Source organism: Chrysemys picta, chromosome 2 (assembly GCF_011386835.1).
Source record: "Chrysemys picta bellii isolate R12L10 chromosome 2, ASM1138683v2, whole genome shotgun sequence".
NCBI classification, from domain to species: Eukaryota; Metazoa; Chordata; order Testudines; family Emydidae; genus Chrysemys; species Chrysemys picta.
In genome coordinates, this window is record NC_088792.1 from 29,046,966 (window position 1) to 29,106,892 (window position 59,927).

At 44.4% G+C, this 59,927-nt stretch overlaps 3 protein-coding genes across 4 annotated transcripts; 2 read left to right on the plus strand and 1 right to left on the minus strand.

Moving 5' to 3' along the window:
• Window positions 1-25,675: 25,675 nt before the first annotated feature.
• FZD8 (frizzled class receptor 8) lies at window positions 25,676-29,116 on the plus strand. Its single transcript, XM_005315568.4, has one exon. The coding sequence runs from the start codon at window positions 26,505-26,507 to the stop codon at window positions 28,509-28,511; it is 2,007 nt and encodes a 668-aa protein (XP_005315625.3). The 5' UTR covers window positions 25,676-26,504; the 3' UTR covers window positions 28,512-29,116.
• A 680-nt stretch (window positions 29,117-29,796) lies between these two features.
• Window positions 29,797-40,296, plus strand: LOC135981914 (uncharacterized). The gene is made up of 2 exons (XM_065586766.1): window positions 29,797-38,776; window positions 39,766-40,296. The coding sequence occupies exons 1-2, from the start codon at window positions 38,284-38,286 to the stop codon at window positions 40,272-40,274; spliced, it is 1,002 nt and encodes a 333-aa protein (XP_065442838.1). The 5' UTR covers window positions 29,797-38,283; the 3' UTR covers window positions 40,275-40,296.
• Window positions 40,297-45,690: 5,394 nt separating this feature from the next.
• On the minus strand, window positions 45,691-55,547 carry GJD4 (gap junction protein delta 4). 2 transcript variants are annotated; one of them, XM_024101005.3, is made up of 3 exons: window positions 55,351-55,547; window positions 55,017-55,155; window positions 45,691-52,172 (listed from the first exon to the last, which is right to left on the minus strand). In XM_024101005.3, the coding sequence occupies exons 2-3, from the start codon at window positions 55,078-55,080 to the stop codon at window positions 50,974-50,976; spliced, it is 1,263 nt and encodes a 420-aa protein (XP_023956773.1). In that variant the 5' UTR covers window positions 55,081-55,155; window positions 55,351-55,547; the 3' UTR covers window positions 45,691-50,973. The 2 variants fall into 2 exon arrangements, with proteins under 2 accessions (XP_023956773.1, XP_023956774.1); XM_024101006.3 differs by lacking the exon at window positions 55,351-55,547 and adding an exon at window positions 55,264-55,347.
• Window positions 55,548-59,927: the final 4,380 nt, after the last annotated feature.

A 59,927-nucleotide genomic window follows, 5' to 3' on the forward strand; every position in this document is an offset into this window, starting at 1 on the left:
TTTACTTAAGAGTAGGAATGTCATTCTATTTGAAGCAATACTTAATAGAACTAAGAGTTATTCAAGGGCAGTGTTTTATTAATAAAGCATTTTCTGGTATAATCATCATGATATCACATATATAATATTTCACAGGATTCTTGAGGTAACCTTCAAGTAATTTTACAGAGAGAAGGAACAATTGGAGCTTCTAATCCAAAGTGTTAAAAAAAATCTAATGTTGGGGGTAACTTTTGTTTTTTAAATGCTAAGTGATTTAATTCAAGCCGGTGGAGATGGGGGGAGGTTAGTAAGGCCAATAAGAGCTATTTGTTGCCATGAGAGCTGCCATTTTTAAACTATTATGAATATTTGCATACATTTACATGCATTGAAAGCAAACCATTCAGAACAAACAAGGTTCACTTTATGAAGACAAACTTGCAGCGTATGATTGAGTGACAGCACAATGGCTGATTTAAACTTTATTAGTCTCCTCCATTCATTGACTATTTTCTGATGACAGAGGGTCAGTAAAGGGTGTCTTAGGTCTCTCTGGCCAGTTTTATTTTATTTATTTTTTTGATAAACCCTCTGGCTGCCATTATGGAGTGAGAGAATGTACTGAGCAACTCTACCAAAACCTCAGATGCGGTCTCTGATCTTTAATAGGCAATGCTGTATCAAGCTTTCCAAAACATTGGAATAAGCAGGAAAACTGGTTTAGCAAAAAGACTTACATAGTTCTCTTAACCAGTTCAACATTAATGTCTGCATGCATTCCTAGTGCCTGTGACAATAGCAACACTTCCTTTCAGCCTAATAGGTCCTGAGCCCCATCCTTTGTCTGCTGATTAACTGCTCTATTCATTGACCAGACCACTAATTGCATGCTCCTTATAGTTACCCTACATTACTGTAAGAATTAATGAGACACAATTACAGCTCCCAGAAATCTCAGGCCTAGCCAACTGCAAAGCACTCCAACTGAATAAGAACTCCCCAAGAATAAAGAGAAAAATTCAGTCCATTGTTCACAGGAAGCAGAATGTTTTTTGTTAAAAAATTGTATTTATTTGAAGCTGTTTCATAATTAGGCACTGGTGGAAAAAAAAAGAGAGAGAGAGAAAGACTAGAGAAAGGACTTGGGAACCAGCATTCATTGAGAAATCACAGTGTATGCTAAGAGACACACAGACACTTCACATATGAGAAAAAACACGAGGAATGGAGTGAAAAATTAATGTTATGAATAATACAAACATATACAGCCAATCAGCTGTTTAAACAGAGCATGTGGGAATGTAAGTGAATCATCTCCAATCCTACATTTCTCCAAGGTACCTTAAATATGTGCAATTTAAACAAAAATGTGACACATCACAGCACTCATGTTTACACTTAAGGGCTGCTTTTATGACCCTAACCTACAATCTAGCAAGCACCAAGACCTAAGGTCATTAGCCATGAAATGAAGTCAGATGGAAGCACTGGCTCAGGTGAGCATTGTTCATGTGGACTCTTCTCCTAAATGTTGTCAGGTCTTGAAAAATTGGACATGACTATTAAAGAACCTCTGGGAACCTTTTGTGTAGTCAACAGCCAGAGATATTCAAGGTCTCGATGCCCTGGGATGTGTTACATAAGGAATATATTCATGCACATTAACGGTTCTTGAACAACTTCTCCAATACACTAGGAACAATCAGTCTTTTCCTCAATGTTAAGCTAATGAAGTCTTCTCCTTCCACCAATTTATCTTCAACATATTTTCATCAGATTATCTTGAAATTATATTTATAAAGTTCCCTTATTCCAAAGTCACTGAATGCTTAAGATATAGCTTAAATATAAACACTAAAATTTTAAAAGCCCCAGTAAATGCCTCTTAACATACAATGACAACAACCACCCAGAGATCACAAACAAAGAAGGATGTTCTACACTGCCATGTTCCAGAATTACAACCTTGGTCAGAGAGTATGCCGTACCCTTCCTTGTAGAACTGTACAGAAGAATACCCACCAGTTACATCCCCACTAATTGTAGTGGTGGCTTAGATTTGTGAAAAATGAGTGTTCTTCTGATGCCATCACTTATTGATATCACCATAAAACTCTTTCTTCATGAAACAGATTGTTCTCACCATGGAGTACTGAATCATGAGTGGTAATCATGGTGCCAATATTGGTGGAGCATCCTCATGGCTACTGTATAAAGGTCTGCAATACCTCTGTCTCAGGACAGGCGTCATTATTCTCTGACTCAAAGAGCAACGGTTACACTACAGGCAGGCTGTGTTACACCGCATCCCGGGGTGGGGTCACTGACAGCAAGGATCAAACCTGAAAGCATGAGCCTCTATTGCTTGAGTTAAAAGACCCAGCTCTATTACCCAAGGCTGTAGCTGGCACATCAACCTCAGTGTGGCCCAAGCTCCACTAGAGAGGGACATAATGCCACACTGAATGGGTGTGAGTAGCCTGCAGCTGCAAGTTTGACAGCATTATTTTAAATGGGTCTTCCTGGAGGGCTCACCCTAGTGGTAGAAGAGAAGTCCCATCTCCATATACTGTATTACTGTCACATCCTTGGTCCACACCTCTCTGCCTTTCAAGGCCCAAATATAGGACAAGGGTAAGGGACAGAAGAAATGTATTCCTGCAGAAGGCTTTAAGTGATGTGAGGTTCCTTCCTTCAGCACAAATAACATTTTCTGTTACCTCAATTTCAGCAGTCATCATTTCTGATGCAAATAGTATATAAGGGTAATAGTGAGCTAACACCAACTTTGTGTGCACTTAAGGCAAGATTGATTTTTAGTGAGGACCATCTTCCATACTGAGAAATATTGGAGACAATCCTGTCTGCTAGGATGGCTACTAAATGCCAAATTTAAGGCAGAGGGTTAGACATTTTGAGAACATAATGCCATCCACCTAAGATTGACCTAGAACATCTTGAAAAATTATTTTTAAAGATACTTGTGCATGCTGCAACTTGAGGCCAGAAAAAGTCTCCCAGGCCTGATTCTATCTCATTTACACCACTTTCACATTGGTGCAGTTCTACTCACTTCACTGGGGGTACTCCTGATTTACATTGCTGTATGTCAGCAAGATCAGAATCAGCCACAAAACTGAAAAGCAATGGGGCAAAAAATGCCCCTGATCCTGCAACTAATGGTGTGTGAGCTTAACTTTCTGCACACAGCTGCTTCAGTTAAATTCAATAGACTACCCATGTGTGTAAAGTTAAGCACATGTGTTAGTGCTTGCAGGATCAGAACCTATTTCCTAGTAAACTATTGATCTAATCCAATAATTTATCTACACTAGAAAGCATTCCACCAAACCCTTTCTAGTGTAGATAAATTCCTGAATAGATTAATAGCCTACACTGAAATGGGCCCCGAGCCTGCATACGCTAACACCTATAGGCGCCGACTTCTGCTGGCGCTGGTGGGTGCTCGACCTCCCCTTTGCCCCCGGCCCCACCCTGACTCCATCTCTGCCCTGCCCTTGCCCCACCCCCATTACAGCCCCTTTCCCGAAGTCCCCACCCCCACTCTGCCCCTCCCTTCCCCTATTCCAACCCTTTCCCCAAATCCCGACCCTGGCTCCGCCTCTTCCCAGCCTCCTTTTCTGAGTGTGCCGCGTTCCCCCTCCTGGAGCTTGTTACGCTGCTGTTTGTGGCAGCAAACGCTGGGAGGAGAAGCAGGGACACGGCGCACTCAGGGGAGGAGGCAGAGGTGAGGTGGGCTGGGGGGAGGGTGAGGAGGGGAGGTTGGCTGCTGGTGGGTGCAGAACACCCACTAATTTTTCCCTGTGGGTGCTCCAGCCCTGGAGCACCCACAGAGTCGGTGCCTATGCTAACACCCTCGGTTAACTAGTATATTTATACCAGGAAGCCCTCCTTGTGGAGAGCAATCTTATATTGGTAAAAGTGTCTTTTTGCCAGCATAGGGTATATCAGTTCCTCGAGTGAAATAAACCATACTGGCAAAAGGACTTTTGCTGACATAACTGTGACTACACTAGATCTTTTGCTGGCATAGCTAGTTACAAAAAATCATATCCCTAACCTTCATTGTTATGCCAGCCAAACTTAAGTATAGACCAGGCCAAAGTGTTTCAGCTATGAGAAATCAAGTTCTGTACTAGTCATGAAGTGAGTCTGCACTCTGCAGCCTCTCATGACCTGAGAAACCCTAAGCTTTCTAGAAGATCAAATCACATCATCATGTTTTCACCTAGTGTAATCTCTCACCAACACTGAGGTTAGTATTGTACTATTTTTACCACTTATAGAGCAGGTGGAAATACCAAGGCAATCTCCAAGCCAGTTCTAGACCACATTCACAGCTAAGTATGATCATTTATACTACAACAAAATTATAAAAAGTGAAAGTATTGGAAACCCCAGTATTTTCCATTTTAATGTATGGTAGTTTTTGGATTAGACTAAAAACAAATTCTGAATATGTAACTATTGAACAGTTTCTCATTTTAATCAGCTATGATTAAAATTTAGTCTGCAGAAGAGAAGAATGAGGGGGGATTTGATAGCTGCTTTCAACTACCTGAAAGGGGGTTCCAAAGAGGATGGATCTACACTATTCTCAGTGTTACCTGATAACAGAACAAGGAGTAATGGTCTCAAGTTGCAGTTGGGGAGGTTTAGGTTGGATATTAGGAAAAACTTTTTCACTAGGAGGGTGGTGGAGCACTGGAATGGGTTACCTAGGGAGGTGGTGGAATCGCCTTCCTTAGAGGTTTTTAAGGTCAGGCTTGACAAAGCCCTGGCTGGGATGATTTAGTTGGGAATTGGTCCTGCTTTGAGAAGGGGGTTGGACTAGATGACCTCCTGAGGTCCCTTCCAACCCTGATATTCTATGATTCTATGGTTGACTTTCACAAGGATGACTAGATAAATAGATTCCCTTTATTTAGTTCTACGAAGTGCCTGATATTATGTCATTTTTAAAGGAAAATAAGGAGACTGATTGGTACAATATGGAATTTTTAAACTCTGCTAGAGCTAGGTGGAAGTTACTGTTATACATTGGCTTCAGAGACTGTTTTTAAATGCAAGATTTGCATGTATATTCACAGGGCTAGAGTATGGCATTTAGCAACAACCCTATGGCTGAGTAGATGCCTGGGCAGAGCCTCAGCACGAGATCTACAGGAGATTATACCTCAGAAGGCACAATCCTCCCACATAGGCCCAGAGATTGTGGACAATGCTGTACAGTTCTTTAAACCACTCCAATTTAATCCTTTCCTATGTTCACTTCAGGATTCTATAGAGGTCTGGAAGGGACATGGTGCTACCTCCTCCCTACCCCCTTTGAGGCGATTTATGGAGCACAGGGATTACAGCTGTCCTTAGGCCTTACATGGAGCATGCAGTTGGGTGAGGTAGAGGGAAAGCTCCTTAACCACCTTTCCCTTCTTTCTTCCCTGTGCCATACAAGGCCTGTGCACAATCTGGGACATGTCCTCCAGCAGAAGCCTGGTCTTTTAGGTGGTGCCTGAAGGCTTCATGAGCTAGGACTCAGAAGACTAAGCAGCATGTTTTGTAAGTAGGATAACAATAATCATGAAAACAATGAGGAGTCTGGTGGCACCTTAAAGACTAACAGATTTATTTGGGCATAAGCTTTCGTGGGTAAAACATCCACTTCTTCAGATGCATGGAGTGAAAATTACAGATTCAGGCACCAAGACATCAGTACGTCCATAGGCACCGACTTCTGCTGGCACCGGTGGATGCTCAATCCCCCTCTGCCCCACCCCCTCCCACGGAGTCGATGCCTATGAGTACGTCAAGAGTTTCCCTGGTGCTATTGCCTTAGATCTGTGGCACACCAAGGTGGAAGCACCCTGGGGGCTCATGATGCAGTATTAATGCACTTGCAGAGTTTCCATCCCACCTCACATAACCTACAACTATGACCAATAAATGAGACTTTCAAAAAGATACTCTAGTGTAGAAGTTGAAGTTAAAATCCATAATGTATCAGAAAAGTAAGAGCAATAGTGAAACAAATATCAGGACTATCTAAAACTCAGTGTGAGGACATCTTTCACATTTACTTCAACAAGACTCCCAGTCTTTCTTCACACACAAAATGGTATATACATCAGCAGATGGGAAAGGAGAGTCATAAAACCCAAAGATGACTTGGGCCACAGTACTCTTGCTGTAATGTATTTCCATATTATTGTTTTGTTCTGAATAATTCCATATGAATTCTGCCAATTGTAGAAGTACCATAAGTGAACATGTTTCAACTATAGCAAAACAGGTTTGAAAACTTTGGGCATACCAATAGCAGAATGACGACTATCAGATTGTTACAGGGCTTAGTAATGCACAAATTACAAATCAAGTTGCAGTGAAATTTACTTAGTGATATTGTGTATTTCCCTATAACATATTTCCACTGTACCTCTACTATAAAAAAATATTCCAGGTCACTGAACTCTAAAAACAAAAATGGTGGAATGACAAACCTTGTGACTGAAGTCCACTATCGGCAGAACTTTCCTGAATTGAGATTATGTTCATGTATAAGTCTATAACATATGCTCCCCCTAGCAGCAAGTTGACCTTTTCACTCTAGACCCCACTTCATATTTGCCATCCTTAGAATCAAAAAACCTCAGAATATACCATATTCATTTAGCAGCACAAGTTTGCACTTGTTGGACACAGATGATACTACTAAATCTATATTATAGTTGGTGCTAGAGTTTGATAGAGAAGCTTCGAGCTGAAACAGACAAACTATACAGGAAATACTTTATTTTGAACCCTAAGTTTCATTTTATCTTACCTCACAGGAAAATCAGTAGTTAATACAGGAACCCTTGACACAGGTTTTTGGAATTTGCCATTTATTTGTAGTCTCTACTTTCACACTGTCTAGTAGTTAACTGTCAAATACTACAAGAGTTTTAAAAAGTTAGATGTTCTTGTCTTATCACAGAAATGTAAAAGTAAACAGTATAAAATTATATTTCCGCTAGTTAAAATTGTAACAACAACAAAAAATTGGGGCTCTGCCTTATTTTACTTTTCCCCAGAATATATAAACTCTTGTAATTAAACTTTTCACCTTTCCAAGTAGCTGACTGTGTATTCCTGCACAGTGGGTGGTTTTCTCTGCAGACATATTGACTTGGAACAATATACAAAGCAGAAATCCCTGAATGGAATTTATGCCTAATTTTAACCATGCATATTTTTTAATAAAATTTGCATATCTTGCTTGCAACATTAAGAAAAAAATAAGTCTAAATTCAGTTAATTGTAACACCATATTGCTTTGCCAGAGAGAAATAATATGAGATTTGAAGTTATAATTTCCATATTTATTGATGATGTGTGTGAAAGGAAATCTGTGCAAATATTCCTGGTGCTACCTTAAAGAGATTTCAAGAACAGGAGCATATTAACCTTGCACATGGAGCTTAGATCTGGAAAAGGAGCTTCTCCTACTCAAAGATGACTTAGAGGGCAATTATAAAAAAGTGTTGGTGGAGAGCCTCTGGAGTTCTGGAAAGCGACAGCTCTAACCACTCCTTCACCAGATTATATTAATAAAAAGTTAACTTGTTTTGAAAAAAAAAATGCTTTTTTAAACCTTTCAGGCTAGTGTTGAATGAAAAGTCTTTCCCACAAACAGATTAATCAGTGTCAATTTCTTGACGCCAGGTTTTCCTTTGATACATTGCCACAGCATCTCTCTACATTTTATTCTTGAAAGCAATTTAGCAGACAGTAATCAGTAGCACAAAAATTCTCACTTTCTCCCACCCTCTTTTCTTACTGTTTGCTATGTTTTAAATAGGGTTCTTCCCATGCACCAGCTGACCATCCTTTAAATCGTTCAAAATGAAATTCTTAGTTATACCAATATAAATGTGCTTAATATCAGGCATGGTCTACACATAAAATTTAGGTAAACATAGCTACATCAGTCCGGACAGGGAGTGAAAGATACACACACCTGAGCAACGTAGTTATGCCGACCTAACCCCCAGCATAGACACAGCTAGGCTGACAGAAAACTGCTTCTACTGACCTAGTTGGAGGTGGTGTTCCTACACCAACAGAGAAAAAACTCTTCCATCAGTGTAGGCTGCATCTACATGATGGGGCTATACCAGTATATCGACAGCCTCGTAGCTATGCCGCTATAGTTTCCGTAGTGTAGACATAGTCTCAGCACAGCTATTCCCACATATGAAGAGGAATAAGGCACTTTTATACCAGTATAACTGTGTCCACATCAGAGCTTGTACTGGTATAACTTTTTCGGTTAAAAAAAAAAAGTCATCCACTCAGTCAACAGTTATATCTGTACAGAAACTGCATTTAGACCTGGCCTTAATTCTTCAGTGCTGATCTCCTCTTCAGCATTGTCTGCTCTCTCCAGCCTGGTCTACACTTAAAGATTAATAAGGCCAACATAGCTGTGATGTTCAGGGGTGTGAAAAACTCCACACCCCTAAGCACCATTGCTATGCCCACCGGACCTGTGGTGTAGATGCAGATAGGTCAATGAAAGAATGTTTCCTTCAACCCATTGCTCAGGGAGATGGAGTTCTTATAGTAATGGAAAAACCTCTTCCAACACTGTAGTCTGAGTCTAGACCAGGGGTTCTCTCAACAAAATTTTTGGTCGCCTCAGGGTGCAGTCACCAACTCTTATTGGTGGCTGCACTGATACTTTTTTCCTAAAATACTTAATTAACTTTAGGGGGGGGGGATTAAATGTGCACAGATTCACATCCAAATCATTGTAAAGTATATTTGTAGGGTTTTTTTCTTAGACTCAATAACAAAAATAATACTGCCTTCCTCCCCCCCCTCCCCCGCCCAATCCAGGGCTTAGTGGGTCCTGGGGCTTACTGTGAAAAGTGAAATTTGTATTTTTCTAAATTTCTAACTATCACGGCACACTTAGTAACTACCTGGGAGGCTGTGAAAAGTGATAAGTGATATTAACAAACATACAAGTATCACTTTTCACAGATAGCTAGTCAGTCTGCTGTGAAAAGAAATACTTGCATGTTTGTTAAGATCACTTTTCTCAGCAAGCCCCAGGACTCATTAAGCCCTAGATGTGGGGGCTGAAGGGGGAGGCAGCAGGGGCCTGGGGCAATGGGGGGGATGGATGCGGGGCCAGGAGAGGCAGCAGGATCGTGGGGCAGGGGGATGGATACAGGGCCATGGGAGGCAGCGGGAGCCAGGGGCGATTGGAGTGGCTGATGAGCCCCAATGTTGCGTGGCCAGAGCCAGAGCCTGGTGTCTGCTGGCATGCAGCCAGGGCCGGGTCTCAATGCCCACGGCCAGAACCAAGCTGGGGACAGGAACTGCATGGCAGAGACCCGGATCGGAGCCTGCTGCCGTGCAGCCGGAGCTGTGTGTCAGCGCCCAGGGCTAGTGCCTGCTGCCACATGGCCAGAGCCCAGAGCTGGGTGCCGGGGCCCAGGAGTGCATGGCCAGAGCCAGGAGCCAGCACTGGCTGCTGCATGGCCGGAGCCAGGAGCCAGCACTGGCTGCTGCATGGCCGGAGGCAGGGGCGGCACCTGGGAGCCCAGGAACAGAACCTGCTCTGGTGAAGTTGGGGCAGGGGATCAGTGCCAGGGCAGGGGATCAGCACCAGGGCTAGGGCCACGTAGCTGGAGCTCGGGCCTAGCGCCTGCCACTGTGCTGCCCTGTGGCCAGAGCCAGGGTTTGGTGCCCAAAGCCCCGTGCTTGGAGCCGTTGCAATGTGGCTGGGGCTGGGATTGCTGCCTGTGGTGGGTCAGTACCCGCTGCCCCACAGTCGGAACCTCGGGCTGCACGGCCAGGTTCCTGAAGTCCTGCCACTGGAGCCTGCTGTCCAAGCCCCCTTCCCCCAACCAGGGTCAAGAACTCACCTTTCTCCGGCAGCGTTTTCCCCCACTTCTCTTCAGAGGCAGTGCAAGGCAGCGCATCCAGGAGCAACAAGGAGAGAGGGGGAGGGGCCAATGGTTTGCCCCCCTCCCATCACCGCCCAGGAGGCTCTCGTGGCCGCATGAAAAGCCCCTGGTGGCCGCATTTGAGAAATCTTGGTCTAGTCCAGTGATTCTCAAACTTTTGTACTGGTGACCCCTTTCACATAGCAAGCCACAAAATAAGCTCCACTCACGTGGATCATCAAAATGAGACATTGCTCTCAGCAGATTGTGCAGATGTTCAGAGTGTTTGCTCACGCGGGTGTTCGTTATTCTGTGAGCTCCACAAGTTTGGCTCCCCCTTGACTGAGCATCAAGATACTCATGTACTCTGCTTGGGCTCAGCTCCTTCTGGACTAAGGAAAAGAAAAGTGGCAGTATGTCCCAAATGCCACACATCTGAGTAATCAAAATAACACATCATTCCCAGTATATTGTGCAGATTTGTGACCCACCTTCTCTTGTCTTACATGAAGAACTGAAATAGTCAACAATGTTGGCATTTAAATTATCATTACTGGACATCTCAGTTAACATCTCATGCAGATGAATGGGGCAGCTCAAACCTCTCAGAGTTCTTGTTCAAAACATCCTGCAGACTCGCGGACATCTCTGCATCTGTTAACCTAAAATGTGAACCAAGTGTTTCTTCACAACTATAACCACTATGGACTTATTAAAAAATGAAAGGTGAGATTATGGAGAACAAGATGTCATCTCTCTCCAGATGCTAGGCATCATATGAATCCAGGATCTAGCTGCAAGCAGAATCTACCATCTGTGCAGTCCTACTGAAACCAGTGAGATTCCATACAGACATAAGAATCTTTCCACATAGGTTCCACTGCAGGATCAGAACCTTACACTATTACAAGAGGGATTTTTGCAAAGCATCATATACACATAAGGCATTACACAGATAACCAAGGGGAGAAAGTCATTTTATTCTATAAAAGTGCAAAAAAAGATTTAGTGTGCAATCTCAGTAATACAGTGCATTTAAGTGGAGGTCACCATGAAAATCATGTGTGCCCAGATCTTCCCTTACCAAGGTAGCTCTCCTTCTTAAGAAAAACGTAAAGTATGGTAACCAACAAGGATCCAGTCAAGCAAGGTTCTGAGTGCCTCTCAAGATGTGCTTAGCGCCCTCTGCTCACATTGAAGTCAATGGGAGTTGAGGCCCTCAGCTCAGGGTTTGGCCACTGACCTCCAAACATTAATTCCTAAATAGAAAATGAACCCAGCAGTCGGTCATTCAAATCATAAGCTCTGTGTACTGACAGTAATGAGTTAAAGATGAATTGACTTGCTAGGTCTGTACATGGTCACTTCATGGGGCCACAGTCAGGAAGACAACAGATCTTCTTTGAGGATCTTGCTCCACCTGAAGCTAAGTAGCAGGTATGTTGAATGTCAATAAAAGCAGGAGGTGGTAAATGGAAGAGGATGTGAAGTTATACAGAGCTTCAAACTGATGCTTTGTGTCAATAAATGCCAATAAACTGCTGTCTTTCAGTGAACTAGTTTAGAACACATGTACAGATGGGCTGCTGATTTTTCCCCCTAAAATATTTAACTCCAGCTGTAGGGGTGGAGGGGAGGGGTGGGGAGCGTTGTTTCTTTCTTTTTCTTTCAAGGACCTGATCCTGCAACCTTTATTCATGCAAGTTGTCCCTTTGAAGTGGTTTGAACTACTGGTGTTAGTAAGGATTACTCACATATGTAAGGGTTTGTAGGATCAAACCCTCTATTCTTTATTTTAAATTTCAGCAGTGACAGAAATTACTAACCCATCTGATCTATGCGAGATGAGTTGGTTAGTCCCAGTCCAGTTACTAGTGGACAGATGCCCACATTATAATCATCTCCCTTGTCCACAATCCTTGCTAGAGATGCAAAGGACTGAACAGACCTGAAAACCTAACTTCCCTCTCACCTCTTGACATTATCCCTCCAAGTCAGGGTTACAGCACGTAAGGGACATGAGGAATGTTGCACTGCTATTGACCGTGCTGTATGTGTTCTCTAGGTTTGGATCTCTATTGTCCTGAAACTCAAAATTTAATGTTAAAATGTATTTACATTTTAAATTATTTTAAGGACCTGTAAACACCATTTAGTCTTTTGTCTTTCAACCCGACAGATTTTATGTACTTTTATGATTCCATAAACAATTATTACCTTGAATAAATATCTCAATGCATAGATGCAAGCCACCAAGAAGCTATAGACCCACTACACAATTAACTGTCATTTCAAGACTTACCAGAAAACCTCACTCTTACAAGTAGTCTTTTAGGAGAATGAGGAATTGCTTTTTAAGCCATACTTCCTTCAAATTGCAAGGGTTTGGTGTACTGCTAGAACTACTTATCTGGAATTTTGCCTGACGATGATCCTTCCCTACAATTATTATAATTATTTCAAGAAAGTATAAAGTAGTACTGGGAAAGGAGAAGTATTAAAATAGTTTCTAGTCACATTGGGCAGTAATTATTCAATACATTACTGTTTAGAATTCTAAAGAGAATAGATACAAGCATAAGCTATCCTTGTTAAACCTCATGATAACAGCACCAAGTCTCCTCACACTATAGAAAGTGTAGTCTCTAGGTAATGGATATATTTATTTCAAGTTATGAGAAACACCTTAAAAACATTTAAATGTAAAACATTTAGCCCCATGCTGCAAACGTGTAAGCACAGGCATAGCTTTACTTACATGTATGGACCTCAATGGGACGATGAGGCTACTCAAGTGCAGAATCTCACTTTTAAGATTGCCAGTCTTATGAACAGTTAAACAAACCATTTTTTCCTGAAGGGGATTGGGGGAATGGGGAAATAGTCAGATAATGGAAATGATGTTGATGAGGAACTAGTTGATATCCCTTCACATACCAATGCCTTGGTGCATTGGAAATCACTTTGCAATGGTTTGAAGGACAAAAAGAAAGCAATGCAGTGAACCATAGTGCAATTTATGTACTGTACCTAATGGAATTTTGAGTCGTTCCATTTCTTGAACTCCTCAATCCCCAATTAGTTCATAAAATAGGGAATTCTACTGTGTGTATATACAAAGCTTTACTTACATTGTTGTTTGTAGGTTTGGGGACTTAAATGCTTGCAGAAGGGTACAAGCATGGTATTGCTAATCAAACAAGAACAGAGAGCTTTGTGACACAGTAACGGTGGTCCTCTAAGTGGATGAGATGGAAAAAAAAACAACTCATAGAAGATCACAATGATCTTGCGTTGAAGAAATGACACATGCTGCTGTTTCCTTTGATAATACTGGACAAAGTCTGCTGTAAAAAGAAAAACTGAACTGACATTACATCACTCAATCCTTCTTGCATGTTGACATTAGCACAGTTTTGTTTTCTTTTTTTTTGGTTAGGGCCTGATCCAAAGCCCACTGAAGTCAGAGGGAGTGATACTGTTGACTCCAATGGGCTTTAGATCGTAGTCATAATTATATGTTAATACATGTAGTACGTTTTAGACATTGTAACTAAAGTTGCAAGATTTCTGTAACAGTGAACAAGATACTTGAGATACAAGACTTGCAATTTAGTTTATATTCATTAGAACCTACTATAGTCACTACTTTATCGTTCTTGTGAGGTTTATGCCTTCCTCAAAAGCATGTAGTTTTCATGCTGGGGGGATTAGGAACAGTAGCTAGATCAGGAACCTCTGTTTTTGAAGATTCAGTTCTGCTAAATATCAATGAATAATTAGTTGCTAAATCCTGGATTAAATCTTTGTCTCATACACCACTCTGCTTGAGCATGGGAGAGAACTACATTTATGTTGCTGATATTATCTGTTACCTATATCTATTATTCAATCAGTGCAATAGCTTATATTTGGTATCTGAACCCATTCAAAAAAAGCAAAATTGTCACATCCCTTGAAACAAATGTGTTGGTAATGCACAAATCACCAGTCAAAGTTCGGCCCATTGGGAACTAGCATTTTGAGATTTGTAAAATGCTGCAATAGCAAGGATAACCACAACAAAGTTGAATGCAGCTGGAAACAGAGGCAGATGTCCTATCAGTGAAAACTAAACAGATACCCTAACAAAGGAAGAAAACCCCTACAGACACAGACAAACTGAGTCTGTGGAATTAAGAAGATAAAATATAGGGTTGGCCAAAAATTTTTGGTTGGAACTTTTTTTTTTTTTTTTTTTATAATGGAAAATTTAGTTTTCAGCTAAACAAAATGTTTCAGAAAAAATGTCTACTTGCTACAGAATATGTTTATTTGTAATCAAAAAAGCCAAACACCCACAAGTTGAAATATTTTGGCTGAAAACTGACATAGTTCAATTTAGAAATACTGCTGCAGTACATCATGGGAGTTGTAGTTTGCTTGCTTCATGTCCCCAGTCCCCTCAATGGACTGGGCTGTCCAGTTGGGTAACATCCCCATGATGCACCACAGTTAGGAGCTCCTCCAATGTGCCACCTGCCCTCTGCAAGAGAGGAGACCGTGGGACAGCATCATGGGAGATGTGATCAGACCAGGGATCCTGGCCCTTGGAGAAGGGGAGGCATCTAAATGATAACTCCCAGGAGGGACTGCACAGCATTTCCAAATGGAGATTTTTAAAATTCCAACTGAATTTTTCAGTATTCCAGTTTCCACCAAAAAAAGGAAGTTTTCCATGGAAAATTTAGAAAAAAAATCACATTTCATTTTCATCAATATTTTCTGTAGAAAAAATGTTTTTGACCAGCTCTGGTCAAATGCCTTTCACATTCAGGCTTTAGGATCCACTACAGTAGCTCTCTCCACCTGCATGGACTTCCACTCACTTTGAGGCCTGATTCAGGACAAAGGTGCCGCTGAGAAGTTTTAGGTACCCTGTACCTGCACACAGCAAGGTGGTGGTAACATGAAAACAGAACATTTGTATGCTGTGACTTAACTGCCAACTTAAATTAGGCCATGTGAGGGCTGCACAGGTCTTTTAGCATCCCCTGTGGGAATCCTGAAACCCTACTACACCATACCCAAAGGGCATCCCTAAGTGGAGGTCAAACCAAGCCAGGCAAGAACCTGAGCTTTTGGGAGTTAATACCCAGCCAAGGCTAAGAGAAAACTCAGGGAGGCACTATTATTGGGGAGCTAGTTAAATTCAGGTGAGCCTATTTAGGCTTCATTGAGGGGAAAGAGGTGAGGATTATGCTAAGCAGAGACTATGAGAACTGAGGGAAACAGACTCTGTCCCATGAGGTCTGTTCTTTATGGTTTGAGTTTACTGTTTTTAGATTCGATGGATTGAAAATAGCTAGACTTGACAAATTACTGTTAGTTTGGACTAATCCAGAAGCCCTGCACTGTCTTTCCTCATTGTTCCACCCTGCCCTTGCAATAGGCTGCAATTTAGATTTTGTTAAAGCTTCTGCAAAGTTTGATAAGAGAAACTGTATTTTAAGTGTTAATACAAAGTTTTAAACATTCCCCAACAGTGTTGGCACTACCATTGTGCCAGAGCTAGAGAGCGAAAGGCTGAGAACAATTAGTGTCCAGATCAGCAATCCTTCTCATGTTTAGTAGCACCTTATTCCACAAGTTGCCCTCATTAAATCAGTAGGGCTACTTATGGTTCTAGTTAGCTTAAGCATAGTAGTAGGATCTGGTCCTCAGAGATCATGTTTCGTTCTCCAAGCTAAGTGGAATACAAAGAGTAAATAGGCCGGATGAATGATAAGAGGTGTAATTAGAAACTTGGGTAAGGATTTTCTTTAAATGTGATTTTTATCATTCTGTATTAACAAATTATTACTATTGTGCATCCTGTATCTAAGCAGCAATTAGGAACAGTAAACAAGTTAAAATTCATGCACATCAAACAGGTAACAGGAGTAAAACCCATTGCTTTAAATGATACAGGCTCACTAACGGCTCAATGTACTTCAGAGGGAAAAAAACACTAAACATATTATCACAATTTAAAAACAATTTTGTATTCCTCAAGGTTCTAACACTATTACAAGTTTCTCCTAAAGCAGCTCACTAAACTAATGTTCTTTCTAAATATTGCTCTACTTCACCTTATCAATTCAACTGGATAAGTGATGTGAAGCATCACCTTTCTTTTTGTTCATGTTAATGGCATGTTTCCTCCTGTTGGTCAGTTAATGTTCCCAAGACAAGGTGGGTGAGGTAATATCTTTTATTAGACCAACTTCTATTGGTGAGAGAGACAAGCTTACACAGAGCAGAGCTCTTCTTCAGGTCTGGGAAAGGTACTCAGGGTGTCACAGCTAAATACAGGGTGGAACAGATTATTTAGCATAAGTAGTTAACACATTTCAAGGGGCCATTCAAAGGTGAAGTGGCCAGTTAACACCTCTCTAGGCATAAGGGGGAAAGGGAGAGGGGGGATAAAAGGCTGGGTGAGGAGAGGATTCCTGGGTTATAGTTTGCTAAACCATAAATCCACTGTGTCTATTCAGTCCATGATTTTTAGTCTCTAGCAAAGTTATGAATTTAAGCTCTCAGGCACGTCTTTTGAAGGTGTTGTGCAGCTTTCCCTTGAGGATGAGGACTGAGGCCTTGTCTACACTGCCACTTCACAGCGCTGAAACTTTCTTGCTCAGGGGTGTGGAAAAAACATACCCCTGAGTGCTGCAAGTTTCAGCACTGTAAAGTGGCAGTGTAGACAGTAGCTACTCCCCTCGTGGGGCTGGGTTTTTTACTGCGCTGGGAGAGCTCTCTTCCAGCACTGGTGCCACAACTAAACAACCACGGCAGCGGTTTAATGTTGGTAGTGAAGACATACCTTGAGAGGTCACATATAGAACGATCCCTTTGTGACAAAGTGTTCGCCCACAGGTGATGGTGTTTGTCTTTTACCATTTTTCTGTAGGAGTTCATTCAATAGCACAGCAATTGTCTCATTCAGGGCTATAACCAGGGCAGGGCAAGCGAGGCAGCCACCCAGGATGCAAAGCAACAGGGGCAGCTTGGGCTGGTGGGGCTCAGGGAGGGAGCGCTACCTCCAGTCCCTGACTCACCTCAGTGGGTCACCCAGGCATGTAAGTACACTGGATGAGCTACACCAGCAGCTCTCAGCCAGGGGTGCAGGGCCCTTAGGAGGCCACGAGCAGGTTTTACGGGGGCCGCCAAGCAGGGCCAACATTAGACTCACTGGGGCAGAAAGCCGAAGCCGTGCCATGCAGGGCTGAAACCCGGGGCCCTGCCACCCAGGACTGAAGCCAAAGCCTGAGCAACTTAGCTTCGTGGGGGGCCCTGTGGTGTGGTGCCCCGGGCAATTGACTTGCTTGCTACCCCCTAACATTGGCCTTGGCTTTTATATGCAGAAAAACAGTCATGGCATAGGTGGGCTGTGGTGTTTTTATTAGGGTGACCAGATAAGCCCTATAAAATATCGGGATGCAAGGGGGGGAGGGGGGGGCAAAAAAAAAAGTTTCAAAGGGGCCGGGAGCATTAGCAGGCCCCGGCCGCGCACGCTGCCCTCCTCGCGGAGCCTCCCACCCCCTGATCCACCACAGGCATATGCGGTGCGCAGTGGGTCCGGGCAGGGGCAGCACGGAGCGGGCAGGGGCCGGGTGGGCGGCGTGGGCCGAATTCCTGCTGCTCCCAGGGTGTCCCGCGCCTCTCCCTCCGACTCGCGGATGCGGCTACTTCCCAGTGGGATGCGCCTCCCGCTGCCCCGGCCACATGCGGCGCACGTCCCCGCGCCTAGTCTCCCTCCCGCCGGGAAGGAGCCGCTGGACGCGCGCCGCATGTGCCCGGGCTGGGGGGGGGGCGCATCCCGCCGGGAAGGAGCCATAGCTGCGAGCGGGAGGGAGAGGCACGGGGCTCCCTGGCAGCAGCGGGGATTCGGCCCGCACTGCCCACCCAGCCCTGTGGGCTGCAGGGCTGGAGCAGCCTCCAGGCTGCGCTCCTGGCCCTAGTGTGCAGCGGCCCGGGCAGGAGCCGTCTGGCGCAGCGGAGGACTCAGAGCTGAGCCAGCCCCTCCCCCCCCGTCTCCCTCCCATGCCAGCCCCCCTTTGCCCACCCCGTGCCTGGGTGCCAGAGCTGACTCACCAGCTCCAGGATCCAGGAACCGCCGCCACCCCCTCCCTCCAGGCTTGCGCCGCCATGGAGCTGCAAGCCTGGGAGGGAGGAGGAATGCTGCGTGGTTGGGGAAGAGGCGGGGCCAGGGCAGGGATTTGGGGAGGGAGCCAATGGGGAAAGGAGGGAGCGGAGCCGGGGCGGGGGGGCGAGCACCAGAGCGGAGGGCAAAATTTCTTGTTTGTCCAGTGTTCCGACCAAACATTGGTCGGGACGTGGGACAAAGAAGCAAATATCGGGACAGTCCCGATAAAATCGGGACATCTGGTCACCCTAGTTTTTATAGCATGTTGCGGGAAGGACAGGACCTCAGAAAGCAGGGCCGGCTCCAGGCACCAGCCTAGCAAGTAGATGTTTGGAGCAGTCAAGAGGAAGGGGCGGCATGTCGGGCTCTTCAGCAGCAATTCGGCAGCAAGTTCCTCGGTCCCTCTCGGAGGGAAGGACCTGCCGCTGAATTGCCGCTGAAGAAGGAAGCAGTGCGGTGGAGCTGCCACCGATCACGGCTTTTTTTTTTTCCCCCCCCGCTGCTTGGGGCGGCAAAAACCCTGGAGCCGGCCCTGTCAGAAAGAATAAGACTGAGAACCCCTAACCTACAGCATATGCTGTGATAGGCTTGTGTAGGGCCTAGGGCCAGGGAAGTTGAAAAGTGTGTTGCAGGCACTGTTCGTCATCATACCAATGGAAATATGTCTTCAGGTTTTGTATCTGTTCTGGTAGTGTCTGGTGCTGCTTTGGGTTGGTGTCTAATGGTCTATGGCAGGGTGGGCAAACTTTTTGGCCTGAGGGCCACAACTGGGTATAAAAATTATATGGCAGGCTATGAATGCTCACAAAATTGGGAGTTAGAGTGCAGGAGGGGGTGAGGGGTTTGGGGTGCAGGAGTGTGCTCCGGGCTGGGACTAAGAGGTTTGCAGGGTGGGAAGGGAATCAGGGCTGGGGCAGGAGGTTGGGGGCATGGCAGTGGGGCTCAGGGGTGCAGGCTCTGGGCGGCGCTTACCTCAAGCAGCTCCCGGAAGCAGTGGCATGTCCCTCCTCCAGCTCCTAAGTAGAGGCGCAGCCAGGCAGCTCTGCGCACTGCCCCATCCACTGGTGCCACCCCCACAGCTCCCAGTGGCCATGGTTCCTGGCGAATGGGAGCTGTGTGGGGTGCGCTTGGGGCGGGAGCAGCATCTGGAGAATCCCTCGGCTGCCCCTACATGTAGGAGCTGGAGTGGGGACATGCCGCTGCTTCTGGAAGCCGCGCGGCAAGCCCCCGACCCCGGTCCCCAGCTGGGGCGCCAGAGCAGGGCAAGCCTCCCCGATGGGAGCTCGAGGACTTGATTAAAAGGCCTGACAAGCCGAACGCAGCCCACGGGCTGTAGTTTACCCACACTGGTCTATGGAGAGCTTGCTTCTGACTCTGAGTTTGGAGAGTTAGGGAGGTTGTTTGAAGGCCAGAAGAGGGAGTTCAGGAAAGATGTCTCTCAGGATGGGGTCTCCCTTGAGTATGGGTTGTAATTTTTCAACGATACACAATATGGATTCCAGTGTGGGGTGGCAGGTTAACATTTGCAGCCTATTGGAGCATTACACTTCATTTGTATAAGCTATCAACTAGCCTCTCAAGGTTGTGTCTGCACTAGACTCTTCCAATGTCCCACTGTTCTACCACTACATATCTGCACTGGTAGCAGTTATGAGTTACAGTGTACAGCAGATGTTGTCATTTTAGCCACCATGTCAACTAATCCTGCCCAAAGCAGGTCAAAACATAATAATTAATGGCAACTATTGCCAGTGGCCTGCCTACATTAGTACTCCCACCACTAGCGCTGTGCAATTAGTAAATGTTAAGCATATTCCCCTGTAGGCAAGGCCGAAAGGAACCGAAAAGCCCAGCAAGGTAAGCATTTGCTATTAACAGACCCACGCCCTTGACAATTGTATAGCAATTGATTGATTTACCAGTTGAGTCCTGGGTAGTCCACACTACCCTCCTAAATCAGTGTAAAGTTTGCACAATCCAGGTGGGACATCTGCCAACTTTCAGAGGACAGCTTCAGCTGGCAAAACTTGTTAATCTGCCAACAGAGTGCCCTCTTCTGCAACCACTCTCCTCCACCACGATGTGGTATATCGCCCTCCCTTGCAGGGTCATTGTCAAGTAATCCTTTCTGACCCATGTTCCTGCTCTGCAGTTTCTCAGCCAGCCAGCCAGCCAGCAAGCAGTACCCACTGACAAACTGCAATCTCTCCCCTTCTGCCCTCCCTCCCCCAACAGAATCCCCCACAGGACACGTTTTCTCCTCCTCAGACTGAGGTACTACTCAACAGGAGGATGACAATACTGGAAGAGGGCATGAAGGGGGCAGGGACTGGAGATCCACAGCGGATGATTGCCTGAGGAGCTACAGAGCAGGAGTTGAGGAGCACTGTAGGGGAAATGCGGAGATCTCCTGTAGGGGAAGAGTGAGGGAGGCCTTCAACTGGCTAACTACCTTGTGCACTGGCTGAGCAAGCTGGCAAAGTTGACAGCACCCAGGCCAGCACACAAGTGACTGAGCAAATGAAAAGATCCAATAGCTGGAACTTGAGTCTAAACAAGTTGATTGGAAATAAGAACATTTTTTAAAGTATCGAACAGTTTACCTACAGCAGTGGTAGATTCCCCATCACTTGAAGTCTTCCAGTCAAAACTGGATGTTTTTCAAAAAGATATTCTCTAGCTTAACCATAAATTATTTGAGGCAGGTATCATGGGATATAATTCTATGGTCACTGTTATGCAAAAGGTCACCCTGGATGATCATAAGGATCTCTTCTGAACTTAGTCTATGAACTTCAGTGGAGGTTTTATTCCTATAAATTTTGGGGTAACTGACCTAAATTGATTGTGGCCTCCCTATCAAAGTGTGTGTGTGTGTGTGTGTGTGTGTGTGTGTGTGTGTGTGTGTGTGTGTGTGTGTGTGTGTGTGTGAATGCATTTCAATTAACTGATCTCGCTATTGTAGACAATGTCATATTAAAGCATAATACAGCACATTAGACAGGAATTTAAAAGGCAGTCTTGCTGCCCTCCTGGATATCATGGAAGTGTCTTCGTTAATAAAGAGAATTAGTCAAAATACACTTTTAAAGATGATGTTATTTCAATTGAGGCTGTTGAGATTTTCCCTTCAAAGAATATTCAGGAAACAATCACTAGGATGTGATATACTAAACTCCCTGCATCACTGGTTATTTGGTTGCTATCCGGTAACATTCAGGGCACAAGGTTACGTCTAATAAAAGTTGCTTTGTGGACATTTTAGAGGTCATATTAGACTATCCCTTGAGAATTATTCAAATCATCAAACTATCAAGAATTTGCTTTCCTAAAGTAACAGAATACCTGTGACAGTTGGGGCATAGGGAAGAATTCTATCTACTTGCTAATCAATACTCTTGCAAAAGATTATACTATCTGTAACTGTTCCTTGCCTTCATCTGCTGGCTTTATACTTCTGCATGATTCGATGTCTGGACATCTGTTCTGAAATTGCTCTAAGTTATTTATCTTACTACAGTGAAGCCTAATTTTTCAGAAAGCAGCTGCTTTTTTCATGAGGAAAACACACACACAGTTAAGACCTGATCCTGCATTCCTTGTATACCTCAAAATGTCCATTGTCTTTAGGGGAAGGATTAGGTACACAAGAAATGCAGATGGAAATAGGCTCTCTTGCTTTGAATCAATCCAAAGGTTTCTTCAGCTGATTCCACAAGTATCCTCACTTACTCTATTCTTCTTAATTTTTACAATGAGATAGTAACTGGGATTGTCAAAACAGACTTCAGGGGCTTTAGACAGACTTTAGGGGCTTTAGACACATCTTTCATTAATAAACCAAAGGAATGATTAAGTTCTGAATTTATAACATGCTACAAGCTTATTCTATGATTTTCAAGTTTATGCTTGTTTTGCTTAGAAAACTTCTTAAATACAGAATTCTGTTATTGAATGGTTTCTGATTTTTGTAGTGAGGTTACATCTCTTTTCACAAAATATAAAAAAAGCAGGAAACATAACAGTGAGTAACAATAAAACTTAAGCCACACCTACTACTGAGAAACTCAGCGATTTTCCTCTATTTCTAGTAGAGTAATTCTAAACTGTAGCATTCAACACCTCTACTGAGTTTCCAGGTTGAAATACAGCAATGGAACCTTTACAGCATCTGTTGTTTTTGGAAACAGTCACTTCACATCTGTTGTCTCTACAGTGCAATGTCTAAGAAGGGTGTAAAAGATACTTTATAACAACCAGTAGTGTTCCTGTCAAAGTAATTTACAGATTCATACCAGATCCTAGGACTGGGTTTCCTCATTTTTACACCCCGTAGAAAAAGTTTTAATTGAGGTACTTTTTGAAGTAGGCAACAAAGCAACACCTCCTAATATGATCATCAGATCCAGTTCTAGTGAGTGACCTGGAAGAAGTTTTTCAAATGATTAAGGGACGAAGTAATCAAAAAGGTGGCAAGTTTTCAGAGTTCCTTTTCTTGTATTTTTAACATTAAGCAAAATCGTATGGGCCCAGTAAACTATCAATATTTCCGAAAGGGGAGATTTCAGACCCTTTAGCAGTAGTTTTGAGTTTGACAAAAAGTAACAGGGAAACTCCTGTAAGATTAATTTTGTGACCTGAAATCCTTATAACACAAAATGGTAACACGTGGTATTTAAATACGGATCTGCGATGTTTTGCTTGTAATTATCGGGTTTCCCTTGGGGGAGGAGGGCAAGGGAAGGAGAATTTGAGTTTGTTTGGCAAGTTACCGAAATGATTACATAGGAAACTTGTTTATTGCCTCATTACTACCCATTTCCTTCTAACTAGATAATCTATGTATTCATTTAAATCAAAAAGGAAGGGAGAGGAGCCTGTTAGCAGAAGCAGCATAACAACTTCTCGCTCTGGTTTTGTGCCACGTGTTTAATTTCCTACAAATACTCATTTAATAGCTTGACCGCCAGCTTCTGAGGAAGATTTACATTCCTCCCCTCACCAACTTAATTTCCTAACACTAGATTTTTTTTTTTCTTTCTTGGTTCGAAACCTGACAAATCACAAAATTTGCCACCACCAAAAATAAATCCCACCGTATTGCCACCCTCCTGGCTCACTGAAACGCTTGTTCCTGCGATTACAGTAATTACAGCCCCAGCGTGAGCTCCATACAAGCGCTAAATGAAACAGCACATCAATTAAAAAATAAACACTCCATTCTAGGAGTAAGACAACCCCCTGGGATGTCCTAACAAGCGTAAATGAACCTGCCAGGCTGCCGGCCTCCCCGCCTCCTCCCTATCCTCTCTCATTTAAGGTGGTTTGGAAAGTGAGGGGGAAGGGTTAATTGAAGCACTAACAAGTGGCAGATAAAGAAGCTAAAATCTCCACCGCAATCTCGTTTTACCTACATCCTAGAAGTGCAACTTGAAAGCGAGCGATTAGTTCGGAACCCATGAAACTATTAGAATCAAACGAGGAACAAGAGATAGAACTAACTAATAAAAATACTGTCACCTCCTGCCTAGATATTGTTCCCTACTGAGTACCTGTTGGAGAGATTTGTCCAATCGACTATTAAAACCATGTTTATTTTACATATCTGCCTTTCTGAGGGCGATGCTGTGGTTTTTTTAATTAATTATTATTATTAAATAAAAGACTAAAAATTAATCTCCCCCCCCCCTTTCGAAAGGATATTTGGGCTGTTTCACTGAACCATTAAATCTCCCTCACTTTCGGGATTCTTACTCAACTAGGCATCATCTTAGGCTCATCCAAGTAACTACGCTTTGTATCGTGGGTAGATGCTTTATATCGTGGGCAGATCCTTCCTGAAATGAAACTTGGAACAATTATTTAGAAGGTGGGTAGCAGTCCAGTGACAAATTGATGGCAGGCTACATCTCCCCCTGATGTCAACTGCTCTGAGTAAAAACCGGGGAAGAAGATAGCCCTATATTATCAACAACGTTCTGAAACGCTTCTTTCAATTCCTTCCCCCCAAAACCAGCTGGTCTGATTAAGACCAGCGTTATCATTAATCCAGCAGAAGGAGACTTTACAAGAAACAGCCAACCACCATGTCAAGCAGTCAGATGAATAGGGTTTATAAAGTCAAACTTTAAACATTAAGGATGACTTTGTGCCATCACTTATTAAGCAGAAATTCTTCTTAATGTCACTATCCCCCCGTAACTGAACTCAGCAGAGACTTCTACTTTACAGCTGATGCCAAGATCTGGCCCCTAAAGAGATGACAATTTGGGGGCACAAACATGGGCATTTATATAAACTACCGATGCTCTTTGATCTCCAGGTACCAGTAATGACTGAAAGACTGTCAGGGTTTATAGGATGGGTCCCCCAAGGCCTACACTGTATTAATTCAGAATTGATTTAGTTATTCCTTAGACTTTCAAAGCCATGTGCAGCATACGGAGTTGTGCTCCATCAGCTCCCCTTAATCCTTATCTGTGCCGTTGCAAAACAATTCTCAACAACACTGTAAACTTGTTCTCTCCAGGCAAGAGACTTACGTAAACTTAAACTTATCTATGTTCCACTGCGTAGAATCCAAGCTCCGACTGAAATTTTCATTGCAGGGCGATATGATCCTGCCACCAAGTGTAAACAGGATCTATTTTAAGCAGCTCCTGGTGAGGAAGTACAGCCACTCTAAAATGACACACAAAATTTAACCAGCTGTCAGTTTCACTGGGATAACTCAAATTCCATATAAATATCAGCTTAATGAATTGCTCTGTTTGGTGAGTGCATTTTAATGCTTTTTTATATCTCAGAGACTAAAATGTTGTTAACTTATGCTTTATCTGCTGCATATCCTTGGTGGTAGCAGACATCATTAATAGCTTACACTTTTTTTGACAGATGCATTGTATATGGAAGCCCTAAAGGCACAGTTATGGTTTTAGAGACACGCTGATTTAAAAACCCAAACAAAATATGTAAGACCAGGAGGCTAAATCTACCCTGAGCAGTGTTTTCTGCCACCACTTCAGCCAGTGAACGCTATTCCCAGGATTGTCTGCAGGTCCAAGCTCCGATCTGGTTGGGATTTGGCCCTAATATTGTGTAGTATATTCCAATACAAGCAGAGGAACTAATACTTGCAATGTTTTAAATTGTTTGCAGAAACCACTGAAGATCGACGCTCACTGGGAACGCGTTCTCAGGAACACTGGCGCTTTAATACCTAGAGGATTTTAAAACACAGGTGAAAACTTATTCTTACTCCTACGCAGAGCAGTAGCCAGAGGTCTCTGAAACCATACCACGAAAAGAGAAAGAAATGCCCCCAAACTAGAAGGGAGTCTCCTCGTCCTTGCTTAAGCAATTCTTATCACTACTTGCCTGCCAGGAAACATTTACAGCTAATAAACTGCACCTTAAAGGAACAGACATCGCCCCTGGAAAATCATGAGGGATAACGAGCACATCGGATTTTGCAAACAAGGTGCTGAGGGCAGAGCGCTGGGTCCGTTCCACCTTAAGGGAGGTTGTGGGCCGGCTTCCCTGCTCCCCGCCCGGAGGCCGCGTGATAGGTGACTGGGGCGCGAGGGGCGGGGCCTGGCAGCGCTCGGTATAAATATTCATGAGAGCGCAGTGACCGGCCTGGCGCTGCCGGGGCCGGAGAGCGAGAAGTTGTGCAAAGGGCGCTGTAGCTGCCGAGACCCAGGTGGCTCCGCAGCGGCGCGGGGGGATTACAGCGCCTGCGGCCGGACCGTGCTGCTGCGGGCTCGGGGAGGCTCGCGCGGCTACAGGGGCACCGGGGACCCCCTCCCGGGTGGTTCGGGCCGGCTACTGGGGGCCGCGGAGGCTAAGTCCGTGGCTCCGGGAGCTCTCAGCCATCTTGGCTGGGCACCGCAGGGACTGAAGGCGAAAGTTGCGGCGCCCGGCCGGGAGCTCAGCGGCCGCTGGAGCAGCGGGGAGCGCGGGTGCAGCCCCCGAGCCGACCGGAGATGAGACAGCGGCTGAGAAGCCTCCTCCGAGCGGATTGAGCGCGCACACCCCCGCGGGCTTTACGCGCCTGTTCCTGGACCCGGAGCGCTGCAGGAGGCGCGGAAGGGGGCTGTTTGCGGGGCTTCCCCCTGCCCCGGACAGGCGAGAAGAGGCGTCCCCAGGGCTGTGTCCTGCCCGGCCCGGCGAGCCCTGCGGAGGGTGGCGGTGCGTTGCCGGGCACCTGCAGCAGCAAGCCGGGGGGCTCACCCTGCGGGCAGAGGCGGGACGCGGGGCTGCCTGTAGGACAATACACCCCGGAGGCGGGGCACCCCGGGAGAGGCCATTCCTCAGGGCGTTTGCGGTGCCCCCGGCGCCTTCCGCTACTAGGGGGCAGAGAGGACTCGGCGCTGCCGGGCGGCCGCCGCCTCTCGCCGAGCATGGAGCGGAGTTACCTGCTGGAAATCACCTCGCTGCTCGCTGCCTTCTCCCTGCTGCAGCGCTCGAGCGCCGCCGCCTCCTCCGCTGCCGCCGCCGCCGCCTCCTCGGCCAAGGAGCTGTCGTGCCAGGAGATCACCGTGCCCCTGTGCAAAGGCATCGGCTACAACTACACCTACATGCCCAACCAGTTCAACCACGACACGCAGGACGAGGCGGGGCTGGAGGTGCACCAGTTCTGGCCGCTGGTGGAGATCCAGTGCTCGGCCGACCTGCGCTTCTTCCTCTGCAGCATGTACACTCCCATCTGCCTGGAGGACTATAAGAAGCCGCTGCCGCCCTGCCGCAGCGTCTGTGAGCGGGCCAAGGCCGGCTGCGCCCCGCTCATGCGCCAGTACGGCTTCGCCTGGCCCGACAGGATGCGCTGCGACCGCCTGCCGGAGCAGGGCAACCCGGACACGCTGTGCATGGACTACAACCGCACCGACCTCACCACCGCCGCGCCGCCCCCGGCCAAGCCCCCGCACCGCGGCGGGAAGGCGGGTGGCGCTGCAAGGCCCCCCGCGGCCGCTGCGCCCCCGGCCGAGCTCCCCCGCAAGCCCCGGCCGCCTCCCCCTTGCGAGCCAGGCTGCCAGTGCCGGGCGCCCATGGTGTCGGTGTCCAGCGAGCGCCACCCGCTCTACAACCGGGTGAAGACGGGGCAGATCGCCAACTGCGCGCTGCCCTGCCACAACCCCTACTTCAGCCCGGACGAGCGCGCCTTCACCGCCTTCTGGATCGGCCTGTGGTCGGTGCTCTGCTTCCTCTCCACCTTCGCCACCGTCTCCACCTTCCTCATCGACATGGAGCGGTTCAAGTACCCGGAGCGGCCCATCATCTTCCTGGCCGCCTGCTACCTCTTCGTCTCGCTTGGCTACCTGGTGCGCCTGGTGGCCGGGCACGAGAAGGTGGCGTGCAGCGGCGGGGCAGGAGCCGGCGGAGCTGGGGCCGGAGCTGCTGGGGCCGGCGGGAGCGCCGCGGCGGGGGCCGCGGGCGGGCGGGGCGCGGCAGGGGGCGCGGCGGAGCTGCAGCCGGAGCTGGCGGTGGCCGAGCACGTGCGCTACGAGAGCACGGGCCCGGCGCTGTGCACCGTGGTCTTCCTGCTGGTGTACTTCTTCGGCATGGCCAGCTCCATCTGGTGGGTCATCCTCTCCCTCACCTGGTTCCTGGCCGCCGGCATGAAGTGGGGCAACGAAGCCATCGCCGGCTACGCGCAGTACTTCCACCTGGCCGCCTGGCTGCTGCCCAGCGTCAAGTCCATCGCCGTCCTGGCCCTCAGCTCCGTGGACGGCGACCCCGTGGCCGGCATCTGCTACGTGGGCAACCAGAGCCTGGAGAACCTGCGGGGCTTCGTGCTGGCGCCGCTGCTCATCTACCTGGCCATCGGCTCCATGTTCCTGCTGGCCGGCTTCGTCTCGCTCTTCCGCATCCGCAGCGTGATCAAGCAGCAGGGCGGCCCCACCAAGACGCACAAGCTGGAGAAGCTGATGATCCGCCTGGGGCTCTTCACCGTGCTCTACACGGTGCCGGCCGCCAGCGTGGTGGCCTGCCTCTTCTACGAGCAGCACAACCGGCCCCGCTGGGAGGCCACGCACAACTGCCCCTGCCTCCGCGACCAGCAGCCCGACCAGGCCCGCCGCCCCGACTACGCCGTCTTCATGCTCAAGTACTTCATGTGCCTGGTGGTGGGCATCACCTCCGGCGTCTGGGTCTGGTCCGGGAAGACCCTGGAGTCCTGGAGGGCCCTCTGCACCCGCTGCTGCTGGGCGAGCAAGGGAGCCGCAGCCGCCGGGCCCACGGGAGCAGGGGGCGGGGGGCAGGTAGCTGCCGCGGCGGCGGGGGGACTGGCAGGGGGAGGAGGCGGCGGCGGCGGTTCCATGTACAGCGATGTCAGCACTGGCTTAACGTGGAGATCGGGCACCGCCAGTTCTGTGTCCTACCCCAAGCAGATGCCCTTGTCTCAAGTGTGAGAGCTGGAGAGGCCAGTGGGGGGGGGGGGGGCGCCGCTGGCCTGTATGAAATGCTTCCTCACTGTTTGGTGCCGTTAATGAACCCCTAATGGTCCCCATTAGCTACGGCTTGTGCAGAACAATTCAGCCGGCAGAGGCCCCAAGCACTAGCCCCCCTCCTTCCCCGTCTCCATTCATATGCAGGGAGCCTGTATTTCAAGGCGTCAGCTTAGTATTGTGCTGGCAGAAAAGGGTGGAGGAGGCTCAGCAGTTGCTGCAGCGAGCAGGACAAGAAGTAGTTTCTGATTCTCTCTCTGGACTTGCAGTAGAGCCCCCTTCAACGGAGGAGGTTGATGGCCTGATGGGACTGCAGGTTTTGGGTATTAACGACCAGGCAAATGCCTTAAACACACACATCATGTCTTAATTATACACCCAAAATAAATACGGGTTTTGCAGTAAACAATGTATTTATATAATTATTACTTTGTACAAATATGTAAGATATGTATATATCCAAAGCTATACAGTCTGTACATTTTTTTGTAAAAAGTTTAGAGGCTCCCCCTGTAAGAGCAAATATTTGAGTATTCTATTTTGTCAATAAAATGACTTTTGATAAATGATTTTTCCAAGCTTCCCCCTCCTCCTACCCTGATTATTCCAGATGTTGTTAGTAGTTAACTCTGTCACTGAAAGATGTCACTATAAGCTATATTAACAATGCAATCCTTAATGCAGTTACTTATCTTTAAGTTAAAATGTGAGATTTAAGAAAAACAATTTTAGACTGACTTGTTGAATGTTCTAAAACCTGAGGTGCCTTACCGTAATTCTTTGCTGCTCTATGCTTTGTAAGCCATCACACTGTATGTAAACTAAAGTTGTACAAGGCAGTAATCTCCCACATGCCTTGTTATGTATCCTGTAAAATGGATGTTATTTTAGGAATGTGAACACTCACACTACCTTTCATAGCTATTGTCTGTCTTTTGTAAGCACCTGCCTTTAGAGGGGCTGCATACGGCTAAAGTGTAAAGGTTAATGTTTCAAATCCATAGATCATGTTTTACAGTAGAACAGTAAGTTGAGAATTGTTAGATCAGTCTTTCCTTAACAGATTAAACTAAGGTTAACACCTTAACCTTTCATACTTAACTTTTGTATATCAAATATGGTCCTTTTTCAAAAGAAAAGGTATTGTTCTTCTGTCAAGACTAAGCTAATTTATTTGAGCAGAAGGCTGTTGAATTAACAGAAGAATGCTTTGGCAATTGTTGAACTTTTTACCTGTCTGCTCAGTGGCTCAGAACATCATTCCTTTAAGAGGGGCTAAATGAATAGGGTTAATCTGTAGGGAACTTGGTCTCTTTTGAGTTTGGAAAAACTTTGATCTTTTCTCTTCTCCAAACATGATGTATAGTCTGAAGTTTCTTTCCCTGCTGCTGGGTTCCTCTTGTTGCGGAATTGGCCACCATGGAGCCTTAAAGTTCTTCAATTAAAGAGATGTGGGACTTTTTTTAAAATAAAAAGAGGAGGACTTGTAACAGTTAGTGAACAGCAGAGGGAAAAGGGAGAACAGCCTTTTAAACAGCTTTTTCCCTCCATTGTTAGCCAGTCTGCAGGCAGCAAGGCATGGGTTGGAGCAGTATAGAAAAAAGACATGAATGCCCTACAGGTGGTCTGCTCACATAATCTACCCAATTTAAAGCATTTTCCTTTGCAGGACAATTGCATTACAAAACTCCCTTCTCTTTTACTCCTAATTGAAGCAAAGAACTATTATTATAAACTAAAAGTTTTTCTTTTTAAAAAAACCCTTTATTGCCGGGAAATTAATGACTAAATTCTGGTATGTTTTCAGAATTAGGATTCTGTAGACCATGAGAAGTAAAAGCTGCAATAGACACTACTTTGCTCCAGAAAGATATTTTTATGCATTCTGCTTATTTTCTGAGAGATTAGCAATAATTTAAAAGCAATTGGTTAGGTTGTGTCTTAGCAATGAAAAGATAGCCCCAGGTCCCTTATTAACCTGTCAATCAAGATAAGAGATGGACAGCTGCCCTACTAATGACATAGGCATCAATCATCATTGGTGGGAAAAACTTTGTCCCAGTGAGTTTTTGATTTGATTATGGTGTCCCCTTCAGGAGTTCCCATAACTAAACAGGAACTTCCACTTTTATAGTGTTAATTGAATCATAAGGGGGGGGGGGGGAGCCCAAAAGCCTGGCCCTGTTAACTCTGTGTACAGACAATACTTAAAGTGAAGTTATCTCCCTGTAAATATGAGCCACTTCAGACTTCTCGCCAGTGCTATTTGTGCAGCATTGTAGAAAAGCCTGTATTAGCATAAATAGTTAGTACATAGCTGAACAAGACTGTTACAGACCTGCCTTTTTCTTTAGGCGAGTCAGATTGTGGTTTTAAAAACATAATTCCTACACCATGTGCACCACATATAAAAATAATGGTGTTACCTGGCACTTAGGGGAAAAAAACCTCCATGTGGTTATGGAGAGAGTTTTTTCCTCCTAAGGAATGCTTAATAAAGTCACATATTTTAGCATCAGCTATTGCCAGATAAAATTTGGGCTCCTCTACCTCCACTCACCTCTAGAATGAAGGTTTGAAGAAACTTATTCTAAAGTATTATCACAAGAGTTATATCCGCATGTGGTTGCTGTAGCAGGACACCAAGTACTGCCATAAAAGCACTTTCAGCAAAAAAGCTGGAATGTGGTGGCTCTGTAGCTTGACATGCCTAGGCACCAGTTGAGGGAACCTCCTTTGATTATGCACACAAAGTTTAAAAAGCCAGAAAGACTTTGTAGTAGCTTACCAGCTACTTAATTGTTTGAGAAATAGCCTATTAACTAGTACAACCCTGAGTCCTCATACTGCCTCTTCAGCACAGGTACCATCTATTTCACTTAGTTATAACCAGTAAGTAATTTGCAAAATTGTCAGTATTAGTAGATATAAAGATTCACCTCATGGTCATAATAGCTGTGGGAAATTGTTGTCATTGCACCATTGGTCAGCTCTGACCCTAAGTGTGTTTGAAGCTAGAAAATCAAAACTCATGTTTGGGCTGGAGACTTTATATGCAACAATGGCTTTAGAAGAACAGAAGGAAGGCACTAGAAATACAAGAAAAGAGAAATCAAACTGTATTGTTTCTGGGGGAGGGATAGCTCAGTGGTTTGAGCATTGGCCTGCTAAACCCAGGGTTGTGAGTTCAGTCCTTGAGAGGGCCACTTAGGGATGTGGGGCAAAATCAGTACTTGGTCCTGCTAGTGAAGGCAGGGGGCTGGACTTGATGACCTTTCAAGGTCCCTTCCAGTTCTAGGAGATAGGATAGCTCCATTAATTCAACTAGACAATGACAAGTCATTCCACCACAATTCATCAGTGTTAAAAATCTGACTCAATTTCCAGCTCCAAATAAGCAATGGAATACTGTGAACTATTACAGAACAGTTTTAACATGTGATGACAATCTACCATATACCTAAAGTTACAAGAGTTACTAAAAAAATAGTCACAGTAGAAACACATGTAATGCAAATTTCTTAAAAATGGACTAAAACCATTTATCAGTAATTTATACTACAGCGCCACCTACTGGCCAAATTATAATAGATACATTGGTCACACAAGGATACAATTAATATGTTAATCATAGGCTGGTCTCTCTCTCTCTCTCTCTCTCTATATATATATATATAAACTGAGAGCTGATGCAAAGCTGTATTGTTTACAGTCTTTCTACATAACTGATTATGTGACAACATTTGAAAAGTTTGGTATCTCAAGGACAACCCCCAGGGAGTTAATAGGAGGATCTTATAGCTTAGTATCCAAGCTGAGTTGGGTAAATAGGAAGAACTGTGCTTACTTTATTTTCCCTCCCTCTCTATGGGCCAACGTACCTTTTAAACTTTCCTTCTCTTCCTGGACCCTTTTCCTTATATGGTCCTTCAAAAGGAAAATATGTGGGTTGTTATCCATAACGCACTAATGCCAATGCAGTGCTGTAGTTTTCTAAGGAACTAGCCTAGCTTCCTGTGGGCTTTTTAATGAGGCAGAACTTCACAGGTGTGCTAGAATATGCAAATGAATAACAACTCACAGTAGGGTTGGTTCCCTCAGAGCTATATGTTAGCCTTCTGACCCCTGCTTGACTTTTTCCCTGGCATGAGCAATGCCAGCAGCTGCCACAGGTGATTATAATGAGTTAGTGAAACTGGAATTTGGGTTGGCAGAAGGGTTTTCTGTATAACTATATTGAAAAAGTATAGATGTGGCTTTAAGACCCAGGCATTCTGGGAAACTTACCTTGGCCCATGCCATAACTCTCCCCCCCCACACACTTTATTTAAATAGTAACTACAAAAGCAAGAGATGCTTGAAAAGAGGTGTTGAGGATAGTGTGTGTCTGCGGGTGTTGTGGAATCTTCCTATGTAATACTTTAGAAAGCAAAGTATCATGGTGCTTTCTAACTCCTGAGTTCTTTGAATGTGCTTGACAAACGTTACCAACACCCTATGGAGAGAGGTAAGCAACATTGTGTTCATCTTTACATGGGGAAGGGAACTTAAGGCTGAAGGGCAAAGTCAAGTGTCTAAGCTCAGAGGAGATGTCCATGTCTGAGTTAGAGTAGGATTCTGAAGCTGGTAATCTGGGCCCCAGTGAAGTTTGTACCAAAACTCCTATTGATTTCAGTGGGGTCAGGCTACCACTGTCTTGCTTCCAAGGCTCATGCGCAGCCTGTCTTAATTTGTAAAAGCTCCAGAGTAGAAACAGGATGAGTATCTCAAGCCTGTGATGCATTTTCTGTAGTGTTTGGGTTGGGAAGAAAAGTAAGAGCTGATAGGAATGCCTCTGCTAGGGTCTTTCTGATAAGTTAATAACTGCAGTGCCAGGAGCCTAGAGACTGATGTAGGCTATACGCTCTGCCCAGTGTGAAGTAAATAAAAAGACAGAGATGTAGGACCTCAAGGAAAGCCAAAAAGTTGGGGAGTGAAGGCTGCTTCGGGCCAGGAGGAGGAAGTCCAGGCTTGTAGTAGAGGTTATTTGTTAAGGAAACAGACTCCTCCTGGGAATAGTGGGAGGAGGACAGAGGACAATTCTTACAAGATGGGTCTGTTTTCAATATGTTTAAATTACCAAACAGCTCTGTCTATCTAAGTTTTTATGAGCGTGCCCATCACTGTAGTGTATTGAACTCGTATGGCTGAGTGAAGTTGCCTTGAAGTAGGAACTGTGCAGTACATCACAGAAACTTTTTTTTTCACACTATCATAGTGTCTGGTATTTAAAATATGGAGTTATAATTTAATGTGATTTAGACTTGGGAAACTGCCTTAGAGACTACTTACTATCTCAGATCCAACACTGATTTGACCCTTCTGAAGGCTGGGATAATATCATTTTCATTCCTATAGGAGTTTAATCTATGGTCTTGGAGCACTTTACATGCACTAATGAATTAATTCTTGCAAAAGTCTCCATGGGATGCCAGCACAGGGAAGAGATTACCCTACATTCACATTCATTCTGTTGCAGGTCTGGGAATAGGACCCATGTTTCTTGACTCTGTGTCCTGTGCTTTAAGTGGTCTTCTTTCCTCCTTTCTCACACATGATTTAAGATCTTCTACCTTCAATAGCTCTAAATGCATCCACACTTTCTTAGCTATGACACCAAATCTACCAGTGGATCTGACAGCCTCTGCTAGCAACCAAACTGCTATCTTTAAACTTTACAACCACTGGGGCATAGGTCGGAGATGCATACATAATTCATTCTGAGATCTGGAGTGATTTGAGGAGGGTAATTAAAAGAGAAACAAAACAGCATATTGAATTGGTTTCTCTGGCTTCAGGAGTGAGAGAGAAAGGGGGGGAAATAGGGACACAGGATAGTACAGAACAAAGAGGAAAAGAAGAAATGAGAGAGGCTGTAAACTTTAGCCTAACAGTCCAACTTCAAAGTGTGTTGAGGCTCTCCAGTTACCACAAGGTGACTGGTTATCATTAATATGTTTCTTTAATCACCTTCACATGAAGGTGCACTGCATGGGTAATGTTAATCTGAAATAAAAAATGATTGGGAGAGCAACTGATTCTTCCGTTTCCCAAACAGCTGGTAAATCCTTATGAACAACTCTCAAATGAAAAATCCTTACAAATAAACTAGTGTCTGATGAAAATCAGTGTCCAGAACAAGTTTCCTTTGGCCTGCAGTGTGTGTATATGTGAACGGCAGGAAGATGGGCTCTGGCTTTTGTCTTACTGCTGTGTGTTAATAAGCAGCGAGGAGTGCCCTCAGCTGGCCTGAATAGTGAACTTCATCCTCTTTTTGCCTAACTGCGATGACTAGCAGTTGCAGATTTATGCTCCCATTCATCAAAGCCTGCACATACAATCATAGAAATGTAGGACTGGCAGGGACCTCAGTAGGTCATCTAGTCCAGTCCCCTGCACCGAGGCAGGACTAAGTATTATCTAGACCATTCCTGACAGGTGTTTGGCAGTTTTTAAGAACAGGTTAGACCAGTGGTTCTTAAACTTTTGTACTGGTGACCCCTTTCATAGCAAGCCTATGAGTGCAACCCCCCCCCCTTTACACATTAAAAACACATTTTAATATATTTAATACCATTATAAATGCTGGAGGCAAAGCGGGGATTGGGGTGGAGGCTGACAGCTCACAACCCCCATGTAATAACCTCCCGACCCCCTGAGGGGTCCCAATCCCCAGTTTGAGAACCCCAGGGTTAGACAACGACAGAGATTCCACAACCTCCCTAGGTAATTTTGTTCCAGTGCTTAACTACCCTGACAGGAAGTTTTTCCTAACATCTAACCTAAATTTCCCTTGCTGCAATTTAAGCCCATTACTTCTTGTCCTGTCCTTAGTGGCTAATGAGAACAACTTATCACCCTCCTCTTTGTAACAATTTTTTATGTACTTGAAAACTGTTATTATATCCCCTCTGTCTTTTCTTCTCCAGATGAAACAAACCCTACTTTTTCAATGTTTCCTCATAGCTCACATTTTCTAGACCTTTAATCATTTTTGTTGCTCTTCTCTGGACTTTATCTGGTCTGTGCATATCTTCCCCAAAGTGTGGTGCCTAGAACTGGACACAATACTCCAGTTGAGGCCTTATCAGTAATGAGTAGAGTAGAAGAATTACTTTTTGCATCTTCTTAACAACACTCCTGCTAATACATTCCAGAATGATGTTCTTTTCGTTAGTTTTTTGTGACCATATTACACTGATTCATATTTAGTTTGATCCACTATAACCCCCAATTCCTTTCTGCAGTATTCTTATTGAAGCAGTCATTTCCCATTTTGTATTTGTGCAATTGATTATTCCTTTCTAAGGGTAGTACTTTGCATTTGTACTTTGGATTTGGATTTCATTCTGTTTATTTCAGACCACTTCTCCAGTTTGTCAAGATCATTTTGAATTCTAATCCTGTCCTCCAAAGCACTTGCAACCCCTCCAAGTTTGGTATCATTTGCAAACATTATACGTGTAGTCTTTATGCCATTATCATCCTAGACTTGAGCAGGACTTAGGCAGACGCTTAAGCGTTTTGCTATATCAGGGCCGTAGGAAACATTTCTCATAATTACACTGTACGCCTGACACACTTTTGTCCTGTAACACTTGCATGGATAGAAATCCTTTCCATTACGACTACTTGCTAGTAGGTCATGGGTAGAAGTCCCCTCCAGAACCAGGGCTGGCTCCAGGCACCAGCCCACCAAGCTTGTGCTTGGGGCAGCACCTGGAGGGGGGCAGCGCGGTGCTCTGGCTCCAGCCGCCGGGGAGAGAGCGGAGCCCCGGCCGGGCTCGCCGCCCTCCTCCCGGCGCTCTGGCCGCCGGGGAGAGAGCGGAGCCCCGGCTGGGCTCGCTGCCCTCCTCCCGGCGCTCCGGCCACCAGCGGAGCCGCAGCGGGCTCGCCGCCCTCCCCACTGCACTCCGGCCGGTCGGGGAGATTGGTCCACGGCCCGGCTCGGCGACCTCCCCTGCCGCACTGGGGGGAAGGGGGCGGGCGCGGCAGGAGGCTTTTTTGCCTGGGGCGGCAAAAAAGCCAGAGCCGGCCCTGTCCAGAACTAACCACTTCTTCAGCCCCTGGCCCTACAAACACTTAAATATATGAATGACTTGTAGACAGTGGGACTACTTGCATGAGAAATGTAATGCTCAGGATCAGAGCTGTGAAGAGAAGCATTTATTCATGGGATTCTAACATATTCCTACATTTAGATAGACAAGCTCAGGCAGCTTGCTCCCTACTCAATGCTCCGAGGAGTGATAACCACAAGGTCCTTCACTTTCTCCAACTGACTTCACTACATGTCCTATTTCCTGCCAATTTCTCCCAGATTCTCTTGGCATCTTGTGTTCCATCTCTTTCCTTTCCTCATTTCCCAAGCAGTTTTTCCCCGCTTCCCATCTCTCTCCCCCTGCTGCTGGGGCTACACTTCCTTCCTCATCTATTTTCTCTTTATCCAAACTGCTGTGTGACGGGTTGGATCACAGAAACCCCCTTGGGAGCTGCCACCCAATGGGCAAAGACTACCCCGCTTTTGTTTTCCCTGCCAGCTCAGGACTCCAGCACCCTGTCTTGCTGAGCCAGACACTCCCGTCTGGCTCCTGACACAGACCCAGGGTCTGAATCACTTGTCCCAAAGCTGCAAGTTTACCTGAAAACAGCTCACAGTAGTGTGCTTGTCTTTAGCACTCAGATGCCCAACTCCCAATGGGGTCTAAACCCAGATAAATCCGTTTTACCCTGCATAAAGCTTATGCAGGGCAAACCCAGAAATTGTTCGCCCTCTATAACACTGATAGAGAGAGATGCACAGTTGTTTGCTCCCCCAGGTATTAATACATACTCTGAGTAAATTACTAAATAAAAAGTGATTTTATTAAATACAGACAGTAGGATTTAAGTGGTTCCAAGTAGTAACAGACAGAACAAAGTAAGTCACCAAGCAAAATAAAATAAAATGCGCAAATCTATGCCTAATCAAACTGAATACAGATAATCTCACCCTCAGAGATGCTTCAGTACGTTTTTTCTCAGACTGGACACCTTCCAGGCCTGGGCACAATTCTTTCCCCTGGTACAGCTCTTGTTGCAGCTCAGGTGATAGCTAGGGGATTCTTCATGACGGCTCCTCTCTCCTCTTTGTTCCCTTCCACCCCTTTATATATCTTTTGCATAAGGTGGGAACCCTTTGTCCCTCTGGGTTTCCACCCCCGCTCACTAGAAAAGCACCAGGTTAAAGATAGATTCCAGTTCAGGTGCCATGATCACATGTCACTGCAAGATTTCATTACTTAGGCCTGGTCTACACTATGACTTTAATTCGGATTTAGCAGCATTAAATCGAATTAACCCTGCACCCGTCCACACAACGAAGCCCTTTATTTCGAAATAAAGGGCTCTTAAAATCGATTTCTGTACTCCACCCTGACAAGCGGAGTAGCACCAAAATCGATTTTGTCATTTCGAATTAGGGTTAGTGTGACCGCAATTCGATGGTATTGGCCTCCGGGAGCTATCCCACAGTACACCATTGTGACCGCTCTGGACAGCTATCTGAACTTGGATGCACTGGTCAGGTAGACAGGAAAAGCCCTGCAAACATTTGAATTTCATTTCCTGTTTGCCCAGTGTGGAGAGCACAGGTAACCACAGATAGCTCATCAGCACAGGTAACCATGCAGGCCGATAATCGAAAAAGAGCACCAGCATGGACCGTACGGGAGGTACTGGATCTGATTGCTATATGGGGAGAAGATTCATGCTAGCAGAACTTTGTTCAAAAAGACGAAATGTCAAAACTTTTGAAAAAATCTCCAAGGGCATGATGGAGAGAGGCCACAATAGGGACTCAGATCAGTGCCGCGTGAAAGTCAAGGAGCTCAGACAAGCCTATCAAAAAACAAAGAAGGCAAACGGTCGCTCCGGGTCAGAGCCGCGGACATGCCGCTTCTACGCCGAGCTGCATGCAGTTCTAGGGGGGGCCGCCACCACTACCCCACCTCTGACCATGGATTCCGAGGCGGGGATAATCTCATCAGCTACACCTGAGGATTCTGCAGACGGGGAAGAGGAGGAGGACGAGCTTGCAAATAGCACCCAGCACTCCGTTCTCCCCAACAGCCAGGATCTTTTTCTCAGCCTGACTGAAGTACCCTCCCAACCCAGTATCCAAGACCACGACCCCATGGAAGGGACCTCAGGTGAGTTTACCTTTTAAAATATAAAACTTGTTTCAAAAGCAAGGGTTTTTAATGATTACTTTGCCCTGAGGACTTGGGATGCATTCACAGCCAGTACAGCTACTGGAAAAGTCTGTTAACGTGTCTGGGGATGGAGCGGAAATCCTCCAGGGACAGCTCCATGAAGCTCTCCTGGAGGTACTCCAAAAGCCTTGCCACAAGGTTTCTGTGCAGTGCAGCCTTATTCCGTCCTCCATGGTAGGACACTTGACCACGCCATGCTTGCAGCAAGTAATCTGGTATCATTGCATGACAAAGCGTGGCAGCGTATGGTCCCGGTGTTTGCTGGCATTCAAGCAACATCCGTTCTTTATCTCCCTGTGTAATCCTCAGGAGAGTGATATCGCTCATGGTAACCTGGTTGAAATACGGGAATTTAATTAAGGGGACAGAGGTGGCCGTTCCTACTGGGCTGTTTGCCTGTGGCTGAAAAGAAATCCTTCCCTGCAGTTAGCCAAGCGCGGGGGGGGGGAGGGGGAATTGGCCCAGAGCTTTTCTCATTTGGCTAGCAGGGATCTTCCCTGATACCAGCCATGCGGTGGGGGGAGGGATAAAGCGATCATCCAGAGAATTGGATGGAGGGATAAAGCGATCATCCAGAGAATTGGATCCAGAGAAGTGGTTAGTTTGTTTTCTGCTGCTGAAGGTTAACAGGAAAACCGCAACACTCAATGGGCTTTGCTTGGTATGTGTGAAAGGAGGGCGCAGAAGCCGAAAGACAATGGCTTACCATGGCCGCATGCAAGCCGAATTCTGTTACCCGGACCTGCGTCTGTGATCTCTAGCAGCAAAGCCACAGGCACTGAATATTAAGAGGCAAAATGCGACCTTGCACAGAAATCACATGTGCGATGTAATGTGAATAGTGTTGGTCACTGTGAAAGAGTATAAGCATTGTTCTGCAAAATGTATCTTTTTAAAAAATTCTCTCCTTTTTTCCCTCCCTCCAGCAGCTGCAAATTCTTCAAGCCTCCCTCCTCTGTCCCGAAGGCTATCACAGATAAGGTGTCGGAAAAAGAAGACGCGAGACTATATGTTTGCAGAAATCATGGAATCCACCCGCAGTGACAGAGCTCATCTGAATGAGTGGAAGGACATGGTTTCAAAGTATAGGAAAGAAGCCAGTGAACGTGAGGACATGAGGGACCAACGTGAGGAGAGAAGAGACGCTCGAGATGACAGGTGGTGGCAGGAAGATCAGAGGAGGCAGGATGCAATGCTGGGGCTGCTGCGTGAGCAAACAGAGATGCTCCGGCATCTGGTGGAGCTTCAGGAACGGCAGCAGGATAACAGAGTGCTGCTACAGCCCTGTATAACCCCCCTTCCCCCCACCATGTTCCATAGCCTCCTCACCCAGACATGTAAGAACACGGGCTGGGGGGGGGGAGGGAAGGCTCCATACACCTTCCCATTCCACCCCAGTGGACAGCCCAAGCAAAAGGCTGTCATTTTTTTTTAAACTTTTTTTAGTGGCCTTTTCCTTCCCGCCAATCCTCCTCCCAAACCCCACCCGGGTTCCCTCCCTCTTTTTATAATCTATTAATAAAGAATAAATTATTTTTAAATGATAGACTTTATTTGGTTTGAAAGCAAGCTGGGGGAAGGGGGAGGGTGGGTTCCTTACAGAGAATGAGTCAATAAAGGGGGCGGGTTTTCATGAAGGAGAAACAAACATATTTCACACTGTAGCCTGGCCAGTCATGAAACTGGTTTTCAAAGCTTCTCTGATGCACAGCGCTTCCTGGTGTGCTCTTCTAATCGCCCTGGTGCGTAATCAGCAGCCAGGCGATTTGCCTCAGCCTCCCACCCCGCCATAAAGGTCTCCCCCTTACTTTCACAGAGATTGTGGAGCACACAGCAAGCAGAAATAACAATGGGGAGATTGGTTTGGCTGAGGTCTGAGCGAGTCAGTAATGATCACCAGCGACCTTTTAAACGGCCAAATGCACATTCTACCACCATTCTGCACTTGCTCAGCCTGTAGTTGAACAGCTCCTGACTCCTGTCCAGGCTGCCTGTGTATGGATTCATGAGCCATGGCATTAAGGGGTAGGCTGGGTCCCCAAGAATAACTATTGGCATTTCAACATCCCCAACGGTTATTTTCTGGTCCGGAAAGTAAGTCCTAAACAGAGTAGTGTTCCTGAAGACACGAGCGTCATGAACCCTTCCCGGCCAGCCCACGTTGATGTTGGTGAAATGTCCCTTGTGATCCACAAGTGCTTGCAGCACCATTGAAAAGTACCCCTTGCAGTTTATGTACTGGGTACCCTGGTACTCCGGTGCCAAGATAGGGATATGGGTTCCATCTATCGCCCCACCACAGTTAGGGAACCCATTGCAGCAAAGCCATCCACTATGACCTGCACATTTCCCAGAGTCACTACCTTTCGTAGCAGCACCCGAGTGATTGCTTTGGCTACTTGCATCACAGCAGCCCCCACAGTAGATTTGCCCACTCCAAATTGATTCCCGACTGACCGGTAGCTGTCTGACGTTGCAAGCTTCCATAGGGTTATCGCCACTTGCTTCTCAACTGTGAGGGCTGCTCTCATCTTGGTATTCTGGCGTTTCAGGGCAGGGGACAGCAAGTCACAAAGTTCCATGAAAGTGCCCTTACGCATGCGAAAGTTCCGCAGCCACTGGGAATCATGCCAGTGCAACACTATGCGGTCCTACCAGTCTGTGCTTGTTTCCCTTGCCCAGAATTGGCGTTCCATGGATAGAACCTGCCCCATTAACAACATGATCTCAAAGCACCAGGGCCCACGGTTTGAGAGAATTCTGTGTCCGTGTCCGTGTCCATGTCCTCATCACGCTTGTCGCTGCGCTGCCACCGCCTCCTCGCCTCGTTTTTCTGGTCCTGGCTCAGCATAAACTCCACGAGAACGTGCGAGGTGTTTACAATGTTCATGACTGCTGTCTTGAGCTGAGCGGGCTCCATGCTTGCCGTGGAATGGAGTCTGCAGTGTTCACCCAGGAAAAAAGGCGTGAAATGGTTGTCTGCCGTCCGTTGCTTTCATGCAGGGAGGGAGGGAGGCTGTACCCAGAACCACCTGCGACAATGTTTTTTGTCCCATCAGGCACTGGGATCTCAACCCAGAATTCCAATGGGCAGGGGAAACTGCGGGAACTATGGGATAGCTATGGGATAGCTACCCACAGTGCAACGCTCCAGAAATCGACACTAGCCCTGGTACATGGACACACACCGCCGAATTAATGTGCTTAGTGTGGCCGCATACATTCGACTTTATACAATCTGTTTCCCAAATTCGAATTATATAAATTCGGATTAATCCCGTAGTGTAGACATACCCTTACTTGCCAGCACACACATATACAGGAAGACTCACAGGTAAACACAACCATCTGCAGACAATGGGAGTCATCAAGATTCCAAACCATCATTAATGGCCCACACTTTACATAATTACAATAGGCCCTCAGAGTTATGTTTTATATTTCTAGTTTTAGATACAAGAGTGGTACATTTCTACAAATAGGATGATCACACTCAGTAGATTATTAGCTTTGTAATGATACCTTACAAGAGACCTTTTGCATGAAGCATATCCCAGTTACGTTATATTCACTTATTACCATATTTTTTCTAAAACTATCCCAGTTACATTATATTCACTTATTATCATGTTTTTATAAAACCATATAGACTGCACAACGTCACATCTTCTATTTTCTCTTTATCCAAACTGCTGAACTCCAACAGTTTCAGACTCTCCTGGTTCCAGAGTTACACCCTTTCACCAGTTAAGTGGGCATCACCTGAGACATTTTGCTCACCATGAGTGAAATTCACATGGGTGCAGTGGGCCAGTACAAAGTCTGTGCACATCTAAATCCCCCCGAATGCTTGAGTCATGTATAGGCTTTGTGCTGGCCCTCTGTCACTCTATTTGAATAACAAAGGAGAATGTCAGAGTTACATATGTCTTTAGTAAAATATTTTTTCCAAGCAGAATTGAAATTTAGGGGCAAAAATGATAAAATTATTATTTCAGATCTAGGTTATCACAAAGTAGAGAATTGGGATATCTTACTTGAATACCTCCGAATTAAGTGATTGAGGTGGGGGGGAGAGAAGCATTACATTAGTTGTTCTTCCTTACAGGAACATGCAACCCCAAAGGCAAGTGAGTTACTAGCTGAATACCTTACACCTTTCACCATTGCAAGTGTAATAGTCCATCAATGTCATGCCCTAGTTTTGAACTCCAGTAAAAACTACAGAAATGGCTGCGTAACATTTTTACATACTTAGACCATAAAAGGCTTATTTGAAAAACTCAAAGTGTATAAAATATATCTTTAAACATTGCAGGCTCCTTCAGTTCCTCTAGAGAGCAGCAAATAGGCTTAAATAAATTATTAACATGAACCTGTCAAATACTCATGAAACAGAAAAACCTGGTATGGGAAGAGCTGCGTACACCCACTACCTTAATTATCAGAGGGTAACCATGTTAGTCTGGATCTGTAAAAAGTAACAAAGAGTCCTGTGGCACCTTATAGACTAACACACATATTGGAGCATAAGCTTTCGTGGGTGACGTTGATGCATCTGATGAAATGGGTATTCACCCACGAAAGCTTATGCTCCAATATATCTGTTAGTCTATAAGGTGCCACAGGACTCTTTGTTACTTTTTACTTTCATTATGTGCACTAGCTGGAGATAGACATGAAGCAGAGAATTCTGAGCAGTGGGACCTCTGGAGAAAAGCATTATAACCAAACTTTCTGGGAGTGCCTCTCTCTAATGGAAATATTTCACACATATAATTCCATATTATGGAAAAGTCTATTACTTCCACACTGGAAAGTCAAATTTTGGATAAATACAATATCTAGGGCCTCAGCCTGGGATTTGCCAAGCAACCTAAGGGAAGTAGGTCTCCCAGTGAGTAGGAACTGGATGCCTAACTCTCTTAGGTGCCTTGGAAAAGACCATCTTAATTTCCCAAAAGCCATTGAGGGAGATTTAATTGAGCTGAAGTGTATGCTATTGTAAATAGGAACTCTATTCTCTGTGTTGGTTCCAGAAAGAATTTGGCTATAGTCTTTCAAGATCCCACATGTTGTAGGAGGAAAGTTACTCCTTAGATGTCTTCCTATACACTGTTTTCTTCTTGACTTCTGATCAGAACATTGTGCTGGTAGGGAATCAAATGTAAAATCCTAAATCTGAACAAGGCTACTACCAGATTCAAAATATTGGTGAAGCATCAATGGCAGAGGAACCAACCAAATAAGAGGCAGGTGATTATTGCTTTTGTCCCTCCTAATGAAACCTGAGCCAATATTATTGACCAGGCATCATGAAATATGGTTTCAGTTGTAAAGCATTTGTTCAGTTGCTTGGAAAGAGGGTTTCTCTATCTAAGTATTTATATGGCCCTTATCTCTGTAGTCACCAGACATTTGAAGATATGGATTCTGTCCATCTTGAAATGGTAGAATACCCTCCAACTTGTTCAAGAACATCAGGTTGACCACCAATCTGTGGCAGTCTTTTCTTGACTACTAGGAAGATAGCCTGCAAATACGGAGTGATCTTTTCAACTTCATATTCATTTTGAGGGTCAGTCATAATATTTAGGCTGCAAGGTCTTTGTAAGGGTCGCTCATACTCCTGTCAGACCTACTGAAACAGGTAACTAACATGTGGTCAAACTCTAGGATTTTGGCTGGTAAGCTAAAGTATGGACAGTCCACCTTTGTGTTGTAGCAAAATGCTTTGGCCAGACAAACTCTGGATTCATTCCACAATGCATCCTTATCCACCTGGCTTCTGTCCTTAGGGATTTAATTTGACTACAGATGGAGTGTGGGGTGAAGCAGGTATAGAGCATTAAGATGGGAGGAGGATACTGGAGCCAGTAAGAGAATAATCTATCCGAGGCCTCAGAAACAGTGCTATGCTGACGTTTAGAGAGGTGGGGAGCAGTGGTGCCTAAAATTGCAGGGGCAGGAAGGCTACTCCTTGGAACATCCTCTTGAATGAGTCTCACAGTGTTTACTTCCTGCTTCAGCACACAGTGTTCTGTAAAGAGGAGAGGTATTACCTCCTACAGTGCTGGGTTGGGGAGACAGTAACAGGAGTCACTGCAGGAGCTTCTTTTGCTTGGTCAGTCCCGCCTGCCTTTCTCCACTATTATTATTGTTGTTTTAATACCAACAAAAGTTCAGCACTATACAAGACAGAAAATAAACAGTCTCTTGCCTGATGTGCTTAGAATCTCAAGGACTGAAGACATATCCACATCTACAAAAAGAAGAACAGGAGGACTTGTGGCACCTTAGAGACTAACAAATTTATTAGTTAGTTAGTTATTAATATCCACATCTGGCTTTCCCATTGTGTCACGTCCATTCCCCCCTCCAGTTATACATTCCCTTCCTGAGCATGTAGGAAGTGGGGGTTTTCAGGAGGCATGTGACATTCACCATCTTGATTGAGACCAGGTTTTCAGTAGGGAGAGCTTCCTAGTGTGGTTCTGATAAGGTCTCCATCCCTGAGCTACAGGAAACTTGTCTGCTGTCCCCTGATATTTTCATGCTGTGGAGAGCAGCAAAGAAGAGAAAAATGAAGCTCCTGATGCAGGGTTTTTTTATCTGTGGAGTTTTTCCAGGAGTAATTTACCAATGGACTTCAGCATCTGTGGGGAAAATCCTTACTGTGTGCTGTTTGGTAATACAGAGCCTTTGGTGTGTATATATATATATATATATATATATATATATATAGTATTATTTATTCTGTTGTTCCTCTGGCAAAGGGAGAGAAGTCGCTTGATTGAGACTTGGCTTACAGTATTTAGCTTACAGTATTTTTACATGTAACAATTCACAGTGTGACCGATTGTTAGTCAAAATACTTTGTGAAGGTGGATTTACCCTTATCCGTGCACTTCTAATTAGATAGCAATATATACCCTCTCAGTAGGAGGACTTCCTTGGGAATAAATTTGAATTTTGATTTGGGTCAAGGAGAAAAAAATACCTAAACAACATTCCTCAACCAGTGAGGATCTTGAACATAAAATGGGGAGGAAGGACAACATTACAATGATGAGACTATACAGTAGGGCAATGTGGGTGATTCCATTAAATTAGTATCTGTACTTTCAAAAAATTCACTATTTGTAGGTGAAGAGGTGGCTTGGAGAGTTCATTTGAGGTCTATGGGGCCACCACGGAAGAAACAGAGATAAGGGTGGGAGAAGGACATGAAGGGGTCATCATGGTGGTGGGAGGGGAAATTAAAATGGAATGTGTAGTATGGAGATGATCATATGGGTACAGGTATTATTAGTATAAAGATATAATCAATACATGGTTATCAGGCTCTTGTACTGCAAAACCCATTTTCCAGAATCTGTTTAATGGTACATGGTAGACAGAAGAAGAGTTTGTTATGATTTGGAACAGATGCTCCAGAACATTGTTAGCAGTTCAATTAAACATGAGATTATTACATTGTAAAACGACTTCTTTATTGCTTAGCAGGAGATCAGACTATCAAACATAGTGCAGAAGATAGAAATTAAAGAATAGCCTCCCATATTCCCCTCCCCTTTTTATTTTATACACTATATTTTGATGGTTAAATTATCCTAAAACAATATATGCACCAAATAACTAATCTATTCATAACAATCATTTTAAATGTATAATTTAATATCCCCTTTCTCTGATCAGATAATCATTGCAATAATTATCACACATGGGGAGACAATTTTAATAGTTTGCTATATTACATTAAGGAACTCTATACATCTGTTAACTCAAATTTTAATAACTTCCTGCTCTGAAGCTGGAGAGACGGAGGACAACTGCTACTATGGGTAATTACACATTTACCAGCCAATGATGTATGATCTCACTCATAAGAGAATAGGCAGTAGCAATTTTCTATTAAACTGGCGTGGGAAGGTAACCTCCAGCTAATGTTAGGATAAAAGGGGAGATGTTGAGCTTCCTGAGGAAAAAATAAAACAATTTGTCACCATACAATCTTAAGTCAACAGTAAGCTTCCCGTATTCTATAGCACATGGGACTGACCGATGAGCAACAAATACAGCTACTGTTCTACACCATGAAGTAAAACTAGAATATCAATTTGTTGCCGATGAGGTATTTCCCTTGTGACCTGGATCTCTTGCATTGTCTGAGTGCAAAATCCAAACTTCCCCAAAGTTTGAGGAGGACCATATCCTATATTCTAGTTTGGACCCATCTTTAGAAAACCTTACTTCTTTAGCAAAACCTAAGAAGGGATTTGAAGGAGAGGCAGAAAGCTTAGCATTTGGTCAGTGCTAGGTTCTTACGAACATAAAGGGACACTCTGAAATAAGTCCCAAAGGCAAGAGTAGCAGTAGATCTAGCTATTTCACTGTTCTATCTCTACAAGTTCCTACAATATTTGTCACAGCAGGGTCTGGTTTAATTTTCTGACCTCCAGATAGCCTAGGAAGGGTAGAAATGTTCTCAGTGGACTTGAACTCCTTCAGTACCTGACCTTAATATTCAGGGATCCTAAAAATCAATAAAAGATATCCTGTACCCTTTCTCCCACTAATATGGTTGAATACTTTTTTCTCCTTTTTAAACTGCTTTACTTTGCTGGCTCTTGTTTCTGTCATAGTTTGTACTCTATCAATCACCACTTCTAATCAGCTTCCAGCCATGCATGCATGTGACTGCAGCTGTGAGCAGTATAAACACCTAAAATCATCAATGGTCTTGGAGTTTTTAAATGAACAATTTATGATCTTTCCACATTTCCACCCTGTTCACTGAAACGGTTTGTTTTTAGAATGGTTTTGATGAGCCTGCTGTAACCTTTCTGCCAGGGGGAGCCAACAGCAACCAGGGCCAAGTTCAATATCTAGGGGTTCCTTTTCAACAATACAGCACAGAACTAGCTCGAACCTCCACCGAGTAACCTGGGGAAATTACACACCACCCCTGGATGCCTCTGAGAGGCAATACTTCCCCACTTGCAAGCACAGAGTCTCAGCAAAGAAACTTTTAATGAAAGGAGGGAAGTCACCTGACATTAGTTAGGGTAAATGCCACAAGCAGGATTCATAAACATAAAACTGTGAGCAGGACACCCACCGTAGAGTGCATGGGGCAGTGCCTTCTGCCTCATGTTCTACAACCAAAAATTCCTTTAATGTACTCCTCTCTGCTCCCTCACCATACCCCATTCACAGTGGTTGTCCTTGGTCAGTGAGGTTCAGGGTTCAGAGGTGCATCTGTGTGAGTTCACCTCCCACCTAGGGAAGAAAGCACCTTGCTTACTCCACTGTCTGAGCACTTGCTTTAGCTGTCCACCCTGCCAGCCGCGGTTCCTTGTTGCCTGGCTGCTCCACCAGCCGCCCATCAGTTACCTTCTGCTGCCATCTGCCTCTCTGCTGTGACTTCTGCAGATCAGTCTCTTAGTGAATTTAGCTCTCAGCAGACTGAGCAGAAACACTGCCCCACTACAAGTGATTTCAGTTCTTATTGAGTACTTGAAATAACAAAGGGTTCCTAATGAAGCCTATTTAGCTCTATCTTTGAACAGTGGGGAAGAACAGGTTAAACCAGACCAGGGACCTTTAGGGAGAGTCCACACCTCCTAGGTAGGAAACCTGTCCCCACCACTCTTACTTTCACAGGGGTCTGACATTTGAGCCCCTGGCTTAGCGAGTTCCTTTCAGCTGAAGATGACCCCTCAATCAGGACAAGCTCACAAGGGCGGCTCCAGGCACCAGCGCGCCAAGTGCGTGCCTGGGGCGGCAAGCTGCAGGGGGCGGCCTGCTGGTCGCTGTGATGGCAGCAGTCAGGCTGCCTTCAGCAGCATGCCTGCGGGAGGTCGGCCAGTCTTGCGGCTTCGGCGGCAATTCGGCGGTGGGTACACCGAAGGCGCAGGACCGGCAGACCTCCCGCAGGCATGCCGCCAAAGGCTGTCTCACTGCCGTGCTTGGGGTGGCAAAATACATAGAGCCGGCCCTGCAAGCTCAGCACAGTTCTGCTTCCCTTTACTCATACAATGAAGATAACACTGATAACATTTCACTACCCCTGCATTCAGTACTAAAGTGATTTCTAACCTAATACCAACCAAAACTGATCACTTGGAGCTACACAGCTCCTGTCTGCTAGATACCTATGCAGATAGGTGTGTTCATGTAAATACAGTTTGCTCCTGATGTCTCTCCCCATCCCAAACTAGGTGTCAGAGGAGAGCTAATTGAGATCCTATTTACACTGCTAAGCAGGGGACTACAATCCAATCACCCCCTTGCAACTGCACATTCCTGGCCCATGGTGAGGTAGGAGGAAGAATTCTGACCAGGAAGTGAGTGGGCATTGCTGGGAAGCATCAGTGGCATGGAGAGCTAGGAGCTTCAGAGAAGCTGAATGCAGAGATAAACCCCCAGGAACCCTACCCAGAGCTGTATGTGGAATGTTATAGCCAGACATTACAGCTAGCTGCAGGTCTCCATGGGACTGGGAATAATGGGGGAGCAGTAGCAACTGGGCAGGGAGCCAGTACAGAGGCGCCCCAATGAAAGAGACAGTACAAATTGATTCTGGCTTGGAAACCTGCAAGTTTGTATTTGCTTGAACAGAGACTGAACTGGAGAGAACACCCCAGACACTAGGCCTGGAGAGTTCTCCTAACCGTGAACTGATTTCCCCAGGGGCCCAAGAATCACTGTTGCCCACTTTGAACTGGAACTGTTGAAGCCTCTGTACCTAGAATATTTGCAACTTTTTCCTTTTCTTGCCAGCCCTAGTCAAATACCCTTTCACTTTAGCCAGTGTCTAAGTGGTTAATGGGATCCACCAGGACTAGCGCCTACAAGGCCTAGCTACTGAAGCACCTTCAGTGCTTGCCTCTGAGCTGCAGTACACCTGGCATGCTACAGGTACCTTAGAGGTGTGGTTTACTCCAGCACTGAGCAGCTATAACAATTAGAGTTTTTTAACACAACTGCGTCAGAAGTAAGCTTGAGTCAGGCAGCTCTTCCTGAGAGTGTATTGGCGGTTTTCAGAAGTTTATATTCACATTACACACACACACACACACACACACACACACACACACACACACAGCCAGAAAGTTCCAGTGCTCTCAACATGCAGTGAACTCCACATCCACTGTGTGTTTACGGAATTGGCCTCACACTATGGGGATTTGCAGGAGGCTAAAAACTGGGCAGCAGCCTGACCTGCAATTAAGGGATAGCATTATTAGTGTAGGTCAAAGTTTAGTAACTACAAACCACTGAGCAGGAGGAGGAAAAGGACTATTAACTTTATTATCCCTTTCAGACACAGTCAGGCTCTTTCTGATTTATGCTACAGACTCTAGTCATTTAAAAATAGATAGGTATAAAGACAAACAAGCAAGCTCTGGAGTTCTGCCACAGCATCTGCATTATTTATCCACCTGTCTATCCATGTATCAGTTTGAGAGATATACAAGATACATTCAACCCATGTTTGTTCCCTGCATTCCTTCTCACAGCTGATAAAATACAATGACTTACAAAAGGTTTCTTTGTCCTAATATTTTGTGATATTACAGCTTAATCAACACAGATCCCATTAAAAAGACTTCAGGGACTAGAGAGCTAAATATTTAATGCTTTTCTATCTATGATCAGTTTAATAATTAATGTGGTTCCTATCCAGGAAATGATAAAACACATCACCCTCACACATGAAAAGCTAAACAAGCTCAACTAATATAAAGAAAAATATTATGCTTGACTACAACAATAATGAAATGAATATATATCTGAAAAGAATAAGTTAGAAGCCACATCAGTATAAATCTATGGTCGTGTTTAGAAAGATATTCAATATCATATTCAATATCAAACATTCCAAACAGCAAAAGTTACGATCTTAATGACATCTGCCACAATGTGTTATTAAAGATTTCCATACAATCCTGTCATAGTCACAAGAAGTTCTGCTTCCTGCTCTTCATTCAGCCAGGGGGCTGTTTGTAAAATGATATTTTTATAGGCACAAAAATGGAATTTAACCGATACCGAGGTTTCCATTTGAAACTAGATGGTGTGAAATGTGTCATTCCAGGACAGTAAACACAATGCTCTGTCACGGCTCTTTATACCCATTCTGATTTTTTTGCTCTCAAGTAGCTAGCACTGCTACAACTTGATTGCCCAATAGAAGCTTTTAGCTCAACTGAAGAATAATGCCCTAAAAGCTTGCTCTGATCTACAGAAGAGTAAACCCCAAGATGGGACTTGACTTGGGGTCTCAAAGTCAGGGAAGCCTCTTTGGTGAAGGTTTGCTGTTGCCCATGTCTCAGCTGCCTGTATGGAATACGCTGCTGGTCACTTATACATAGGGGCACTTCATTACTGCCTTGATTAGCAGCAAGGCTTTCTGCTATACAGGGTTTATTGCTGTTACTGTTGAGGTTAGAGATGGCAGTTTGCTGGGACATGATCTTCTCTTCCCCCTGAAGTTCTTCTTCATCTTCAGAGTGAAGTGAGCAAGACGCTTCACTGGTATGACTGTCATGTGTCACTAGATGTTGATGGCCTCTGTCCTCTGGAGATGGTGGAGAATCCTCCAGCTTCTCAGCTGGAGGCAGAACTGAACTGTGCTCATCCTCTGCATGGAGACCTTCCATTGGTTTATTTTGTCCATTTCTTACTGCCATTCTTTGGATGGCAAAGGCTAGATCAACAAGGCTAAGCAGAAAAGAGAGGCCACTCACCCCCCAAATGAAAATCATCATGATGGATTTCTCAGTAGGCCTGGAGATGTAGCAATCAACCATGCTGGTACAAGGAGACTGGTAACAGGAAAAGCGTTTAGGAACAAAAAATCCGAAGAGATAATACTGTCCAGCTCCAAAGCTAGCCTCTGCCAGTGTTCTTAGAAAAAGATGAACAGTATATGCCCAAGAAAAATCAGGAATATTCAGAAGATCTGCCTTGCAGGATGGGCTAGTGACTGCAACATTTTTGCATGGTTCCTTCAAAGCTGTATGGCCAGCTAATGCCTTGATTCCTTCATATCTACATGGCAAATAATGTGCTGTCACAACATGCATGGCTACTTTGTGCAGAACATAGACATTGAACACAGCATAAGGTAGCAGAACAGACACCGTCTGAATGAGCCAGAATCGAAAGTGAGAGACAGGAGAGAAAATGTCATAGCACACATTAGAGCATCCTGGTTGCAAAGTATTGCAGATGAATCGTTCTTGTTCGTCTTGGTAGAGGGGGTATCCCGCTAACACTATCACCGCCATTCTCAGCAAGATTACTAATGTTAGCCAGATCTTTCCTACAGAGGAAGAAGAAATGGTGATAGACTCAAAGTACAGAAAATGAAATCTAGCAAGTAAGAGGCTCATAATGTAATCCTCCAGCATGTACAATATTTATGAACAAAAATCAATTGGAATCTTTCCATTGACTTCAGTGGGCTTTGGATCAGGTCCTTAATTCTACAGTCCTTACTCCATTAAAACCCTTAGTAATATCGAGGCAGGATCAAGCATTAATTTTTCTGAGTACTTCTCTTTTTATTTATTTTTTCATCAGACTTTATGCTTCTCAGGACCGGATCTTGTCTTTGTTAGACCTTTGCAAAGTAACATGTACACACAGACATTGCTCTATAAAGAATTAAATAATAATTTTAAAAAAAACCTTCTCCATGGCTGTGGAGCTCAGTTGGTTTGGGAAAAAAAAGGCAGTTAGAACATGCAAGCTTTTTTCAGTCTATCTTAGGAGTTTTTACTAATATATAAAATCTTTGGACAAACACTGACCACAGAAAAATTCAATCCCAATACTGGATATTTTGCAAAGGGAAAAAAAGCAAACCAAAAAATTAGGACTCGAAACGTTCACTGGAGTCGTTACTGAAACTCAGTACTACCTCTATACTGATCAATATATGCAGGTAGAGTTTGAAGCCAGGACATCCGGAGTTTCAGTCCTGGCTCTGCACTGACTACCTATGGTCTTTGGAATGTCATTTAATTTAATAATCTCTCTGCCTCAGTTTCACAATTTAAAGCAAAATAAGGGGGGAATTGAGTGATTAATATATACTTATCTACATTAACACAAGATAAAGGTTAAGGACTCAATTCTGCTTCCAGATAAATGCAATAGTAAAAACCTTTGACAAAAGTAGAAGCAGGAATGGGTCTGAATTAATTGTTGTACAGAGCCCTAGAAATCTAAAATACTGAGTGGTTCTCTCTGATATAAACACACATGGTTTTACGGGCAGAGAGTTGGTAAAATAGCCCCTGTAGGTATTTTTAAAAATAACTCTTTTTAAAAGCAAAATCCTAATAATTTTTCTGTAGAGTGTATGGCGTATACATACTTACAGTCTTAGACAATCGCCTCTCCTACTTGCCAAAAAGTTAAGTACTTTTTATAACATTTGGGTGACTCTTAAACATTTAAATGTTTGTAAAACATTGGGGGGGGTTATATTTTATTGGCATGCATTTGAGATGAGCTACATACCTCTCTTGTGGCCAGCAAGAGAGATTATACCAATAGAATAACAATAACACTACTCTCAGAAATGGTGAAACTAGGCATGAACATATAAACAACTTGGTAGCTCCATGAGGCTATGTCCTCACTACGGGGGGAGGGAAGGGTCGATTTAAGATACGCAAATTCAGCTACGCGAATAGCGTAGCTGAATTCGATGTATCCGAGCCGACTTACCCCACTGTGAGGACAGCAGCAAATTGACCTCTGCAGCTCCCCCATCGATAGTGCTTACTCCCACCTCCGCTGGTGGAGTACAAGCATCGATTTGGGGATCGATTGTCACGTCCTGACGAGACGCAATAATTCGATCCCCGAGAGATCGATTTCTACCCGCCGATTCAGGCGGGTAGTGTAGACGTAGCCTGAGACTGCAGAATAGGTGATCATATTGAAACCCTCCCACAACCAACTAAACAATATATTTCCTAACCAAAAACTATTTCTGATGGCATTCTTGGTGTTTTCAGTTGGCTATTCTGGTGGAGAAAAATGGCTATAATATGAAATTAAAAGTAGCCCTTAATGAATAATAGTCTGTACTTTTATTACACTTTTTATGCAAGGATCTCAATGTTTCAAAACCATTCATGAATTAAGCCTCTCAACACCCTGGGATGTGTTAGAGCCTCAGTTTTTAATTAGAATGTATACATGAGAGAGTTCTGCTTAAAAACCACTGGGTCTCTGTTAGGTTAGTACTATAGAGACAAGGTGGTGAGGTAATAACCAGAAACTTATATGCTCAAACTCTGTTCTTTTTTTTTTTAACATCTTAATGCAATTTTTAAATCTGTTCTCTTATTAGAGCAACTTCTTGGTGAGAGGGACAAGCTTTTTACAGACAACTCCGTGCATTGTTTTCCCTAAGGGCTCAGTTCTGCAGACTGTTACTACAGCTAGCCATTTCATTGAGAGTTAGCGGGATTACTTGCTGTAGTGAGCAATGCACTGTAATAAATATTTACAGGACTGAGCTATAAAGGCCAAAGTCCAAAAAAGTCAGTTGTCTTCCGTAGTCTTTGGATCTGGCCCTAAGTCACTCACTCAAAATTACACAGTGAATCAGTGACAAACTTAATAAAAAAAATAATAAAAAGTCATTGAGAAAATTAAAGTGCATTTTTAATATGCGCTTGAATGCTGTAAACTTTTAAACCCAACTATGAAAAGCAAGATTGCTTAATCTTTACTTCTCCCTGTATTATTTACTTCACTGTTGAAGCAGGCTATGTCATATAATGGAAAAATGTACTTTTTACACCTGCCTTGAGCTTTGAATGTTTCATTACAGCTCTCAGTAGAGCTGGGAGGAAACTTGGTGGGTAAGAATAGCCAGATTTGAAAGCCTCCCCCCAGCATTCATTTGTAACATTTAGAAAATATTCATAGCAGATGAAGTAGGAATCTATTATTTTTTTTAAATCAAACATCCACAGCTCTTATATCCCATAGCAAAACAACTAACTTTCTTGTGGGGGTGGGGGAGAGCGGAGAGTGGTAAGACTGATACCTGGAAATGAAAGCTGATGAACAGGGAAGAAACTTGGATGATTTGGGGGTACAAAATTCTAAAAGAAAGAGCACACCTTTTAAAGATACTTACCTACGAACGTAACATTGTAGTTGAGAGTGATAATCAAAAACCCCAGTGAGTCCCAGTGCTTCATCTTTGAACTAGTTCACTACACTTTCAGCTTCTGAAAGCTTAAGAAGGATTCTGGCATTTTCAAAGCAAATTAGACCTAGACAGAGAAGGAAGAAAATAAATATTTTGGGGGAAAATACCCAACCACTAACAACATTATTGATGAAGAATTATTTTGATGAAAGAGCTAAATAGGCCTGCTGACCTTTGCAAATTGGGAACAAACCCTTCCTAGGAAATACAGTTGATTTCACAAAAGTTCTAGCTTCACAGATCTATTTGCTGCACTTACCTCTGTGGTCCCTCTGTCCTGACAACTGCAAGTAGACAAAAGGCAACAGAAGTAATCTCAACCATTGTGGGCTATTCTTACCCTCCCGGGGCATTCCAGCCTCCTGGCATTGCTGGGATATTTCAGTGGCAAAAATCAGACATGAGTACAGGAAATAATAGAAGCCTCTCTGTTTTCCCCAAGGAGACTACAGATGAAAAATACAAGGGAAAGGGGATACAAAGGGACCAACATCCCTGTCTTCGGAAAGCATTTTCAGTTTAGCAACTCTTTACTAGGAGGCTATCCCAAAGTAATTTTATTAATAAAACACACCCTCTCGGAGAGGGCATCATGGTCTTGTCAATCACAGTTGCACCAAAAATTCCATAATTTGCCTTCAGCCTGACAGGAGAGCAATCTCTACCTTGCGGGGATATGGAGGATGAATGTGATGAAATCTTTAATATCATCTTGGAAAATAAAAATCTTCTGTTTAAAGTCATTTTCATTTGGATGAGTTCTTCCTGTCTGTTTTGCTATTTTACTGTTTTGCATAGTAGTCATCACTGGGAAGAGCCTAGTAGAAATTGCCTTAATTGACCACCTAAGCAGATATTTGTGATGTTTACTACATAAGAAGTAAGCCATGGCCTGAAGCATGTTAAGGCTAAACAGTACTTTTACAATCTGTTCTGAGTAATGGGCATAGCACCCCAAGAGCAAACCAAGAGGGAATTATGACTCTAAGCCCTTGTCTGCACTTGCGAAGCAGGCTTTTCCACATCGCAGTGTGTAGCTACACACAGCAATGAAAGGCTCCAGGACCAGAGGGGCAGCCAAGAAAGAAGCCAACAGTGGGGAGGCAGTGGGATACTATGCTTCTAAAAATAGCAGTGTAGACGTGGGAGGCCCTGTTTGGGTAGCTAGAGAGCCGTCAGGTATATACTCGAAGGTTCTGGAGTTTCTGCATTCTACTTGCCTGAGCAGTGCCTCACTATCTACACTGCTCTTTATACCTGTGCTAGATATATATGCAGTGTATGTACTATACACACTGTCAGACGTGTAGACATAGCCTGAGTCACCCCTAGCTCCAGAAAGAAAATAATCTACTACTGTTATAGAGCCAAGGCTCCTTCCACTCCTCACCCAGCATGGTGTGGTGGGGGTGGGAATAGTTGCCCCAGAATCTGCTTTTCCATTCCCCTCCACCCCATCTGTAACCACAATGTGTGCTGTGGTTGCAAGGGTAATTCACATCTGGGCCTTAAATTACTGGGTGGGAGGGGAGATTAAAGTAGTGTGTGTATGAATCTATTTAGTGGTGGTTCCACAGGCCTGAAGGCCTCTATTGAGCCATAGAACAGGCAGAAGTGTGAGCTTGTCAATGCAATCCTGCGAATGTATTTCTACCTGGACACCATCACTGCTAAGGGAGTAGAGATAGGCCAAGGTTTGTATGGACATCAGGAGTGAACTATTTGTAGGTTTGGCAGAATTAGATTTTTTTAATATTACTTTGATAATGTCAGTGATTACTTTTAATCGAACACTTGATTTTTATAGATTTAAAATTTCACAGGTGTAGGATATTATGGGGGGGGGCTCAGACAATGTGGGAGATCAGACAATTATTTACTAACAGTAGACATTGAGATTCAAAAAGTTAAAGCTTTATAACCATTAAAAAAAACAAATTGTCAACATGTCAAAATATACAAAGTAAATTTCCTTAAACCAGACGAAGAAATTCTCAAGCAGCATTTTCTTACTTTGCCGATCTGTAAATATCAATTAGCAGCTATAGAGATATTTTTTCATTGGCTTGTGTGAGTATAGTAAAATTGACATTTACCCATTTTACTGGAACTGTCAACAGAGAGTCAGTGCAAGTTGTGGCATAGCTGGGTTATGTGATGTGGATCCTGGTCCACTGGTAACTGGATAATTTCCCATTCTCCCCACCCCATATTCCCACAATATGTAACAATTCCAAAAACATTTTCTCTAGGCATTCTCTGAATTCAATGAGACCTAATCAGGAATGCTCAAGGCCTCAGACAGGACAGCAAGAGAATTATTTGCGTTAGTCTGCCTAAGACCAGGGAAATGTAAAAAACAGTGTACAGTGATGGAACTTCAAAAAAATAAAACAATGATGATTTACCTTAGTAAACATTTTTTAATCTGAAGTGATAAATATATGTAGTATTATGTTTTTAGTATTCTTGTAATTAATAAACACTTTTTTCCAACCAAAGGGAGCTCTTTAGTATTGTATTTTACTGTTTTTATGGTGCTTGAGGTTGCGTTTTTGTGGTCTGGGGGGTGGGGGGGGGAAGAGTTTGGAGTGGGAAAGAGTGCAAATAACCATATTTTTAATTTTGGAAAAGTAGCTACTCGTGTGAAACTTCCTTTATCAAAAATAGAATCAGGAATGTTAAGATGCTGACAGGAGACTAATGCACAGCAGCTGCATTGACACAGTAGGTCATAAATTGTTCATCATGTCAAATAATCACAACTTAAAATGTCCTTAGCCGCTTTTAATATGATAGACCATAACAGTATGTGAAGACTAAGCATATTTGTTCCTTAAACCCTATCTGCCACCATCTTGATGGTGGCAGATGAGGAAATCTGGGCACAATGGCTCCATGACAGGGAGATCTGCTGAGATGGGTAGGTGTATTTTCTTTTTAAAAATTAAATAATTATCCTATAGGCTTATGAACTGTGATGTAATCTATGCCCTAGCAAAGAGGGGATAGGGCACAATCAGGAGACCTGTGTTCTAATCTGCTCTATCACTATTATGCTGGGTAACTTTAGGCAAGTCACTTCAGTTCTCAGTGGATCTTTTTTCTCTATCTTACTTAGATTGTAAGCTCTTTGAGGCAGGGGCTGGCTTTGGGCTTGTCTCCACTTACTGTGGATCGACACTGCAGTGATTGATCCACCAGGGGTCGATTTGGTGGGTCGACTGCCACTAAATCGACTGCCGATCACTCTTCCGTCAACTCCGGTATGCCACCGGAAAGGGACGCATAAGGTAAGGCAACAAGAGAGTTTCTCCCTTCGACCCAGTGTGGTGTAGACACCACAATAAGTAGACCTAAGGTACATTGTCTCCAGCTAGGTTATTCATGTAGGTGGAGTTGTGTAACTTAGGTCGACTTAGCCCTATAGTGTAGGCCTGCCCTTTGACTATGTTTTCATACAATGCCTAGCAAACTAGGGCCTTGATCTCAGTTGTAGCCTGGAGGTACCTCAGAAATACACTTAACCATAAATGCAAGACTCAGTGCCATGTGGTATTTCTATGTTGCCTATGGAATTATGTAAAATATCAGCTGATTCTTCACTACCGTTCATATTCAAAATTTCTTTCAAATAACTGCTCAGAAACATTTCAATTTTCCCTTAATTCATGAAAAATGTGAAGCAGTGATAAGAATTTTTCCATGCAGCTGAAGTTGTCTTTTCCAGATGTATCGTCCCTCATGTTTACTCTTGGTCTTGCACTCTTCCCTAGGTTCCTCTTTGTCAATAGATACCAAAGCTAAATAATCTAGAAATGGGGTTATACCAAAATCCCAGATCTGATCATCCCCAAATTTTGGCAAAGTTGAGTGCTGAAATCGGTGATCCAAGCCCACGTGTACAATCAATATATTTTTTAAAAAAAGAGGTGACTACAGGTGAAACATCACTTTAATATCCTGTAATAATTTCATCACTTCTTTTCCCTTGCAGCTCCTTAAAGAGCCACAGCACAGCCCTCACTTGAAGGGGTCAGCAATGAAACACAAGAAGGTGCAATAAATCTATTTTCAAATCCACAACGGCTGTCTGAGTTTAAAACCACTTACAACAAATTTAGGGCTTGAACCAGCAAACACTTACACAGGAGTACCCTATTGAGAGTGAAAACAGTTGTGCACATATCAGGATCATATTTGATAATGGACACATTTTGTCCGAAGTGGTGAAAACAATAATCCACAGTTACATACAGACCTACCTGGGTTGACCCATCTCATGTTCTCTGCTAAAAGTTAATCAATGTGGCACAATGTACAATGTAATGTAAAGACTGGGCCTAGTCCTTGGCTCTGGGTGAGGACTCAGTGCAGCCCCGTATTAATTAGCATTAATATGTATTACACATGTATGGGATTAATATTGTATACGTCATATGGCATATGAATGTTGGGTAGTTTTGCTAATTGACCTGTGTGATGCTTTCCCCCCGAATGCGGATTACTCCTGTTCTATTCACACTGAGGTGTACATATCCCAAAACACTTTGCAGAGCTGAATTCAGCTCTTAGCATAGGCAAATACAATACATTATTACTATGTCCTGGTACAGGTAGGGAGTTCTTTCACAGCCCATTGGTGCCTGGAATGTGGTATCCAAAACAGAGAAGAAAGGAACAGGTTGCTACAGAAAAACAAGACAAAATACTGATTGAGTTCAGTTTTGGTTGCTGTACAGAATGTTCTCTAACTTGTAAACAACCACGTGTGTGTGTGTATACAGCTAGTTTTGAATACATATTTCCAGAGCAATATTGAATGTTGCGAGACTC

Excerpts from the sequence above, each read along its gene's own strand:
- FZD8 (XM_005315568.4), top strand. The coding sequence starts at position 26,505 with ATGGAGCGGAGTTACCTGCTGGAAATCACCTCGCTGCTCGCTGCCTTC.
- LOC135981914 (XM_065586766.1), top strand. The coding sequence starts at position 38,284 with ATGGACCGTACGGGAGGTACTGGATCTGATTGCTATATGGGGAGAAGA. Across the intron at positions 38,777-39,765 it reads CCCCATGGAAGGGACCTCAG|CAGCTGCAAATTCTTCAAGC; the intron begins GTGAGTTTACCT and ends CCCTCCCTCCAG.
- GJD4 (XM_024101005.3), bottom strand. The coding sequence starts at position 55,080 with ATGAAGCACTGGGACTCACTGGGGTTTTTGATTATCACTCTCAACTAC. Across the intron at positions 52,173-55,016 it reads CTACAATGTTACGTTCGTAG|GAAAGATCTGGCTAACATTA; the intron begins GTAAGTATCTTT and ends CTTCCTCTGTAG.